The sequence below is a fragment of the Peromyscus eremicus genome, chromosome 15, assembly GCF_949786415.1.
Source record: "Peromyscus eremicus chromosome 15, PerEre_H2_v1, whole genome shotgun sequence".
In the NCBI taxonomy this organism is placed as follows: domain Eukaryota; kingdom Metazoa; phylum Chordata; class Mammalia; order Rodentia; family Cricetidae; genus Peromyscus; species Peromyscus eremicus.
The window spans coordinates 49,109,995-49,182,083 of NC_081431.1; the positions used below are offsets into that span (position 1 = coordinate 49,109,995).

Below are 72,089 nucleotides of genomic sequence, written 5' to 3' on the forward strand. Positions count from 1 at the left end.
CATGAATTGTAAAAGCCACTTGCTCAGAGCAAGTCGATAATGTCAATAAATTACTGCATATATCTACATATTTTAAACATGATATCAAAGTCAAAAGAGTCTTTCAAACAAATCCTGGCCTACTCACAAATTCTTTAGTTGCCTGTAGTGTTCTGTGTAAGGTTGAGTCCTTGTGAGCTTTTCTCCATGTTTTTGGAACGTCTGTTGGTGTCATGCTTTGTCAGATCATGTTTAGGCAGTCATGTTGATGAGATTTTTGTGGTTGTAACTTTTGATGTTAATAGAAGATAAAATCTCACAGCAAACTCCCTGATCTTCTAGTTCTTAAAAAGCTTTCTGCCCCCTCTTTCTTCTCCAGGAAAGAGCACACTGAATGGTTATCTACCAAATGGTCAGCCCTGAAAACATACAAAGGAGTAACATTATACAGACTGAGCAGGCTATATTTAGAAATATATTTGTATAAATATATATGTGCTTAACAGCAATTAAAGAAAAAAAAGAGGGCCATACATTTAAAAAAGAGAAAGGAAGAGAGTACAGAGTAAAAGGATGAAAGAGAAGGGAGAAATGGTGTAATTATAGTATAGACTCAAAAAGAAAAGAAAACAAAGTCCAGCCTGCTCCTATTTTAGGAACCATTGATCCTGCTTCACGTTATGCTTGGAGATGGGAGGAGAGAAAATTTTGTCTTCTGACAATTATCAATAATTTTGTGACGATATATTCAAAGCAATAATCAATGATTTCTTCAAAAATAACAAGAGAATTTAATTACACATAACCCATTTCAGTGTACATCAAACAATGTTATATTTTGGTATCTAATACTGATTGACAACTTGCTTTAGAAGCTGTAAAGAGTTGGCCTAAGAGTTCGAAGTCTTGATGAGGGCTTGAGACAGGAGTTAACTGGCAAAGAGAAAGAGCATGGACTAATGAAGAAAGTACAGCATGAAATGAGTGAAACTTAGGAAAACAACACCGGGTTTCTGTAAAAATCAGCACCAATAGCAAAACACCCCGTGCAACAAGTGGCTTCTGCAATGCCACAGATCATACAAATTCAAGAAAGCATCAAAGTATAAGGACAAAAACGCTGAGTCTAAAACATAATGTATGAAATGAAAAATCACTGCATTCTACAAAGGAAACCGAAAGCATTCTTATAAAGGTTTACCATCTGGAAGGCAAAGGCCTATTAAATAATTAACTAAGCATTTGGTAAATATAGAAAGTCTGTTACACCCAATCATAAGCATAAAATGATTAGAGAAAAATGTTATAAGAGCAAAAATCTTAGGGCTCTGCATTCAGCATCTGTAGCAATTAATTAAGGATGCTTACTATTTTTAATTCATATTCCCACTTTACCAAGAAGGCTGTCTTTAATTCAAAGAGTAAAATTCCAAGCAATTTGCATTGTAATTATGCCCATATAAAAATGTATATAATATGCTCAATTTTAAAAAGAAAGGCATACTTAGTGTTACAGTCTTATTGATAGTCATATTAATTTCATTTGTAAGATATATCTACTCTATTTTTAAGACTGGAGTTATAAGAATTAGAGGTATAAAATTTGGAGGCAAAAGTTAAATAAAGATAACTTCCATTTAAAATAAGCTGATTTTATTATTGTAATTTATGTGCTTGGTAGTTGCATGATAATTGTCTTCACAGTTTACTAAATTTTTCTAAATTAGATATATTTCAATTCCAGATAAGAATCTCAACAAAACAGGAAATGTGTACATTTAGTTGATTTTTATCAACTAAAATGATGTTATAATAAAATCTAATTGCTACAAAATTTTAGAGAAATGCTTCATATAAAAATTCAAATCAATAATGTATTTGTAATCATTTGTAATCAGTTTACTAACACATATCAAAGTGTAAATTGTGCACTAAATTTTATCTGGCAAATTTATTTCTAGGAATTTATGTTGACATAAATATATGTGTACTGAGAGGATATTTATTATAGTATTATTTATAATTGTGAATTAGAAGTATTCAAAAATTATATACATAATTAATAAAATACAAAGTTATTTGTAAGCATCACTATCATTAAGAAAAATACATTTACTAGTATAAAACTTTAGAAGTCAGTATGATCAGTATAATACTTTCATATTATAAATATGATTAAAATAAATTAACTCACTTTGAGAAAATGTTAGTGATTGAAAATATCTTCTGACAGACCAACTCTTTGTTTATTCATCTATTTATTTTACATCCCTGCCACAGTATCCCTCCCATCCTCACCTCCCAGTCCCTTCCCTCTTCCCTCCTCCCTGCTCCCACACCCTAATCCTCTCCTCTGTCTTCTCCATCCAGGAAAGGGGAGGTGTCCCATGAATATCAATAAAACATAGCATATCAAGTTGCAGTAAGACAAAGGACCTCCCCATGTATTAAGGCTGGGCAAGGCAACCCAGTATAAGGAGTAAGATCTCAAATGTCAGTAAGAGTCAGAGACCCTTACAGTTTCACAGGCCATTCATTTTTTTCTTTTTCAATGACAAAAGGTAAGCTGACTTCACTCACAATAACATGCACATAATCTGAACCAATAAATCACAAGTTTAATGTTACTTGCTTTTATTAGACTTTGAAAATCTTACTACTGTCATATTCAACTAGAAATAAATTGACAACATCTTACCAAATTCAGGGAAAGTAAACACTAGGCTACTAAAATATACAGGACTCACCTTACTAGTGTGAACATAAAATTCAAATACCTCTTTCATTTTCCCCCCTTGAAGATATGTTAGCTTCATTCTGAGCATAAGAAAAACATCATTCCTCTTCATTTCCCAAGGTCATTGCTCTGAGACCCATCAGATAACTCTATGACTTGTTGAAGTCACCCTTTAAATATTTCTGGTTCTGTAGTGTGTATTTCTGCAAAGAATGGAGTGTGGAATTTTATAAACATCATCATATTATTGAGAAAAATGCAAACTTCTGGGCATATAGGAAAATAAAACTGTGAGGCCACTTGTTATTCTAACTTAAACGAGTATCTGTAACATGGATTAAGCTATGAGGGCAATTTCCTAGATCTTATAAAGTAGAAGGATGCTTTTCAAATGAGGTGTATCACGCAATTAATGTACCCAAATCTTCATCATCTAACATCAATGCCTTCAGCAAAAATACAAATGAGAAAGAAAAGATAAAGAGGACAGCACAGATAAAGAAGAGAAGAGTATTAAATCAGACCCTCAAACTGCTAATCTACATTAAGGGACACACACACACACACACACACACACACACACACACACACACACACAAACCTTATTTTCCTTTTGTACATTATGAACAGGATTAAGTATAGAAATTTATTTACTTAAACAATAACAAATCTTATCTTGTAGCCATATCTGAGGCAAGTTGCAAGATGCCCCCTAGCTACTGAGAAAAGTAAAAATATTAATTTTCATTGTATTCTCTTAATTAAATTTTCCTAGTCCATATTATTATTAACACCATACCTCAGCTCATATTATTATTATGTGTGGGGTACTGTGTTAGATGTTGAGGAGAATTGGAGACTGAAGAACTATTTAACCAGTACACATGGACCAAGAAATTCAAATGCAGCAGCTGGGGAGACCACTCAATGGTTAAGCACACATGTGGCTCTTGCAGAGGACTTGAGTTTAATTCCCAACACCCCTATCAGAGTGCTCACAGCTTTGGCTATCACTCCAGCCCCAAAGAAACCAAAGCCCTCTTCTGGCCTCCTTGGGCATCTACATTCCCACACACAAGCAAACATGCCTATATAATTAAAAAATAATCTATTTCTAAATTATTTACTTACTTTACATCACAACCCTCCTCTGTTTTCCTTCCTTCCTCTGCTCTTAGTGGTCCTCTCACCTCCCCTTTACCTCCCCCACACATACACATGGACCCCTTCATTTCTATTCAGAAAAGCGCAGACCTCTCATGGATATTGACAAAACATGGCATATCAAGTTATAGTAAGACTAACTACCTCGCATGTATTGAGGCTTGGCATGGCAACCCAGCATGAGGAATAGGGTGTCAAAAGCCAATAAAAGAGTCAGAGAGAGGCCTGCTCCCACTGTTAAGAGTTCCACAAGAAGACCAAACTACACAACTATTACATATATGCAGAGGGCCTAGGTCAGTTCTATGCAGACTCCTGTTCTTGGTTCAGTCTCTGTGAATTCCTATGAAGCCAGGTTAAATGATTCTATGGGTGTTCTTGTGGTGTCTTTGACCCCTCTGGCTCCTACAATCCTTGCTCCCACTCTTTGGCATAATTCCCAGAGCTTGACCTAATGCTTGACTGTGGATCTTTGCATTCGTTTCCACCAGTTGTTGCATGAAGCCTCTCTGATATCGATTGAGCTAGGAACCATTCTACAAATACAGCAGAATATCGATAGGGGCATCATTACATTGAAAAAAAATCATCCTGAGTAAGGTAACCCAGACTCAGCAAGACAATCATGGTATGTATTCGCTTATAAGTGAATATTTGCTATAAAATAAAGGATAGCCATGCTATAATCCACAGACCCAGAGAGGCTAGGTAACAGGGACGGCCCAAGGGGGAAACTTGAATCTCCCTGGGAAAGGGAAATAGAAGAGATTTTGTGGGTGGATAGGTCGTGAGTGGGCATGGGAACATGAGGGATCAAGTGGGGGTTGGGGGAAAGTACTGAAAGAGATGACTGGAAAGGGGGGCATGGGCATTTCAGAGTCAGGTAGAAACCTGGTAAAAAGAAACTCCCAAATATCTACAACGATGATCCCAGTTAAGACTCCTACCAATTGCAGATATGTAGCCTAAACTGGTCATCTCTTCTGACTAGGCAAGACTTCCAGTGGAGGAACTAGGATACCAACTCAACCATGTAATCTTCCACCTAAAGTCTGTCCTGCCTATGGGATGTGCTAGAAAGACAGGTAAGGGGTAGAGGTGGCGCAGAGTTTGAGGTAGTAGCCAATCAATGACTGGTCCATCCAGAAACTCATACCACAAGCATGAACCCACCCCTGACAGTGCTGGGAGCACCAGGACTCAGAGGCTGGATGGCCCAGAGACCTAGTATAGAACCAAACATGACTGGAGGAAAATGTCAATGTAATGATGCCTACATCCATTTTTTTAAAGCTGAGAATCACGATAAGACATGACCATATGCTACAAATACCCAAGATTAAAATGTGACTAAAAATCCTACAGATATGATAGAAGGTCAGAGGCTAGAGCTCACTCTGGCTCCATGGATGAGGGGCAGGAGAGGTCAGCCCAGCTCTGTGGATGAGAGACAGGAAAGCATTCAGACCAAACTTTGAGAAGAAACAGAAATCAGAAGATTATTGCTGCTAAGGACAAAACAAATTCAGAGTGCAAATGGTGTGAGGACTGATGTACAGATTTCCGGTTAATTGTGCTCATCTAACCCTCAGTTGTTTGCCCAAAGTGAGACCTATATTGAAAAGATAAACTTTGAAGAAGTAAATAAAAATAAAGCATTTTGGAAGATGGTCTATAAAACCGGATCAGAACCACATATTGGAGAAAGTCCTAAGAGGTTTACATAATATGTAGTCTTACTATAGAAAGTTCTGGGATGATATCTCCCTTCAGTATGACTCTTCAAAGGAGTACAGAATGGACTTGAGTGAGAACAATATGGAAAGAGCACATTGGTTAAAATAAAAGCATGGACTAGAGTGACATTAATAGAATTCCAATGATGACAGACACCAAGAATTTCTAAATACAACCTGACAGTGTACTGTCTTTCAATTGTTGTTGTTGTTGTTGTTTTAATAACTTTGACATTTTACATTAGAGTGACTTAATGCATACTTTAAACATAAACAAAAAGAATAAATTTGGGGGGTAAAGGAAGAAGAGAGAAAGAAGAAAAAGATAGAAAATTCATTTTTAAACATATGTGAGTACTTAAGAAAAAAGCAAAGACCCATAGTGGGAATTGGGTGATTATGATAGTATATTGTGTTCCTGTCTATGTAGTATTAATAGGAGTTTGTATGTATGTATGACGGTTGTAATCTGTCTGTAAGTATGTAGACCACTTTACAAAAGACTATATGATACAGTATTCTTTTTTAGGATAGGTATGAATATAGCCATGGAAATTTTAAATACTTTTCTATCTCCTTTTCTATTAAATTTATTTATTTGTTTATCTACATCCCAACCACAGTTTCCCCTTCCTCCTCCCCTCCCATCCTTTCCTGTTTCTCTCCCCCCCCCTCCTCCTTTGTTTCTGTTCAGAAAGGGGCAAGCCTTCCATGGGTGTCAATAAAACATGACACATCAAGTTGCTGTAAGACTAAGGACCTCCCTCATATTAAGACTGAGCAAGGCAACCTAGTATGAGGAATAAGTTCCCAAAAGCCAGCCAAAGTGTTAAGGAATGCCTCTGCTACCACTGTTGGGAGTCACACAATAGACAATGCTACACAATTGTCACATATATGTAGAAGACTTAGTCAGTCCCATGCAGTCCCATGCAGTCCTTGGTGTGTTGGCTCTGTGAGTTATTAGGAACTAGATTAGTTGTTTCTGTGGGTTTTCTTTTGATGTCCTTGACCTTCTGACTCCTACAATCCTTCCTGCCTCTTTTCTGCAGGATTCCCCGAGCTTGACAAATGTTCGACTGTGGGTCTCTGCATCTGTTCCTACAGAATGAAGGCTCTCTGATTACATTGAATTAGTCCCTAGTCTATGAGTACAGCAGATATTATTAGATGTTTGGTTCTATCCTAGGTCTCTGGGCCAGGCAGCTTCTGGGTCTTGGTGCTCAGGCAGTGTCAGTGGTGGCATCATTCCCAAGGCATGGGTTTCAGGCTGGACCAGTCATTGGTTGGCCACTCCCTCCATCTGCACCACCCTTACCCATTACTTGACTTTCTAGCACATCCCACAAGCAGGACAAATTTAGGTTGACACTTAATGTGTTTGGGTCGGTGTCCCAGTCCCTCCCCTGAAAGTCTTGCCTGGCCATAAGAGATGACCAGTTCAGGCTATATATCACAACTGCTGGGAGTCTTAGTTGGGGTCATCCTTGAGGATACCTGGGAGTTTCCCTTGTACCAGTTTCTACCTGACCCTAAACTTCCCCTCTTTCCAGTCATCTCTTTCAGTACTCTCTCCCACCCTACCCCCTGATTCCTCATGTTTCCATCCTTACCCACTCCAAGTACACCCACAAAATCTCATATTCCCCCTACCCAGGGAGATCTGAGTGTCACCCTTGGGCCCTGCTTTTTACCTAGTCTCTCTGTGTCTGTGATTATAACATGGTTATCCTTTACTTTACAACTAATATCCACTTATAAATGAATATGCACTCTATTTGTCTTTCTGGATCTGAGTTACCTCACTAAGGAAGTTTTTTTTAGTTCCATCCATTTGCCTTCAAATTTCATGATATCTTTTTTTTTAACAGCTGAGTAATACTCCATTGTGCAATTGTACCACATTTCCTTTATCCATTCTTTGGTTGAGGGGCATCTAGGTTGTTTCCAGGTCCTGGCTATGAAAAATAAAGCTACTGTGAACATAGTTGAGCAAGTGTCCTTACAGTTTGATTGAGCATCCTTTGGATATATGCCCAAGAGTAGTATAGCTGGATCTTGGGGGAGATTGATTCCCAATTTTCTGAGAAACCACCATATTGATTTCCAAAGTGACTGTACAAGTTTATACTCCCACCAGCAATGGAAGAGTGTTCCCCTTGCTCCACTTCCTCTCCAGGAAATCTGTCATTTGTGTTTTTAATCTTAGCCATTCTGGCAGGTGTAAGATGGAATTTCAGAGTCATTTTGATTTGCTTTTCCCTGATGGCTCTCCACAATTCCAGCCCTATAGAGGTTACAAGAAGGAAAACTCCAACCCAAGGAAATTAGCTGTCTTCTATATACATATAGAGTAAAGGAAAATAAAGCGATCTGATAAAAAAGGGTTTCTGTTCAAAATGTAAGTTTAACATAACATTTATATTTTATGCATATTATGTATATGTAAAATGTAAGTTTAATTAAATGTATAAAAAATAATAGAGAAGTAAACTTCAAAAATGTTGATGTAGTTAAAAAATGTAAAAGTGCCACAATAAAATTAATTATTTAAAATGTATGTACAAGTTGGGGAAAGTGGTACATGCCTACATCTAATCATTCCCTTTGCTGAAGGAGCTAGCCAAATAGTGAGTTTGAAACAACCTGGCTATGTATTTATGTCCTGTCTCAGAATAATAAAAGCAAAACAAACAAAATTTAAAAGGTAGAGACATTTGATTAAAATACCTTGAAGTTATTAAAAGCATGGTTAGAAAAATACTGTCAGCAAATATGAAGATGGTATCAAAAATTAGTTTAATTTTTTAAATTTTAAATTCAAGAATCTCTACTTTCTGCTAAATATAATATTGACAATACAGTTGCCATTCTTTCCCAAAAACACTTTAAAATAATATTAAAGGAATAAATATTACATAAATCTACAATAATGAAGTTATAGTAGGGTCTTAAGTTTTAAAAGTAAGTTTTTTTTTAGAGAAAAATATTTGATGAGCAAAACTACACAGTGAGGCAAGCAAGACAAGACTGCAGACCAAGGGCTCACTACATGTTCGCAGTTGACTGGCAAAGGTAAGGTCCAGCGAGAATAAAAGGTAGAGGTTTACATAGCAATTGTTGGAAGTATGAGAGGCAAATTCCCAGGTGAGAACACACTACAGTCTACTAAAAGGATATGTCATGTGTCCAGATCAATAAAGGAAAAAGAGGCATTATAAGGAAAAACATAAAAATATTCCATGATACCAACAATAAAGATGTAAAGAAAGAAAGGCTTGGGGTCAGTCATCAACAACACTGGACAGAATTACCAAGGGAACCGAGTTATCTAAACAAGACATCCAGCAAGCAGTAAAAACACACACTGCAGAGGACATAGAAAGTGATGGTCTCTCTGGAAGTCCTTACCTAGTTTCTTTAATATACGTGTACATCAATACAATAAATTTTGGATCAAATGTTTTGAATATATATGCACATATATCACAGTCATCTCCATACACATGATTACTCTAGCAGCTTTGTTTTTAACAGATTAAAACTCTGAACAACCAGTGTTCATTGAAAAGTGGATGATAAGATAGTAATACAACCATGCTAATACAACCATGCTATGGGAAAAAATGACTATTCATACAGAAAGCAGTATGTATTATCTTCAGGATCATACCAGCCCTACATTTTCATATACTATATGACACAATTTACCAAAAATTCTTGAAATGATGAAAATAAAGATAAAGAAAAATTAATAATGAGGTAATATAGATAAGTATCTATAAAAGCAGAGCTTTGAGGCAATAGAATAATTTTCTGCCTTGTTTGCTATGGGGGTTAAATAAATACACATGCTAATTTTTTTTTAAAATCTGAAAAACAAATACACATACATCAGTGTTAATTCTGTTTTTGTTACTATATATACTTACACACAGTGTGAACCACTGAGAAATCTGATGGGCATGGAAAACTTTTTTTTCTATGCTTCCATCTTCCTTGGAATCTGGAGTTCTCTGAAAATAAACGTTTTAAAAAATACTAGGTATGTATCTGCTCACTGGTAGGGTGTTTGTCTGGCTTCTGTACAGCCCAGGGTTTGACCCTTGCGCCACAAAATATAAATTAATAGTTATATATTAAACACACTTTTAGAAAATAACAGAAAAATCAATATGGATGAGAGGAACAAACAAAAAATCTATATTTTTACAGAAATAATTTACAAAACGTTGCACTAAGAATTTTGGGCACAGTCAGTAAGCAATCGGAAACCAGTGAATTTATTGTTTAGTGATTATTCAGGAAACCATATCATTATAATAGCATCTAGGGTAACAAATTGTACACTATCCTTTCCCGAGGAGCATATTTCCTAAAAACCAATTGATTGAAAATTAATGCATGTATGACATTTCTGAATTTCCTGTAGCCAGTCTATAAGTCAGGCCTAAGCACCACTAATCAGAAGATTAAAAGGCCCACTCGTCAGCAGATGATAGATTCAGTGGGAGACTCGCTGCTGTCGGATTCCCGGCAGGGCACTTACTTGAGGACTTCCTGCCTTCTTCATAATGCTGAAAAGGGAGTTCCTTCAGCAATAATCTACAAATTAAGAGAAACCCATTTAGCCTGTCAAAAAAGTTACATGATTGAGGATCCCGAAGCAGCATGCCAGGTATTTAATCAGTACTTTACAACAGACTGAATAGTCCTTATTGCCTTTGCTACTCTAGAAAATTTAATTTTATATACAATTTTAAAAGATAAAAGGTGAAATCAAAATTATTGTATAAAGGGAAATAACGGGTCATGAACAAAATATGTGAAAATAATCTAATGTATTGTAGAAAAATGGTAATTGGCTGAAATTGGCTGAGAACGAATTTTTGGATCATTCATTTTTCATTAGGGTCAAAACTAGTACATAGGATAGGAAAATGTTTGATTGCAGTAAGAAAATAAAATAAGCTATAATTTATGCCATGGCATATGTATTTTGTTCTAAATTATGTAATAAAAAAATCAGAGTCATTATCTTATAAAGTAGTAAAACAGGCCATATTTAGTGCTTTAAGTATTTTGGGATGTAATCTTGTGTGTGTGTGTGTGTGTGTGTGTGTGTGTCTGTGTACATGTGTGTGTGTGTGTCCTTCTATTTGTGTGCATTTTAATCTGTGTCTATTCCTTTAACATTGGAGACTGAAACCTGAAAATATAAAGAGAATCTAATCAGCTTCTTCTAACTATTATACACTATTAAATGTATTATTAATAGTTTACAGAGAGTTGCTCTTTTCAGTTTATCAAAATTTCATTGCAAAAAGTTGAACCACAAGAAAGTTAACATAGTCAGTTTGGCCAAGGATATACACAGTCTAATTACAAACTTCTTTTAATATTATATTATTTAGCTTTGTGAATATTTCCCAGGACTATTACCTTGCTTTGCATATTTTTGCATTGAATATTAAGCTCTTTAACAGAGAGTTTAAAGAAAGGGAAAGTTACCTCAAGAGAAGAGTTAAACAGATGCTGCATACATAAAATGGCAATGTAGATATTTGAAAAGTGGACGAGAGGAAGTCAATTAAATGGCTCTGTGTGTGTGTGTGTGTGTGTGTGTGTGTGTGTGTGTGTGTATGTACTTTAGAGTATTCAACAATATTAAGGAAAATTTCAAATTTGAGTTCAATTAATAGCAGATATTAGGAGACTATGAGATTATAAAACTACAGCAAAGCCCAGTGGTACCACTGTCAGCATCACTGTGCTATCAACTTGCATGATTAAACTTGTTCCACCCATACTATTGTCTACAAAACCTTTAGGTGTTGTCCTTGAAGAGTCTTGGTTTACTAGTATATAAAATGAACTTTGAAATGTTGCCTGGATCATAGAATAATGATCAAGCAGATAACGCCTAGTTTCTGATACATATATGCACAAAATACTTTAGCTCTTAATTAGTTTAAAACTTCCATTGTTTTAGCTATTGAGATTTTCCCCTCTCCAAGTCACTCATGGCATTCTCCCCTGAATGCCATTCATCTAGTTCAGAAATAGTTTTAAAACTAAGAACATTTTTTCTAGCAGATACATCAGGTTTAAAGGATAATTTCCCATTGAAACGATACTACACAAGCCAGAATTAATATTTTTATTTATTTTTTTTCTCCTGGAAAAAAATGAGGAACAAATGGAATAATATATCTGTTTAATAGGAAGTTTCTTGTAAATTTAAAAATCATTTTGTTACCTCTGAGTAGCCTGTGAAAGTGCTGCAACATTTGGTAGGAAAATTAATCAAACATTCATAAACATTCTATGTATCTCTAAACTTCTCTCCCTACATTTACTTTCCTAAACATGTTTTGCCTTCATCACAATCATGAGTGAGAGCCCCATTTTCCCAGGCTACAAGGAGTAGAATCCGTTCCTTTGACCCCTCCCATTGTACTAGACTCAGGACTCTTTCCCTTCCCATCCTTCAGACCTGCCAACCTTGTCCTCTTATCCATGAGTCCCCGCACGAGACTTTTTTTACTTTCACACTTTTGTTCAAATTTTAAGAAGAAAGAACTATCCTGCTTATTAAAGTAGGCAATTAAATGGAGTTCAGTTCTCCAAACCATGCCATTCTGAAACATAAACATGGGATATATGAGTATAGTTAGTCTTGATTAAACCCTAAGCCAAAACACAAAACTCTGATTCTGTTGATTTCTTCTGACTTTTTAAATTATTTTAATTGATCGATAAGCCTGTATACTTACAGATAATGTTCACTTACGTTTGCTTTTATTGACCTTTGTATTCTTCCCATTTATTCCACATATACCTTAACCATGTTAATTTCCAAAATTATCAACTTCAAACTCATCATATAGAATCCAGTATCTCCAAGACACTTAGAGTGCTAAACACAATAAGAATTTGTACGATTTATTTCCTTTCTCCACACAGAAGCATCAAGTAATTTCAGTGTGGCGGACTATTTCCAAAATCTCCTTTTCTCTATCATCTTAACAATGGTTCTGTGAACGTTAAATTTAGGGAAAAGAAATAAAACAATCACACATCTATAGTAACAACCAAACATACTGACTTAGCGTATCTCTCATTACTCTAACAGAATCTTGTGAGATAGATATCATTTGATTTCACCAAAATGAGGCGCAAAGAGGTCAAAATTAGTGTGTCAAACTTTCAAAAGTCACATTTATCTATAAACTCACTGGTCTACACTCTAAATTTATACTCATTTTATTATATGCCAATCTTCTTTTAAGGACTTTAAGGAGTGGAGTTCCCAGGCTATAACAAATGCCTACTGTTGCTATGAGAACTGACTGTACGCTTCATGGTTTAAAATAACCCAAATATGTAAGTGTCAAGTCCTGAGAATCATAGGCCAAAGCTAGACCCGTTGAGTTAAATCAAAGTATTAGTAGGATAGACTGACTCCTAGATTCTCTGAGGAGAGCATGTGTTCCTAACCCTTTGTTCAAGTCTGGCTGCCATTTGAATTTCTTCGCTCTTGGATACTTCTCTTAGTGCATTAGTCTTATGTTCCATTCACACACATCCTCCTACACACTCAATCCCTCCTACCATTCCTCTGAAATGGCCCCAGATAATTACACTGGGTCCCTTTGCTGTGTAAAATAACATATTCATATTAGCTAGGTAGTAGGATGCCTGGTCTGCAGAGCAAATTCCGGGCCAGCCAAGGCTGCACAGAGAGACCCTGTCTTGAAAACAAAAACAAACCAAAAAAAAAAATTCCTGAATAATGAACTGAGCTTTTTAAAGGGAATAGGAAGTCATAAATAAACAAATTGTGATTACTATTTCTAGAAGGATTTATGAGAAAAGAGATAATTTCATTGACCTCTAAGCATGAATTTTAATTTTGTCTTGGAGTTTCAGTGAAAAATAATCTTATTTCTGCCTCCTATTTCTTATATATTTTGACTGACTTTACCAAGAAAACATCTAAATTTTAAACTTATTTTCTAATATAATGTATTTTGAAAATAACTTCAAACATACATTATAAACTCAGTGTTGTATTATCCCCAATCAGCAAAACAAAAGCCAAAACATGTTTAATGATTCAGTTTTTGCATATTATGAAAACATTACTTAATGGTGCTTGAACTAACAAAATGAATTGAGTTAATTGATGATTTCACTGCTTAATGACACCCTGATTGTTTAGGTCATTGCTTTTATTTCCGTTTGTCTCAATACTCCAGGGCCATTCACGGAGTGGGAATTTTTGTAGAGCAAACAAATAGGGATGTTCCAACTCCAAGTTAAAAGGAAGCCTATCTATACTACTGTTACGATCAAAGCTTGACAAAGCATACGTAGGGTTATCAAACACCGTTTACTAAAGCACCGGCATAGACACTTTATTTTGATAAATATATTGGCAGCATTATTTTAAGCATCAATGTTGAATTAAGATATATGGGCATATATTATATAAGATTCATAGTTTAAAATATTAGAGATAATCATGTTATTAAGCTATGAGCAGCTGAACAAGTTGAAGGTAACAGTATAAAGCATTTAAGTGGCTGTTTACGTGTGCTAAAAGATACAGCCTGCCTCGCAAAATCAAAGAATGAAGGGAAATGAATGATCTTTAAACATAATAAAGGTGATTATTAAGTGCATGTTATAATATTATAATATTGAACATCTTGAGAATACTAGTTGTCATAGCAATGAATGCATATGAAAATTAGCCAGTAAACTAGCAGAATTATTATGCTAATGGGATAGTTATATTTTATGCCTGACTCAGAGAAATGTCACATTTATTCAAAGAATTATTTGTTCCTTGGAAGTTAAAATGTTTTGACCAGAAGAAAACTTAACAAAATAATAAAAGCTGAGACTAGTATGACTTAAAAAATGCCAACTTGTAACCCAGAGACAGGTATTTGCATACTAATTGTAATGTTCCTGCTGTCATGTTACCTTCAGCTTGAAGATCAGTCAGAAAGAGAAACTGCATCATCTGTGACAGGCAGACAGTGGGACGCAAAATGCCAGTGAAGTGAGTTGCTGTTTAAAGCTCTTTTTCTCTCAGAAGATGTATAAATGAAGCACCTGAGTCTTCATTAGTCTCTATGACTTGCTACCTTCATTTATGATAAAAATGTTAATTGTTGCCTTTCATCCTAAATTGTTTTGCCTTTCTCTATTGATTCTTTTTTCTTTCTTTCTCTCTAAAATATGTCAACAATGTGTGACTTGCTTTGGTTCTAAGTTCTGTTTGCTAGATAAAGAATGTGAAAGTAGACAGATCATTGATCTTTCTTTTCATCAAGTTTTTTAAAATAGTGAGTTAGAAATAAAACGTATATGATCTTTGTAAAAATTATTCATTATCACAGTACTTATTAAGAAACTTTTACATGGATATTAAATGCTGGGGAAGGAAGCAGCTGTCACTTCCTCGGGCACATGAACTCTTTGCTTGAATTTTCCATTCTCCAGCACACTGCTAATTGAGTGTGAACAGCTAAGTTGTTGGATTCCACATTTTTTAATGCAATACAACTGGTTCTAGCTGGCACAATTAGCAAGGTAACTGGTAGCTTTCACGCAGTTCCCATCTGGTCTGGCTCTTCTCTGGACATATAATATGGGTACTGCCGGCCTTGATGCCACTTGCTTAATGAAGAAAACAGACAGGAAATCAGCCAAAACCCCATGAAATACTAAGTGCAGTTTTGGCTCCAGATACACAGTGAATTTTCTGGCAAACCATAAACACATGGAAAGTTACTCTGATTATACACCAGGATTCTATGAAGTTCTCTCTCTCTCTCTCTCTCTCTCTCTCTCTCTCTCTCTCTCTCTCTCTCTCTCTCTCTCTCATACACACACACACACACACACACACACACACACACAGGAAAAGAGCCACATATAACCTCCATTAAGGATATAATCAACACACATATAAAATGAAAAGGAGAAAAGTAGTAATGAGAGAATGGCATAGTGTCCATTTATTTCAGATAGCACACAAGTAAAAAGGAAATCAATGAAGCCTGTACAGTTTTAAATTAGTTGCCATTTTCTTATAATCTAATTTTTATTTAATGAATTTTACTGATATTTCTATAGCTGCATTTTATAAAATATACAACTATATTTCTCATGCACATCTAACCTAAGAATTTTTCTACATTTATTGTATAATTTACAAGGTTTTATAACGTATTGCATAGACTTTCTTTTCTTTTCTTTTTTTTGGTTTCTATTGAGTAATCAATTGCCACAATTTGACTACTGTTTAAAGTCTGGGAGAAGTATGTGACATTCTACTGCAGGAAAATTATTCTACTACATGCACATATATGTTGACTTATGCATTTGGGGAAGAAGTTTTAAAAGAGTTAGGGTCCTAAACAAATCTGTGTCTAAATATTAACTCTACCCACTTCTATTTGTGATATTGTACAAGTCACTAGCATTTATAACCCCTTTTAGTCATTGGTATTAGTGGAATTCAATACACTATTATTGTCACTGTTAACTGATGAAAGGTATATACATGTCGTGCTTAATGCAATAACATATAAACATTCAAAGTACGGTTGCACATTTTATTGTTCTGATAAATATTAGCTTTCAGTTTGTTTCTCAATACCAAAACTTGTCCTCCCAAAGATTACAAATTTAAACCCGAATTTAAAAATTTTTAGTGGTAGGAAAGATTAATCATTAAAATAGATGCATTATAACCTAATTTCTGAAAAGGAAGCACTCCACTACTTCCATCCCTTTCAGTATAATAAATACTCAAAACTGTATCTTCTAGGTGAGAACAGGTTGGCAAAGTAAGCATTCCCAGCATCTTCACAAGCCACTGGGGTATCCCTTCAGAGAGCAGAAAAGCGCCTTACCCCTTTAGAGTAAAGTCAACATTTCTTGACCAGAATTTATAGTAGAACACTCCAGCAACTCTAATTGTAGGGTGTCTAACATTCTATGTGTGTATATACAGAATACAGAGTACGAGTACTTAAGTACATCTCTGTAATTCAAAACATTCTTGTTTTGTCCTTAGTTCCATACTAGTTTCCAGACTTTTTTTTCCATCCATTTTTCCTTTTTATGCACAATCATGCAAACAATAGGAAGAAGGACTTCGGCTTATTGAAAACATCTCCATGCTCAGACTCTTTTGTTTCCAAACGGGTCTTCGTGGGACCTGATTAAGCCTTTAGCTTAATCAAATTCTGGCTCAACCCTCAGGCTGTGTTCCTTTGTCCCTCATTTCCCTTGGGGTTGACAGTCAGGTCCTAATGTTCTGTAGTTCTCCAGGCACACTTTCACACTCTGGTTCTGATTCCTCTGCCCATAGCACTGTAGGATGTAGAGCTTGAACAATTTGTCTATACTTTTGAACATGTTTTTTCATTGTATTCTCACAGCATCCTGAAAGTCAAACCTCCTTTTCATTGGTGATCTTATACCAGCCCTTATCGAGTTTTGATCAGTAATGTCTTAGCCTAGCCACACTCTTCTGGGTGCTAGAAAATAACAGCTTTCACTTGTTTTTAAGGAACCTACATAGGAACAGAGAAGTAGACTTCTGTACTGGAATGGATTTGCTGTTTCTCTGTGTTTTACCTGATGACCATGTCTCATTTAGAAGGATGCACTTTAAGGCCCCGCTCCTCTCTGTCCTATGTATTACCATATACTCCACAGTATTGAGTTTCTAAGCATTTAAATATTACATCAACCATCATATTTTAGTCTGCAAATGACTGTTTTTGTACAGTGCATTTTAAATGACCTTTATGATACTTTCAGAATTCCAACAAAACTTAGTATGAGAGTCATGTGATTCAACATAATCTCAGTGAAGTAACAGGTTGTAAATGCTCAAATGCACTTCAGTGTGAAATTAAATCTAGGATTAAGACTAATACTTAATTTATGAACAATGAAAACTAAACAATGCAAATCTTTTTAAAAGCCCATTTCAATTAGAGATCACTATTGCGAAAGTCTCCTAGACAAGTTGTGCCTTCATTAGTAAGTTGAAGAAAAGATTGAGGTTTGTGGCACATAACTTAAAAAGAAAATTTGTGATAGAAGATGCCAATAAATTAAGAGAGAAAAATGAATACCCAGTAGCCTCTCTTCCTCAATTCTCTTATTATTATACGAAAATACAACAAATATTCAAACAGTGGGGGAACATAGTCAGTCCTTTAAAAGGCATATAAAACCCTCAGTAAATTACGAACATAAGACCATAAAGAAATAATAATCACTTCACAAAACCATATTTAGGATTATCATCTTGATATGCAATACAATATTTTATAAGGATAGCTAAATATGAGACTATCTCTATTTTATTGTCAATTGTTTTAATATATGATTTAAATTAGCTTGCCCCTTGTCCTTTTGTACATCACTACATAATCAAACTCTTTGGCCAGGAATGGCTTCCTGTGGATAGAGACTGGTTTCATCAAGATTTTTATCTGTTAAGAGAAATAATACATGATATATTTGTATCTCACAAAGATTATATCTTAAAGCTGATTTATTATTTTACATAATATCCCCCAAAGCATACCTTCCTCAAAAAACTTCAGTCCATAAATCTTTTACTGCTTTGAAAAAATATATCATACTCCCTGAATAGATTCCTACATTTATATAAATCAATCCAGAACTAATCTACCAGCATAAGGAGAATAAAATCTGATTCAGAATAGGGTAAACACAGCAAAATACTAAAATCAAAATTTTCCATTTCATCATTTTTAGAAATTTTTAAAGCCTTTCTTCACTTTCTAAATACTCACAATTATTAAACAGGGAAATTTGTATGCCATGAAAACTTAAAAATAATCATTCATTCATTTTTGTTTTAATCAGGAGAATTTTTCAAAACAAAGTGACCCATAATTAATATTATGATTGGAAAAATTTATAGTTGCTTCACAGAATGAATATGTCTCTTGTGCCATTAATTTCATTGTTCACAAATATAAACACTGTTGGCTAGATAGATAAATAATTTTCTGATATCAAAATTATATTCCACATTATGTTGCTATGACTTTAACACATTAGAAAAATATGATATGAATTTTACTGACATTCTCCTGTTTCATCATGGGCTCATTTTAATGATGTAATTCGAATACTATCTTCGGCTTTCGTAGTACTATAAGTTATCAAAGAGAAAGATCACAATGCTATTGTCAAGGGTAGATGCTGTTTCTACAGGTCTCCAACTACGGAATCACTGGCATGGTCTGAAAATATGGACTCCCTCTTAGCTAACCAAGGTAAGATTCAAGCAATAGTGCATTTTAAAGATGGTAATTAAACATAATTCATTAAAACTTGAAAAATGACAAATATTTCATGAAGTCTGATATTGATCAGCATTTGAAGAATAAGAATTTAAGGGCCCGGAGTCTAAACAAATTTTGTTTGAGCCTACATTAAGTTTGTCAAAAGTTCAGTTATGAGTACAAGGAAAATTTAATTACAAATGATAAGCAAAAAGCTTGCCATTTTCTTAGACTGTCATTTGATGTGTATGATTGCTGTTTGTCATTAATACAAACGAAAAAAATATGCACACTGTCAACAACAGAAAATGTAAATTAAGCACTTAATTTCAAACTCATGAGCTAAAATAGAAATTTATTAGGGGGTTTCAACTAAATGGTCTTCATTTTTTAATGAATACAAAAACGTCATTTTTTATTAATGCATATGTGCTGATATCTAAGAGCAGGGTTCAATATGGCAATTGTGATCCATCATATAAAATATTTTGATATTGACCTTAAATTTTGCACACAAAATAGTCACAAAGTTTTCCACAATTTCTGGGGTTTTTTTGTTTCTTTGTTTTTTGTGTTTTTTTTGTTTTTTGTTTTTAATAAAAAATCTAGTTTGCAGTACATCAAGGTCATCCAGAGAGGAAAATGTGAGACTACAAAGACAAGATAGAATATATTGATAGTATTCATTGTATTTACCAAATGACATTTCTGTTTTATAGTAACAAAGTATCAGAAAAGCTTAAAATAATAAAGCCAGGCACATTTTGCACTGCTGTTTATTCATACTTAAAGTTCGATTGAATTAAATACATTAAGATACACTGAATATTTTGTCTTTATTGACTAAGTTCTAAAGCAGTTTGTGAAACAATCCACCTATGGCTCAAGTACAGCTAAAGACATTAATTAAAGATGTTGTGGATATAAAATAGATTCCCTAAGTTAGAATGGGCAGTTTCTTGTGCTCTTTAGTGTGTAACCAAAGGAAAAAGCCAAGTTTCCTAAGTGTCTCTTAGAGTCCTCTTCTGATTGTCATGTGGGGACTGCAGAGAAAATGATATTTGTACAAAGCCATGCAGAACAGAGTTGAGAAGGGTCCTGAGATGGAGACAATTGCTCTCATATGCACACTTTCTGGGCATTTATTTAATTCTTGTTGGCGAATATTATTTTAAAGTGTGTTACTTTTGTTTATGTTGCATTTGTCTAACACTTTGAAGGTGCGTTACTGTGCCTGTGTAAAACACCTGATGGTCTGATAAAGAACTGGCAAATAGCAAGGCAGGAGAAAGGATAGGTGGGGCTGGCAGGCAGATAGTATAAACAGAAGGAGAAAATGGGGAAAGATCAAGCAGCCAGAGAAGGAGGAGGACTCCAGGGGTCAGCCACCCAGCTACCCAGCAAACCACAGAGTAAGAGCAAGATTTACAGAAGTAAGAGAATGGGAAAAGTCCAGAGGCAAAAGGTAGATGGGAATAAACTAAGTTAAAAAAGCTGGCTAGAAACTAAGCCAAGGTAAGGTCGAGTATTCATAATTAAGAATAAGCCGCAGGGGTTGGGGATTTAGCTCAATGGTAGAGAGCTTGCCTAGCAAGCACAAGGCCCTGGGTTCGATCCTCAGCTTCCAAAAAAAAAAAAAAGAATAAGCTTCTGTGTGTGATTTACTTGGGAGCTGGGTGGTGGGCCCCCCACAAAAGAGCAAAAACCCCCAAACAACAAATACTCAAATAAAAGACCAAAGCCATAGATTTATCTAAATAGCTATTTGATGTGGCTTTCGTAAAAACAAGATAATTAATAGTGGTATACTTTATCTGTAACCCTAGCAAGCTACTTAAATATTTTTGCCAACTTTGCTTCTTTGTAGACTTGGCTTTCGTGGTAGATTTCTATTCCTACTGTCTACCTATTCCATTTACTGTCCTCTATGACTTCTAAATAGATGAAGTCATTCCATCCTGCACACTGCCCTCAAGAATCGATTTTATTGCATGTAATGTGTTAGTCCAGACTTATCTGGAATGTTTTCAGATTAAAATGTGTCTAGAACAGAAGAGCAAGTCAATGAAATACTGAACACAGGACAGAGAATCCTGACCCCAGAATTAATTATTTTGTGCCTTGAATGCAAATTAAGGTGTGGAAGGAATGCTTGTTTCAGAGAGTAGGCCTTCCTAGAAACTGAAGAGCAGCAGAAAACAAGATCATTTCTTGATTTCTAACATCCATCTCTCTATGTGGCATCCACACATCCCTTGAGGAGAAAAGCTTCATATGCCCTAATGATATACATAAAATATTGTCAGGCAAGAATCAAAGTATTCTTTCTTTATTAAAGAATACTATATCTTACATGTTTGGATTTCAGAAGTGCATCATGGTTTGGATTTTCAGAGAAAATTTTACCTTTTACTACAAATTTTAACGTCTAAATTTATGGCAGACAAGCTTAGTGCACAGTTAATTTAATTTTCATATAGTTAATAATAATTTTCATTCATTAATAACAACCACACTCTCTAACATTTATTCTAAGAATTTTAATTAGTATCTTGTCATTTTTACAATGAATTTTCACTTTTACATTACTTCACATGAGAAAAACATCACGCCACTTTTATTTAGTGTTTTAGACACTTGAGATTTTGTTCTAAAAAGCTGTGCCTTATTTTATTGTTAAATTTCACTTTTGTTTCCCATCTGCAGCAACCTATAAAAATTTGACAGGTCCTATTGCTTTCATATTCTCTTTTTTTCCAGTCAAACTTTCAATCCCCTGTATTTCCATAAGCTTCCTTCTTCCAGAGAATGAGACATAAGGGGTAACTCAGCCTGCTATATGTGCAAAAGGGACCCTCTTGGCTGATGAAGGGGAAAACCACCAGTGTTTTGGAAGGCAAATTCTTGAGTGACAAAAGCCCTAAAGAACATGTTCCTTATCAGACATAAAGCCTCACTTACAAGCATATCTTCCCAAATGCAAACTCCAAAATACTATGAATACATACTGAATACTATGACCTTAAGATACCAGAACAGTCTAGTCAAAATAGGAGATCTGAACATAATCTTTCGAACATGGCACATAGCCAGAGGCACACTCTCAACCATAGTTAGCTCAAAACATTGAGCAAGAACCACCTTTTACAATTAGCTGTGGATATTTCACAACAGAATTCTGGAAGGCACATTTCAATGCAGCAAAGTAGAAACCTAAGCAGCAATTCAAGGACTTAAATATCCATCAAAGCAATGACTTGTGGCTCATATTTTAATGGATGTATAATAATGAGGGGGACAAGGAATAGGGCATTATAGGTTGAAGATGTAACTGGGGTTATTGATTTTTTTCTATAAATACATGTCCTAGTCAAGTAAAAGGAAATGAGCCCACAAAATAAATGAACCCCAACGCAGCACCTACTGCAAAGTTACCAGAGAAATGCATACTCACAAGAAAATCTGACTGTGATGCAGAATATGAGACATTTCACATTCAGTACATCACTTAAAGCAACATTAGGGAAAGCCCCCTTATTTGACTTTCAGAAGTAAAATTGTCCACCAAAAAAGAAGAGGAGAATAAACATTCACCCCAAAATATCTTGCCAGTTACTTTCTTGGCTTAAAGATCATATTTGTCCAATGTAGTCACCATAAACCGTTTAAGGTCAACATTGACTCTTCTCCTCTGAGCCCAAACCAACATAACTTTTTCCCTCAGCTTCAAATTATGTCTCAAAAGCTTATAGAAAAGAAACATATTCTTTCCCTGGTTATTATAACATAATTAACTTGAGCTAAGCAGTTCAGAGGTCCATGGGGCTTCCTATCCAGTAGTCATCAAGACAGTCTCTGAAACATGTCATATCTAGAAATAGAAATCATAGATTTTCTTGTTAATGAAGTTGATTTTTAAAGTATAAGTGAAAATATTTTGGACCTGTGATTACTCCTAAAACCTAAGTTTTCTAATTTGGAATTGATAATATGTAAATATTACTTTAGGCTGCATGATTAAATATTTGCCTACTGAACATTCAGTAAATGCTCATTTGATGCAATGGACTTAATGTTAGTGTCTTATAGATGATGCAAAGCTTTCTTAAATATTTTGTAGCTGGTTTGGATGCTTTCCGAACATTTCTAAAATCAGAATTCAGTGAAGAGAATGTTGAGTTCTGGCTTGCCTGTGAAGACTTCAAGAAAACTGAGTGTAGAGAAAAGATTGCTACCAAAGCCAAGATGATTTATTCTGAATTCATTGTCGCTGATGCACCAAAAGAGGTGAGTCAAGTATTTGAGAACAGGGAAGTTGCAGCCCACACTGGCTGTTCCCAGTTAGAAACAGAGCCAACCTATCTAAAGAGTAAGCTAATCATTTCTCTTTTCAGATAGAAAATGTCAGTAGGCCCCAATATATAAATATATTCAACACTGGTATATTTTATAAATTAAAGTATGTGAAAGAAAACCATCTAACCAGTGGAATATAAGCAGTTTTCATTTTTAATGTCTGAGAAGTCTGCCTTAGAGAATGTAGGAATGCTCTGTGTTCAAAATGGGGTGTGATTTGCCTTTGTGTGAAAATGAGCCAGAGCTATTTACGAAGTGACCAAGTTCCACCCGTGCAACTTAAAGATCACTAAAATACAAAGGGTCTCAAGGTGAAATATAGAATTATTCTGATAATATCTCTTGTAACAGTGTTTATTTTTAATTTTTATTGTGTTCACATGTGTGATGGTGCTTATTTGCATGCATATGTTCTGTGTAGATTCACTGGGCTGTGTATATAAAGACCAGGCATTGACTTCTAGGTGTGTTACTATCTAATCATCCGCTTTAATTTTTAATTTTATTTATTTTTGAAATTACAACATTTCACCCTTCCCTTTCCTTCCTCCAAACCCTATCGTATACGCCTCCCTGCTCTCCTTCAAATTCGTGGCTTCTTCTTTCACACAGGCCAAAGTGGACAGAAAAAAGTCCACAAGGCCTCAACATAACTAGACAGCCAAGGAAAGCAGATCAGAGAGACAGTCTTCCCCAGGGAAGAGCACACCCAGTGATTACCCATGTTGATTTTTGAGGCAGAGTCTCTCACTGAAACTGGAGCTCACTGTTTTGGCTAGACTAGCTAGCCAGCTAAGCCAGAGGATCCGTGTGTCACCACCTCATGAGTTTTAGGGTTCTAATCACGGCCAGCTTTGACTTGGGGGCTGGAAATACAAACTCGGATCCTCACACTAGTACCAAAATGTTTTCACTGAGCCCCTAGATGATATTTCTGTTATGGAGAAGTTCATTTGTGTTTGCTTAACTTTCAGTACATCAATACAAAGACTGGACCCTAAGTAGTCTAGTATTAATTGTTACTGGTATTTAAACAATTTACATATTAAAGTTCATAAAGATGCCTTGAAAATTTGAAACACGAAGCAAAAGTTTTAATTCATACGTAGTGGGCAAACAGGAAGCTTTATTAATGTAGTAATATCACAAATTAGCTCATAGCACCAGTGATCTTTCCTATAGGGGTAAAATACTGACAACTCCTACAGTTACTACAATTTCTGATGCAACATTAGGATTTGTGCTGAGAGAAAAGTGGTAGTCCTTATAGGCAGAGAATAAGTTACATGGACTGCAAATACATTGATAAAATCTAGGACATAAAAGCTCAACTCTTAGATGGACATTAACTACTGCAGTTATTACTGGGTTAGTAAAACACTAACAGACACAAGAACCACTTGTGTGTGGTTTGGAATTCACAGTGGGTGGAGAACTTTAACTCCTGTGGAGATCCTTCCCCATTCATTTCCAAGTCGCCACCGAAAATCAATATATAATTCTGGAAAATTGGAAAGGTAGTATATATGATTTGTCAGGTTGATTAATGTGTCATTTCCTAAAAGGTTTTGAAAGCAACCCTAAAAAAATTTATTTTATTGCAATCCTCCTTCAAAAGCTAGTAGTTTTCCTTCCTTACAAGTCTGATTAGCAGTGGGCTACTTTAAGATAACACTAGTAAACACTATTCATTAAAAATAGCTAATGAAAAGACAGTCTTAAAACTGTAGCTAAGTAAGTGAATTGTTGGCTTAGTGACTAAGAGCACTCAATGCTCTTGCAGGGGACCTGGGTTCAATTCCTAGCACCAAGACAGATCACAAATGTAACTCTGTTCCATGAAATCTAATGACCTCTTCTAGCACCCAAGGGTTCCAGGCACACATATGGTGCATAATCATATGCACAGAAAAAAATATCTATACATATGAAATAAAATAAAAATTAAAAATGTAAAATAGTACAGCTGAACTTAGTTATAATTAATAATTTTGACAAAACTGCTCTGTTTATTTTCCTAAGCTTTCTTTCTAAACTAAACATCATTTAGCTAAATAATGCAATTATTGTTTTAGGACATTAAACTTTTATAGCTTTTAACATTTTACACATCTAATTAATCTAAATAAAACTTAAATAAAATTATGGTTCCTTTTCAAGTAATGGTTAAATTGTTTCAAATGACTCCAAAGTATTATTGAAACATGACAAATTTCATTGAAATCAAGGTGTGTTTGTGTGTGTGTGTGTGTGTGTGTGTGTATAGCCACTGTCTTTCTTATTATTTACCATTTACTGTTTCTAATACAAATGTCTCAGGACATTTCAATGTTTTGTTTTATTACCAACTAAGTTGCTAAGTCCAAATACTCTTTGTCTTTCAATTACACATAAAAGGTAATACATATGATAGTAGGTTTATTTATTAAACAGCAATTTTGAGTATCTGTTCACATAATAAATTCAAGAAGACAGAAGTAATTGACCTGTAACAAAACTCCACAATTATAAAGGAGACCATATAATAATAAAACACACTTAAAGTTAATTGTTGCCATTGTAGAAAAGAGAGATTATAACCACATGAAAAGGTATAGGATAGATTTGTACAGTAAATCACCGATTAAAGAAACAGGTCATGAAAAAAATCAGTCATATTTTATGAAAAGAACAAGCAAAGCTAGAATATTTCAGGATGAAACATACTGGTTTTGCACTGTGATATAAAGGATCCATATATTTTCATATATTGCAAGTATTTTGATATTGCTAATATCAGCAGAAGAATGGAGAATAGCTTTGAGATCTTTATCTCCATTGTTGAAGATAAAAACATAATAGGAAAGAGTATAGATTTACTGGAAGGCAAACTTGACAAGACTATGTGATCATTTTTATAAGTAGGTTAGAAAATACAATAATTTTCATAAGCAGTAAGTCAATCTCAGAGGAGTTCCTAGTAGACTATTCTCCTTTATTTCTGTATTCAGCTGAAGCTGTGTAACTGACTCTAATAAAGAATTAAATTATAGCCAATATTCTTGGTAGAAAGTCCTATACTGAAGAACAGTGGCAGAGTCAAGTCTAGATGTCTACTTGGTCTTCTTTCCTTTCAAACACCCATGTCTTTATTTCTTCAGCTGTAAAATTGCTACAGCCTTCATCAATTTTCATTGAATGCATCTAGATTATACTAAACTTAGCTACTAAATCTTGTCTGCAAACTGAGATCACAGGGTTGTAAGAATACCGTCCGCACAGGCTGTACACAAGAACTGGACTTCCAGGGTCCTATGAGATATGTAGGAATCTCAGCTGCACTTCATGCCCTCTCTCTTATAGTGTCACCTTCTCTCTGGTTCACCCCTTTAATCATGAGATGTGATGATATGGAACGGAATCTAAAGTTTGAATAGATCTCAATTCGGATTCAAATCCTGTGCCTCTTTTTTACTGTGCAACTATCTCACCTCTGGGATTCATATTCCTCATCTAAAACAGTGTACAGGAAGCAGATGGAAATGGTGATGACTGAGATAATAGGATTAGGATTCATACCATGTGGAAAAGTTTTTACAATATTTTAATCACAGTTTTCTAGGAGCGTGTCCCTAGGTGAGCTATTAAATTTTAAAAGTACTGAAAGTAATCACTTGTAGATTTCTCTGAAGATGTAAAGACAGGCTTTTAAGGATTTAGTAAAATAAATGTGAACATACATTGCACAAAATATGTTAACAAAACATCAACTTCCACTCAAAAGAGAAACTCATTGAAGGAACTCCACCATAATGGGCTAAGGGGAAAGTGTTTCATGAAGAAAATTGCATGACCCAGCTATTTTGAGTAAATGACTAGACATTCTGAATATTATTAGACAACTTTTTTTCAAGTTTCACTAATTTACATAAAAAGCACTTGAGTGTAGAAAAAACATGATTCTCAATATTGTGCTTATTCATATTTCATTTTGGACCATTAATTTCATATATTCAGAGATGTTAAAGTCAAAATATTTATTAGCTTTTCGAGACTGTTAATCATAGAAAAAATTAAAAGACTATCTTCATTTTCCACCAATGGCTTTCACATATTTGAAATATTTATAAATTATTTTTTTTAAACATTATGCCAACTTTTAAACAACCAATTGGTATCCTCTTTCCACAAGTTTTACTTTCACAAAAGACCCTGTATGTAACAACTTTGGCACTCAATGAAAGCGTAGTCTGAGGCCTGTCTCTTTTTCTGCCCTCCTTGTTGACTGTTTTTTTTTTTGTTTTGACCTTGGCAGAGATTGGTGTCGTCACAGTGGGCAGTGTTGCTGTTATGCGTGTTGACTTCTTTTTTTTTTAATTTTTTTTTATTTTTATTTTGCAATACAATTCAGTTCTACATATCAGCCACCGATTCCCTTGTTCTCCCCCCTCACTTTCCCCCCAGCCCACCCCCCATTCCCACCTCCTCCAGGGCAAATCCTTCCCCGAGGACTCAGATCAACCTGGTGGACTCAGTCCAGGTAGGTCAGTCCCCTCCTCCCAGGCTGAGCCAAGGGACCCTGCATAGGCCCCAGGTTTCAAACAGCCAACTCATGCAATGAGCACAGGACCCGGTGCCACTGCCTGGATGCCTCCCAAACAGATCAAGCCAATCAACTGTCTCACTCATTCAGAGGGCCTGATCCAGTTGGTGACCCCTCAGCCATTGGTACATATTTCATGTGTTTCCGTTTGTTTGGCTATTTGTCCCTGTGCTTTATCCAACCTTGGTCTCAACAATTCTCGCTCATATAAACCCTCCTCATTCTCGCTAATTGGACTCCCAGAGATCTACCCGGGGCCTAGCCATGTGTCTCTGCATCCAGTTCCCTCAGTAGCTGGGTAAGGTTTCTAGCACGACAATTAGGGTATTTGGTCATCCCATCTTCTATGTATGTCATCAGTAAAAAAAGAAGTTATTGAGAGACTGGGGAGATGATTCAGCAGTAAAAACTCCAGTTGCTCTTGCAGACGACCTGAGATCTGTTCCCAGCAGCTACATATTAGCTCACATCATGCTCTGTTACTCCGGATCCACAGAATCCGACCTCTTCTGGTCTCCACAGACTTGATGTGGTTTACACACACACACATGTAGGCAAAACACTCATATACATAAAATAAAGAAAATAAATCTTAAAAACTAAGAGCAACATCAAGTCCACTGTTATACCCACTATTACTAGTAACCAGTAATTCACTCCCATTCTGTGAGATTAAAAAGCTATGCAGTAACACCACAGTAGAGTGTTTATAAATTATATAAATTCAGGGGCTAGGTTGCAGCCTGCTGTCAGAGTGCATAATGAGCATGCACAAGGCCCTGAGTTAAATTGCTAGCAATTGAACTAATTGAACTAACTAAAACAAACAAGTGTTGTTATTCGGTTTAGGCTCTTTTATGGGGGGGGCGCTTGCCACCCAATTCCCAAATAAATTCACACATGGAGTCTTATTATTACTTATGAATGCCCAGACTTAGCTTGGCTTAGTTTCTAGCCAGCTTTTCTTAACTTAATTATCCATCTACTTTTTTTCCTCCGGGCTTTTCCCATTCTCTTACTTCTGTAAATCTTACTCCTACTCCATGACTTGCTGGTTGTGTAGCTGGGTGACTGACCCCTGATGTCCTCCCCTTTTCTGCATCCCTCTCGATCCCCTTTTCCAGATTTCTTCCTTTACATAGTCTCTCTGCCTGCCAGCCCTGCCTATCTTTTCTCCTGCCTTGCTGTTGGCCAGTTCTTTATTAGACCATCAAGTGTTTTAGACAGGCACAGTAACACAGCCTCACAGAGTTAAATAAATGCAACATAAACAAAAGTAACATACCTTAAAATAATATTCTACAATAAATATGTCCAAAATTTAGTCTCAATTTATCATCAAAAAATGGAATAGATTCTTTCCTTATTTTATTAATTTTTTATTTTCTTTTACTTTTTATTTTAAATTTTGGAGGCAATTTCCTATATGACTACTGTATTTACATTATTTTCAGCCCCTTTCTTCTCTTCAACTCCTCCACACCCCCTACTTCCTCTCAAATTCATAAGCTGTTCTTTAATCTTTACTTCTACATATACACACATACTACTGAGTACATTTAGTGTTGCTCATATGTACATGTATTTAAGGCTGACCACTTGGGCTTGAATTATCTCGTGGGGTCCATCCCTGACTCAATCTCCGCAGTCATTCATTGCCTATAGTTCTTTATCTAAGGGTGGGGCTATGTGAAATTTCCTCCATCCATGCTGGCATGTCAACCAGTGTTGTCATTAGGTGCAACTTCTCTGTTATGTTGAGAAGACACTATCTTACTGCAAGTGTCATATACTCTGACTCTTATAATCTTTATTCCCTTGCCCTAGCACTCCCTGAACCTTAGCTACAGGTGATGCATTGTAGGTGTATGAGTTCGGAATAAGCACTTCACAGTTACTTATTCTCTGCATTTTACTACTCATGGATCTCATCTATTACAAAAAAAAAGTCTCTCTAAGGAAAAGTATGAGCTACATTTACCTATGGGTATAAGGATATGTAAACAGAATAAGTTATTTAATTATAATGTTTCTCCAGTTTTATTAAAAGTAAAATTTATATAAATAGAAAACTGACTTAAAATGCAAGAGTAAGTATAAAACAGATGAATATCTGGTCAGAACAGACTTATGATTCTGACAAAGGGTATTATTTATTTCAAAAAAAGTTAGTTTGAAGCTGGAGTGAAGAAATAGGTATGTGCCTTGTTGGTATAGAGGGTCCTTTGAAGTATGCAGCTGTATTTTCCTGTATTATTGTAATAACACTTTGTATTCTCCATCTTATATTCATTTTCACGTTTCATTTTAGTGTCAATTCTACAACTCATTGAAGTCACTTTGAGAATTATTTTTATTTACTAGTTAATGATAACTAACAGTTTACTCCCAACTATAATTATCTCCAAATATATTGGTTTTGTTCATCTCTTAGTTGCCTTCCATTTTAATCATTTATTGACGGTTGTGTATATATTGTATACTACACACTATGTTGGTATATTGAAGAAAAGAGACACTATTGATTCCTCAGTATATGAGCTACCCATCATATTGGGAAGACTCAAGATTTAAATAATTACAGTAGGTTTCACATGCATCGTGATAGAAAAATGTAAAGTAAGAGGAAACTACGTAATGGGAAACTCTGAGTCTAGGAGATCAGGAAATATATATCAGAAAAGTTAAGTGGTAAACCTTGGCTAGGATTTGAGAAGAGATGGAAATGAGTAGAACAAGAAGGGAAGAATAAAGGACAGATGAATGGGAGAAACAAGAGTCAAAGAAAGGACCATCTATACCCAAAGCAATTGACCTAAGCAGCATGAGGCTGTGTGGGAAGGTGTAAAAAAAAAAGCCACTATGCTGTTCATGCCGCCTTTCATTCTGAACTATCATTTAATCTATTGTCAATTAAAGGGATCGCTTTTAAAAAAAAGTGCAAGAGATGATAGATGATGACAGACAGACAGACTGATGATAGAAACAGAAATAGAGAATGATGACTAAAGAAACTGGAATATTTGCCAAGTGCTTTTATGAGGACTGTCTTGTTTCACCAGCACCTTCGTTCACTGCCTTAGAGAAATGTTACCAGCATCTATGGTGCAGGAGAAAAATGTCCCGAACTGTAGAGATGTTGAGAAAAAATAATGATGATGATGAGCCTCCCGGCCACCAGGATCAGCAAGGAAAGATGTCTTCAGCCTATGCTTCTAGGTTCCAAATTCCTTCTCTAGACCTGGTCCTCATTTTTAAGTGTTTATGACATAGACTGGGAGCCTTTATATTTATCCTAAAGGCAGAAGAAAACAAACAGTCACACAAAAATCTATCTTCTTTTCTAAGAAATATTTCATTTTCCTTCTCATATTTTCTCTAATTTGTTTGATGTCTTAGACTATGAAGCTCAGGCTCAAATATCGCATTAGGAAACAAAGGGTGACATGAATGTTTCTTCTAATTGTACATTTTTTAAGCTTCGTTTTTAAATATCTTTTTATTATTTATTTATTTATTTTACAACCTGACCACAGTTTCTCCTCCCTTTTCTCCTCACATTCCCTCTCCCCACCTCCTCAATCTACTCTTCCTCTGTTTCTATTCAGAAAGGGACAGGCTTCCCATGGGTATCAGCAAAGCATGGCATATCAACTTGCCATAAGACTAAGCACCTCCCCTTGTGTTTAGACTGGCCAAGGCAATCCAATATGAGGAATAGGTTCCCAAGAGCCAGCCAACGCATTAGTGACAGCCCCTGCCCTCATTGTTAGGAGTCACACAATAGACCAAGTTTCACAATTCTAGAGGTTGGTCCTATGCAGGCTCCCTGATTGTTGGTTCAGACTCTGTGGGTCTTATGAGCCAAATTAGTTGTTTCAGTGGGTTTTCTTGTGATGTCTTTGATCCCTCTGGCTCCTACAATCCTTCCTCCCTCTCTTAAGCAGGAATCCCTGAACTTGGCCTAATGTTTGGCTGTGGGTCTCTGTATCTATTTCTATCAGTCACTGGATGTAGGCTCTCTGATGACAATTAGAGTCATCACCAATCTGATCATAGAGGATGGCCGTCCAGGCTACATATTTACTATTTCTAGGAATCTTACCTGGGGTCATCCTTGTAGATTTATGGGAGTTTCCTTTGTATACAGTTTCTACATAACCCAGAAAATGCCCCCTTTCCAGTCATCCTTTCAGTATCGTCTTCCTCCTCTCACTCCCACAACCAGATCTCTCAAGTTCCCATGCCCACCCACCCCAGTCCAACCAGGAGAGCTCTTCTATTTCCCTTTCCCAAGAAGTCCCAGGAGTATGCATTTCAAATTAAAAACACAAACCTCATGCAGTCTTTAAGCTTCCCTGTATTCTAGTGTCTTCTAACCTGGGACAACCAAGTTGATGTTGGTGATAAAGTCATGAATTGGACTCCCTCCCAGCCCAGCCATACTAACAACAACAAAAAGCCCCAGCATATATATTTATAAATCTGTGTACATCATGATTTCGTATGTGTCAGCTCCTTTCCCCATGGAAGCTGAAGAGGCATCTGGTTCTTATTCAATTCCATCTTTGCTTTGACTACATGTCTAATTAATCAAGGTGCTTTTTAATTCTATTCCCTTCCTTTCTCTTGCCCAATTTAATGCATTAGCAATGCCTCCCAACTTGTGTCATCTATTTCTGTCACCAAAGCCACTGATAACAAGCAGATACAGTCTTGAGCAGGCACAGATTCCCTGTACATGCCGCAAAGGCTATGTCTTCTTTAATCGCAACTTTGAGAATATATTTCAGGGTATTCATTTGCCTTTAATGATGCCAAAAATGAAGTGATACAGGAAGTGTTAGTGGTGATTAAATAGAATTAAGTAACCAAAAACATGATTACAGATGGCTTTGATTTAAATAGTGATTTTTAAGCGCTGCCATGAATGAGGTCTACGAAGGTACCTGCTCAGGCTTTGTAAGGCCTTTTACTTATGCATGCTTACATCCTTTGCTTAAAGACTGTCTCCTGTTACACTATACATCCTAAATGAGGAAGAGCCATGTAATTTGAATGTGGGAGCAGAACTGAAAACTTCATTCAAATTATGTAAAACTATATAAATCACAGTTTAGAGTCAAAAGAGAGAGCCAACAGGTACACTTTAAAAGACATTCTTCCTGTGAAAACAATTTGTTGAAAGCTGAAAGAATATAAAAATGCTGGTGTAGAAAACAAAAATGGATTTGTCTTGCATAGCTTTCAGCTAACCAATGCTCATAAGTATGAAAATTTTCTGGATCGTATAATAAAAATGTTTTAACTACAATAAACATCATCCTGAGAACCATCATCTCAATGCCAAACTTATCCATGTCAACTGCACCAAGACCTTTTCAAAAACCAGAAGGACTTAGAAGCCTTAAAGTGGCTGTGAAGAAATCTCAACTGTCCTTTCATAAAAATCACAATCTTGTGTCCTGTTTTCTGAGATTAGCAGTGTAGTACTCTGAGTTAAAGAAGATAATATTTTGAAATGTAAGCAAATAAAATAACTGTTTCTCAAAGTACCTGAAATCAAAGAGTATCTATATTAGCAAAAGTGAATATTTATTTATATTTTAATATATATTGCTATATATTTACTTTGATATAAACAATAGCTATATTGTTAATACATATAATAAATTTATATATATATATGAAAATTGAAAGCTGAGTGCTATTTCCCATTCAAAGCTTTCATCTACCGACATCTTTTAAATCTCAGTTGGTGGCAACTCTGTTTTGCCATTGTTTTGACTAGATCATGGTAAACATCTCTACACTCTTCTCCATTCTTTATTCTTTTTCTCACAGTCCATATCTAATAAGCATTTCTATCATCCTTTAGAATATGCCCCAAACCCTGACATTCTTAAGATGTTTTCTCTGGTTATAATGACTGGGCAATAAGTCCTCTTTGCCCTATTACTAAATGTGTTTGGAAAATACATGAGATGTCCCTGCAGGGTCACTCTCTAAGCCACCATCTACTGTCCACCTGTCTGATAAGGTTTCTAGATCATCTTCCCTGTATTGAGACCTTGTTATTGGGGCCACTCAGAGTTAGTCACTATTCAAACACGTGTTCACATTATTTAAAATTCTCCTCATTACACTCACTATACATAAAAGCAGTAGAGTGCTCCAGGGCCTACCACCTGCTTAACTCACCCAGCTCTTGCCTCTCCCCCTTTGAAGCCCAGCAGGCTTCTTTCAGTGAGTCCTCCCACAGGCATGCCCCAGATTTCATATTTCCTACTCATAAAGATACTTCAAAGGCCAGTTTCAAATCTCATTTTCTTGGGAGAGACTTGCTTCTAGAAAGCATATTTTTTTTTCTTTTGGATTGACTTCTCATTATGATTTTCTTCACAATCTCACAATCTAGCGCAGTTCTACACAACTCTTTAATAAATACCCTAAATGAGTTAAAATCGGGGAATATCATACATAAAATGGCTAGCTTTAAAATATATGGTACATTTTCCTAAACAATAATAACATAAATGTAATCATTTTATAGTTGTATGTGACAGTTAACATAAAAGATACACATGAGATCAATTAGTATATCAGTATTTACATTCCACTTGAAATTGTTTCCCTATTTTAAATCATCTTTATATATTCTTGCAAATTATTTTTTAATTGAATTCATTTTTCAAAATTTTTGTCATGGGATAAAACAGGCTTGCTAAGGAAAATAAAACTAGAAAGAAAAGAGGACAGACTACTGGAAATGAATATCCATTCTGGTGGTATTTTTGAGAGATGTAGAAAATAAACAATTTAGAAAAAAATGGAAGAGATAGAAAATAAAAGACAGGTTAATTTCCATCCCTTGAACTGTTGAATGCCTTTGTTGTAACAAGTTTCCTTTCTCGGATAGCCAAAATTAAACTCTTAACAATAACTAAAGCTTTCATTCACAAATCTGTTTATAAACATAAGCCTTATTTCTCAAGACTTCTACATCAAAATTATACATAATAACAAGAAAACAACAGAGACATCTCTTCTGTAATACTGTGACTCAGATGTCACAGTGGGTTGTTTCACATACATATCACAGAAAATTAATGGAATTCCATAATATTCGTATAATAAACAGCATTTTGGTAAAAATGATATAGTAATACATTACACAGTGTTGCAAAGAAAAGATCTTACATGAAATATCAAAGAGAAAGGAAAGACAGTAAGTAGTAAAATCTAAACTGTAGGCACAAAAGTGAAAATGAAAAAAATTACTGTGAAGCTCCAAGATCAAAGGCACAATTTACACAGACACAGAAACACACACACACACACACACACACACACACACACACACACATACACACACACAGTAATGATTAGAGAAGAAAGAGGCGTCAAGGATGACTCCTGTGTGTCAAGCTTGAACAAGTTGAAGAAAATAATGACATTTATATAAACATGTGAGTGTGATGTTTTTGTCACTGACATTAAGCTGAATTGGCAAGACACATCTTCATAAAACTACTGATTATCTCCTGGGAACAAAGATATGCTCATCACTGAGTTATCAATGGCTGAGGCTGGCAATTCCTTGCCTGGGAAGCAAACACATCAGAAATGAATACATTTTGGTAATAATATTAATTAGAATTAAGGATTTAAATGGAATTCTTTTTAAATTTTGGAATGATTTTAAATAAATACACAACCATTTCTTCACTTGAGTTTTACAATATGTATTTATTGGGTCCTTAGCCATCTGAGGAATGCAGAAAGTGTAAATATCTGACAGATTCTCTGTGATGAAAAACCTTTTGTGAGATCACAATTTTTTTAATCTGCTCATAATCCCACAAGGAAAATATTACTTAAGGTTTAATCTGAAAGACAAAAAGTCTTGTGGAAGACTTATATAAGAAAAGCCATTTTGTTAAGCAGGATAATATGGAAAACATGTTCAGAAGTAGCAAAACATAGAGAATATGCTGGGAATTTTCTAGTTTTGTTAGAATATGAAGTGTACATAGAAACAGGGAGTATATCTCAGTGGTAGAGCTGTTGGCTGCAGAGTGGACATAGAACAAAAGAAATGGGTAACTCAGGACTACACCGCAAAGGTCATGAGTATATATATCAGACATGATTGTGATCACAAAGGTGGTGATGATGATAGTGAAGGTGTTGATAATGGTGACTTGGAAACAGTATATATAACTATTCAGTAGGCACCAATTAATGCTACGGTCAGTCAAACCTCTTCTGGAGAATGTCTAAATATAATAGGTTAAGTTGTTCCACATATCATCAGGGGGATATAAATCACTAAAGATGCTATTGAAGAATTTCTGCATTGAAGAAACAAATTGTAGCTTATATTCACATATCTCTATAACACAAGATACTCATAAGAAATAGGTTAGCATGGGTGTTTGCAAGACAAGACAATTTCCTGAGAGTAGTCACTGTTCATTCATGCATTCTACTACAGTGACGGCTAAATTCGTTATCACAGCACATAAGACCTACTATACCTGGCTTGGCCTTCTTCAAATCTCACACTACACAGAGATCAGGTTTCTTCTCTTGCAAATTACACACCAGTAAACTAGGCAAGTATCTCTTTTTTAAAATTTTATTTTATTTTACAATACAATTCGGTTCTACATATCAGCCACGGATTCCCTTGTTCTCCCCCCTCCTGCCCCTCTCCCCCTCTCCCCTTCCCCCCAGCCCACCCCCCATTTCTACCTCTTCCAGGGCAAAGCCTCCCCCGAGGACTCAGATCAACCTGGTAGACTCAGTCCAGGCAGGTCCAGTCCCCTCCTCCCAGGCTGAGCCAAGCGACCCTGCATAGGCCCCAGGTTACAAACAGCCAACTCATGCAATGAGCACAGGACCCGGTCCCACTGCCTGGATGCCTCCCAAACAGATCAAGCCAATCAACTGTCTCACCCATTCAGAGGGCCTGATCCAGTTGGGGGCCCTTCAGCCATTAGTTCATAGTTCATGTGTTTCCATTCGTTTGGCTATTTGTCCCTGTGCTTTATCCAGCCTTGGTTTCAACAATTCTCGCTCATATAAACCCTCCTCTTTCTCGCTAATTAGACTCCTGGAGCTCCACCCCGGGCCTAGCTGTGGATCTCTGCATCCAGATCCCTCAGTCGTTGGATGGGGTTTCTAGCACAACAATTAGGGTGTTTGGCCATCCCATCACTCTTTATAACTTCAAATTCTTTCATGCATCAGGATTTTGCATTGTTGATCTGTCAGAAATCTTTCTCCAAATTCTTAGATCTGACTTTGTATTGTTCAGTTTTAACTATGACAAATTTTATTTCATCAGATGTCTGCTGCAAAATTAGAGAAAATATTTGGCACATAATAGACAGCCCCATCATTTGGATCTACCAATGGATCTCCCTCTTGTTATATCATCTGACTATCAATAGACTAGGCATCCATGTTAGAGGATAGAGTTGAAAATGATCATGTGCCTTAGTAAATGAAGAAGGAGCAACTGATTCGAGGTTTGAGGATGTTTAATGAAGTTTCAACATTTTATCTGGATCTTTGAGGAAGGACCAAAGAAACTGATCAAAAAGATAAAATTATAGATGGATCTGGGACCAATGAGTATCTGAAATCCTCATCAAAGGAAACTATATGAGGCCTGATCATGCTCTTTTGATGACTCTTTCTCAATTCATTATTTTTTATTAATCTTTTCCCTAAAATAATGGTCATTAAAATATTTTATGATATTTATTCATTGATAAATAAAACTCTTTAAGAGCCCTTATTGTTCTCTTTTTTGCATGGAAAATTGAAAGTACAGATTTGATTTTCTTATACACAAGGCTGAATTGAATTTAATTGCAGCTCTGTCTACTTATCACTTAGCCTCATTTCAATGCTACATAAGTGGAATTTATGAGTTTTCCTTTACCAAATTCCCAAATTGTAGCACTTTATCAGCTCTCACATTTTCTCCTGAGATGTTCTCATTCTATTCCATAAATATCTATTTATTTCTTATTATGTGGTGAGTATTCAGCTAAGTACTAGAAATGGTGATAAATGAGATACAGTACCTGCCTTTGGGGAGATTAAAATATTAAGATTCAAATATACTTTATATGTCATGAATATTTTTAGTTTAATTCAGCAGCCTTGGATAAAACTGCTGCTGCTCAAATATCCTCAAATATGGATAGAGAAGTTGGTCTGAACCTTAACAGTTTTTCTGGAGAATGGTGTGTTCCAATAAAATAGAACCCTATTGGGCCCTTCTGGAGAATGATGTGTTCCAATATAATAGAACTCTACTAGGCCCTTCTGGAGAATGGTGTGTTCCAGTATAATAGAACTCTTAGACTATTCTGGAGACACAACATTAGCTTTGGTTTCTTGCTGTGGTGGTGGTGGTGGTGTTTGTTTGTTTTTAATTGTATGTATGTGTGTGTGTATATACTTGTACATATGCTCATTTTGATTTTCAGGAGGTACAATGGCAGTGAAGAAAAGGTATAATCTGATTTCATTTTGCCAAATAGGAAGAAACAAAATAGGAAAGCATTGCTATGGGAGTCCAAAAGGTTTGCTAAATACATGGAGAGTGGTAAAACACCATCTAGCACATTATAGTTATTCCTAGGTAAGGTACACATTTGGAATTCAGATCAATGTTAGAAAAAATAAACTGGTATGAAAGAAAAGATATTTCAAATCATAATGTGTCTTGTGTGCATTTTCATTTTGCCTTTTTAAAATATTAGAAGTCAGCTTCAGCTCTTTCCTGTCAATGCCATCCCCTCTTAAGCTATGACCAATTTTAAAACCAAGAATGTGTTTATCATGTCGAAAATAAATGCATGATCTTGCTGGTATTTTCCATCAAATAAGTTTGTGTTTCGAAAAATTCAGCAATACACGTATCCTGATAAGCCATGCATGTTTTGAAAAATCTCGTGTAATTATATGCAACCTTGTTTTCTACAGATTAACATTGACTTCAGTACCAGAGATCTCATCTCAAGGAATATTGCTGAACCAACTCCAAAATGCTTTGATGAGGCTCAGAAACTAATTTATAGTCTCATGGCCAAGGATTCATTTCCTCGTTTTCTAAAGTCAGAAATTTATAAGAAACTTGTAAATAGCCAACAGGTTGGAAATCATAAAAGATGGCTGCCTTTCCTGTGAAAAAGGTAAATGAAAATAGTACACTAAAAGGCTACAATATTTAAAATATACAAACAATAAAAAACATTTTAGGGTTTAGAAAATGTTTTTACTTCATCAGAATACATATACATATGAATATATATGCATACATATATATGTGAATATCTAAATTGTGTAATACAAATTTAGTCATTTTATCAGGTACTTAGAAATCTACTAGAAGAATACAGATGGAGTTTGTGAAGATAAATATACTTTCAACCATAAGTGAATAATTTTATACATTATAATTTCAAGAAAAATATACATATCTTCATGTCACAGAGTTGAAGACTGCTTAACATCATATACAACATTTTAAATACCATTTGCATTATTCAAAAACATCACTTCTGTAAAAGGAAAGTTCTGAACCTAAACATAATTTTTCCTTTGCTGGATTCAGCTGTTCCTTGTGAACTATAATTGATAATGTGATGATTGTCTGAACTACTAGTTATAGTGGCAAATAGTTAAAAAGAAAACTTTAGTGGATATGTGCACACTTATGCCTAAGCCTGATAGTTCCAGAGACCAATTTTTTCCAAAGTCTATTACTTGGCTCAACAATCACCTGACATAGATGTGTGTATATGAAAAGAGCCTTATGAGTGGTGGATTTTATATTCTCTTACTAAGAGAAACAGAGACAAAAGAGGCACAATCAACTGCAAATGATGATTAATGTAACAGGGACTGTCCCATAAAGCAAAAAGTTATTGAAGTATTATCTATTCCATTGTGGGTTAAGAATCTATTTGCTCACTCAGTGCTGGAATTTGCCCATAATATCCGAATAAAATTTAAAATTTTTATTTTCCTAAATGATTTATTCATGTGAATGTGACAACAATAAATTATTTCTGTATATGAAAGGTGGTAATGATTCAACACATCATTGTGTTTCCATTTTATTTTCACAGATTTATTTATGTCCACTGCCATTATCTATTTGAGGCTGAGAGTTTTAAAACGGAGGGAAAACACCAGAGACTTACTTTGTTTCCATGAACTATTCATTTGGTAGACAAAAATCTTGCCTCCTCCTCGTCATGGAAAACCAACACTTAAACACATGCAAATGGACTATTCCCTGGGTACTTGCAAATTCTTCCAAGCCCAGCGTAATACAAATGAACTGACATGTTTGGAGATTTTTGTCCACTAGTGTAGTGTATACTATAACAGCATTTCTTCTGGAGGTTCTAACGTCAGTATCTTTTTAAAAATGAGATATTTTATTTATTCCAGGAAATGTAAGACATCCAAAAATCATAAAATCATATTCTTACTTCCAAATAGAGAGGGAAAAAAAACCCCGAGAGCTCTGTTGTTTCTTGAGATCACACATCTGGTGAGTGGCAGAGCTGTAAGAGCAGTGGATGTCACCACATTGTCACACTGACGCTTGATCCAAGACAGCAGTGTTGTCCCTTTCCACTTGACTTGCACCGAAGTGTGGAATCTGAACTCCTGCAAATCCTCCCACACTCTGGCAGGGTGCCACGAATGTATGAATCATCTCTACAGTCGGTTTGTAACTTATAATCAAACAGCAAAACTTTTATCATTGGCTTTAATGAAGTGAAGGAGCCTCCAATTCCATGTTCACCACCTCGAGGCCATAGGAGCTTGATGTATCACATAGCAATGTACTGAGATCAGCATGATTTGTTTAAAACTGAGTGTTAAATGACCTCTTACAGAATACCAACCTAGGATTTGTCACAGAAGACCCCTCTTTCTACCACCTCTGCTCACTTTCTATCTTGAGTCATAATTCTAGGGCTTCCAATCAGAAAACGGTTCAGTGACAAGATTTTGAAATATTCAGTAATGAGGATTTTAGGAAAATATCATGAGTACCTCCTCTATACATGATTCTGTTCATGACTCTTTCATACTACATGTTATCTTAATCCATAGTTATCATGTGACTCCATAAATGTAAATGAAAGAAGAAAAGATTCCTTAAAAATGTGAAAAAAGGAAACATCTTGATTATGAAAACAAATATTTAATAGTGCTGTAATGCCATTTTAAAGTATTTCCACTGAGTTAAAGAAATGAGGTTATTAAAATCTAAAACTAAGCAATAACGTGCTAATAAAATTACAAGATAATTGAGCAGAAATGACTTTCATATTATAAGAGGGTTCTTTGTATTATTTTAGCTTTTATGTTTGTTCTTTTATTTTTTGAGATAAGATTTCTGTCCCTGAGGCTGGCCTCAAACTCACACTCCTCATACTTTGACCTCTGACTCCTGGGATCATAGTCAAGAGCCATCTCACCCACGTCCTTGCCTTTTCTATTTTCCAACACTTCTTACAGAGCATGTGTGAGCAGGAGAGATTTCCTGTCAGTAGATTACACTGAAGAAAGTCAGATGATCTATTTTCTAAAAGAACCTTAGACTCTAATAATTTTATGTGTTACAATAATCATAAAATTACTATAGATTATTTACATATCAAATATTAGCAATTTGATTAATGTGGAATTTTCCACTTACACAAATGTAGTTTCTTATGTCTAAGTAGGAAATATCTATTCCGATTTCAAGATAAAATCAGCAGACTTTTTTTTGATACTATCAAATTCTAAAACCTTTTGCCATTACAAATATGATGTAATCTCCAACATTACTTCCCCAAACTTACTTCTGTTTTCCTCTACCATAGAGAGAATCCACTCCATTACTTTTGTTGCTTCATTTTCTCTGTAGTAGTTCTTAAGATGTGTGGCCTAGCAATTTTGTGTTCCAACGTGCTCTTGATAAGTGTGTATGTTGCTTAATAAAAGCAAAGGAATGTTTGTTCTGTTTTGTTTCCAGTACCCCTTTAATGAATATTAGCATCATCCTGGCTTTTTAAATAATAGTAACATTCAGGACCACAACATTGAGGATAGTTGAGATTTTTTTTCTTTTCCATAAAAATTTAGGAGGAGATCATTTCTGTTATCCTAGACTTGAAATTTAGAATAAATTTCCCCCTTATTCTGTGTTGGTAAACTCCATGCATTCCCAATCAAAGACCTTCAGTAGTGAGCCTCTCCTACTTCCTCAGCACACATCAGAAGTGTTAATTCTGTTTCTCTCAACTTAACAATAGGAAAAGAAAAAAACCTTACAATATTGTTAAATACTTATTGGATGATACTCCAAGTCATGAATGATATACAGTAATGTAACTGTAACATAAGCAGTCAGTTGGGATCACTACAGAAAAACCTAACCTTTGTGGGGAGGGGGAGGGGGAGAGGAACCAACAGAAAAAATATTTTCTTTGAGAACTACAAAGAATGTTCGATATCAGCATCACTAATCTCAAATTTGCCTCCCATGCAAAAAAAAAAAAAAAATCTGTCTCTAGCCTTCACCCACACAAGCCCTATATAGCAATTTGAATACAATTATGGCTGATATTGGCCTGCTTTACTTTCCAGCCACATAGTAAAGCAATTTATTTCATAGTGCTGTCAATTAATTTAAAATGAACTCTTTCTACAACTATGTAAAAAGGTGGGGTGTTGTCAGAACAGTAATCAATTATTATGTGTATAAAGAGTCACACAGGCCATGTGCCTCTTTTTGTCAGCTTTTCCATTGCATTTTAATGGGTAAATATCAGGAATGAATGTTAAGTGGTAGCTACTTAGAGAATGCCATTGAAGAAAAAACAAACGTGTTTTAATAACTGCTATTTATAGATTGTATTAGAATACAGAATATATGCATAATTACTTCTAATTTTAAATGCGTAGACACTGTCTGTAATTGAAACAAAGGCTGTTTTTCCTCTTTGTTATTAGTGCATATTAACTGAACAAAGCACTGTGTTTCTCTGTGATATTTTCATACAGATGTATAACATACCTTGATCACTTTGATCATCTCACCCTCCACTATCCTCTCTTGTCCCTCTCCCCAACATCCCCTTCTATTTTCACAAAAGATCTTAATTTTTAGGAAACCACATCATGTTTTCCCCTTTTAAGTAAGGGTGGTTGTAAACCATGTACATTGACACATGCTGTTAATTCTACCACTGTGAAAGGAGGAGCTCAAGTTTGAGGACTACCTAAGTTAGATTGTGTGTGTGTGTGTGTGTGTGTGTGTGTGTGTGTGCACGTGCGCGCATATATATTCCCGGATGTATTGTAACAGAAAAATCCTAATGACATTTAATCAAGTTATTATTCTGCCATTAAATAGCTATGTTTAGCATTATATCAATATTAAAGGTTTTGAATATTCCTAAGAAATAAAAATTATCATTGTGCATATGTGTGCATGAGTACATGTAAATGCACACATGTGTGTTTATGTATATGGAGATCAGAAGTGATGTCAGGTATCTTTCTTGATGACTTTGGGGATTTTGTTGTTGTTGTTTCTATTTTTTGGTTTGTTTTTGTTTGGTTGGTTTTTTGTTTTGTTTTGGTTGTTTTTTTGGTTTTTTTTGTTGTTGTTGTTGTTTTGTTTTTTTGTTTTTTTGTTTTTCGAGACAGGGTTTCTCTGTGTAGTTTTGGTTCCCATCCTGGATTTTGCTCTATAGACCAGGCTGGCCTCGAACTCACAGAGATCTACCTGCCTCTGCCTCCTGAGTGCTGGGATAAAGGTGTGCTCCACCACAGATTGGCTCTGGATGCCTTTTTACTTTCACGTTTGAGAAGGGGTTCTGTGACTGAAACCAGCACTCTTCAGATAGCTAGTGTTGCTGGAGAATTTCTCTCCAGCTCCCGCCACCAAGTCCCGCCAGTCCCAGAGCCCACTTATAAAATAAACACACGAACTCTTACATTATTTAAACTGCTTGGCCATTAGCTCAGGCCTGTTATTGTCTAGCTCTTACTCTTATATTTAGCCCATTTCTATTAATCTTTACTTTGCCACATGGCTCATGGCTTACTGGTACCTTACATCTTCCTTGTCCTGATGGTGGCTGGCAGTGTCTCCCTCTCCGCCTTCCACTTCCCAGAATTCTTTTCCTTGTCCCGCCTATACTTCCTGCCTAGCCAATGACCAATCAGTGATTTATTTACTGACCAATCAGCAACACACTTGACATACAGACCATCCCACAGCACTTCCCCTTTTCTTTTCTTAAAAAGGAAGGTTTTAACTTTAACATAGTAAAATTACATATAACAAAACAATTATCAAGCAAGAATTACAGTTACAATATTAAAGAAGAGATCCTATCTATCTTATATTTGTAAGTTTAAGGTTTTATATCTAACTTATCTTTTATTATAACTAAGGAAAATTGTAAGTATCTAGTCTTTAACCACATCAAAGACCTCAGAAGGATATAATACTATCTGAGAAATGGGAGAAGGATATAAGCAACTTTTAGGAGTCTTGTAGGGTAGACAGAGACAGCTGAGCCTGGACAGTCATGCAAAGTTTTCTTGTAAAGTTGGGGCATCTGTCTTTAGCCCACAGGCCTAGAGTCTCTTATTAATTTTTCTCTGTGTCCTGTAGAATGTCTGGCAGATTTCTCTGCAAAGCAGGAACCTGAAGGACCATTTTGTCAAGCAAAGTTCAGTGGTCACCTTTGTATGGGTCCTGCATGTCCAGTTGATCAGGCAGTCCAGGCAAGAACAGTTTCTTGCCCAAATGGCTATTTTTGTCAAGGTGAAGATAAACTCCGTATGGAGTGTCTTTGATGCCCATCCTCCTCTCTGAAGTAAATCGGTGCTGTCAGGAGCAGACATGTCTCACTGTCCAAAAAGTCTAAATTTTTAAAACATTTTAAATGTCATATTCTGTAGGTCTTTGAAGTGTTTGAAGACTACCTATCTATCTGAAATATAACTGAGAGTTATGGTCCCAGAGCCCACTTATAAAATAAACACACGAACTCTTACATTATTTAAACTGCTTGGCCATTAGCTCAGGCCTGTTATTGTCTAGCTCTTACTCTTATATTTAGCCCATTTCTATTAATCTTTACTTTGCCACATGGCTCATGGCTTACTGGTACCTTACATCTTCCTTGTCTTGATGATGGCTGGCAATGTCTCCCTCTCCGCCTTCCACTTCCCAGAATTCTTTTCCTTGTCCCGCCTATACTTCCTGCCTAGCCAATGGCCAATCAGTGATTTATTTACTGACCAATCAGCAACACACTTGACATACAGACCATCCCACAGCAAGCTAGCCTGGCTGGAGCTGCTTCATTACCAACCCTGCACTTGTAAATATGGAGTAACTTAGCTACAGTCCTCACGCTTGTGTGGCAAGTGGATGTGTGAACTGTGCTATCTCCACAGCCCTGAAAATTTTCTTATTCAATGCCATGTTTTACTTACATAACTTTAAGCATTTATTTCTGTTTTCAAAAGTAAGAATTTTTTTGAATCATTTTGTTCTTTCCAATGGTGTAGGTTCTTTGTTCAAATAACTTTACTTCTTTATGTATTTAGAAAAGGAGTTTATAATACTTGAAACATTAATGTTGCAAATGGTGATGACTTAGACAAAGATATAATAAATGGCTGGTACATTTAATAAAAACTAATGAGAAATAATACAGATTTTGTAATTTAGTTGTACTGAATGCTTAAAATTATTCCTTGTAGTTTTTAATAATAGTGTTATTTTTACAGTGTCAGTGTAGGTCTTTAAATAATAAATATTTTGTGCATAATACCTTTGAATTACTGTTTTCATTCTACTTTCCAAATATGTATTGTTTACTCTATAAATATAATCCTGAATTCAAAATCATGTGTTTTACACAGAACTTTAGAAAAATCACTGTTGTTAAATAGGAAAAAGTACGGCTTTAATATTAGCCATTTAAATAATTAATTTGAGTTTAAAATCTATGAAAATATGCCACAACTCTTAGTTTAAAAAGCAGGACACATTAGGGAAGATTTACATTGTTGAATTTATGATTGAGCTACTGAACTTTAACTTGAAAATGATTGTTTCTTGTAAAATAAATCCATTGATATATTTGCAGGTTTTTCTTCTAGAAGCAATCTCTTTAAAATTTAAATAAATCCTAAAAGTTGAAGGATACAGATTGAACTCCAACAACGTTTTAGGCAAGTAAAATTCATTTCTCCAAATATGGATTTTATATTAAGTAGAAAGTTGATGTCATAACATAATGGCTTTGAAAACTTGTTGAAAAACCTAAAGACATATATATACATGAACAGCATACATATTAACTTAATGAACTTTTTACATGATGTAAGTTTCCATTTTGGTAAAAGTTAATGACTTCAATCATCACAAACTGTGCTAATTAAAATAAGAATAAAGCCTTAGGAAAATCATAAAATGAAACAATATTAATCAAGTCAGATCTATTTTCCTGTTCAATACCTTTCTTAAAATAAGAGAAATAGGATACAATGTATTCATTTTATCATTCTATGAATAATTAAAAAACAATCATGAATTGTGAAACATGAGATCATTTCTTGTCCATGTTAAGGACTGTTACAGTATACTCAGTGTTTAATAACTACTGTCTAACTAGTCTTCAAAATTTCTTACTAAAACACTTTTGAGGTAAGCTATAAAAATAACAAAAGATTGTGGTGATATTGTGTCCCCCAATGTATTGTGCACTCTAATAAACTTATCTAGGGTCAGAGAACAGAAAAGCCACTAGACTGATATAGAGGCCAGAAAATGGTGGAACACACACCTTTAATCCTAGTATTCTGGAGGCAGAGATCCATCCGGATCTTTATGATTTCAAAGCCACACTGGAAACAGCCAGGCGTGGTGACGCATATTTTTAATTCCTGCACTTAAGATCTCATGTCTTGTTTGGGAAAGACACATGCCTTTAATCTTAGGAAATGATGGCAGGAAGCAGAAAGGTATATAAGGCATGAGAACCAGGAACTAGACCCTTTTTGAGCTTTTAGCTTTTAGCAGCAGTTCAGGTGAGATCCATTTGGATGAGTATTCAGAGGCTTTCAGTCTGAGGAAACAAGATCAGCTGAGGAATTGGCAAAGTGAGGTTGGATGTGGCTTGCTCTGTTCCTCTGATCTTTCAGCGTTCACTCCAATATCTGGCTCCAGGTTTGTTTTTATTAATAAGATCTTTTAAGGTTCTTGTTACAAAAGATCTTTAAAAAAATATAAAATTATACCACAAACCGAATAAACCCTGTGTTATAGTTTAAAATATCTGCTCAAAGAAAAGTATCACTAAAATAACTAAAGCCAAAATAAGATCATAATATGATTGCATATAAATTTTGATATTCATGTTGCCACCTCTTAGTATATAATAATGAAGAACTGAGCTCATTTCAATGAAATGAGCTGATAAAGGAAATTATGAATCAATGTGTGGTAAATACAGTGGCTACCTAGCAAATAGAGCAAAGAACTCAAGAGCAAAACGTAAAGATACAGAGAAAAATGTATAGACCCTAGGAAACAGAATACAAAGCACAGGAAACAGAATACTGAGCACAGGAAACAGGATGTAGAGCCCAGGAAACAGAATACAGAGAACAAGGAAACAGAACATGATACACAGAAAACAGGATGTGCAGCACAGAATGCAGAATACAGAATGAGGGAAGATGGCAGACTTAGAAAGAAATAATGAGAATGAACAAAAAACATCCTGCAATAAGCCAAGCGAGTCAAGCAAATGTTGATTTGTAGGTTTTGTCCCTGAAAGAATGGAATAATAATGCTGGAGTATAACAAAATCTCTTGGTAGAGAATCAGGCTGACAGAATCAAGGTAATGATGTCACCTGCAAGGAAATTGTTGAACTTCCTTTGTGGGGCTGAGCTATTCCCTCCATCGCATGCTTAACAAGGTTATGAGGAGCTGTGTGGTGAAGCGAATATATCCAGCTTCTGTCAGCAGTTAGAAGTACACAGATGATTCACTTTTGAGTGAAGAGACTCTCTCTTCTCTCATAAAAACTGCTCACTGTTCTATAACCAGTTTGGTTTACACTCTTCATAACAAGCATCATGAAAACTTTATGTCTGATCAGTATTCTCTTATTAACTTTTGAAATCTTTAAAAAAAATCACCATGAGAAAACATTGTAAATACTCTCCATGTAAGCACACAGTTGAGGAATAAAGTTTATTTAACCCGATGATCATCAACAAGTAATTATTACTCAAGACTTTTGATGGTGCATAACCAAAAGTGATTTACTATCTTGCTTTCAGTCTAGAACATATATGATATTCTCAAACATTCCTTCCGTTATCAGCTGCCTATTGCCTAGATTCCTAAGATTAGCATCAGTGGTCATTTTTTCATGGTTCTTCAACATTATTCACAACTAACGACAGATACCACTGAATCTCTACCTCCCTCCCATCAACAGTGCCATGATAATAGTCATGGAGCACATTCCTTTGGCTTTTCTAAAGACTTGACTAACTGGCCCATTCTCTGACACTCTTAGCATGCTTATTTTACTTTTGTTCTTTGCCTAAGAGTATGTTCTGAGCTGAAAATGCTATCAGGTCTTCTCCTTTCTTGAAATCTTAAGTACACAGTCTCTCCTCAAGATAATTGCTAAACTTTTAAATTTGCAATAACCCATCCAATAATACAAGTCTTGTTTATATCGCCTTCATCTTTTGACTTTGCTTCCACTCTTCCACCACAATACCATCTAATGCCCCGCTAATATTAAAATATGACCTGTATCATTGACTAATTCATTTCAAGTATCTGAGTCTATTGCTTCTTTAATATCGCCATGTTGAACTTCCCTTGGTGAAACTGTTATGACCATTCAGAATTTGAAACCATAGCCTGCTGACATGGATAAAGGTTTGGCAAACGATCCAATTCTGCATCCTCACAAGTGGCCATAAGTACATCTGAATTCCAAATTTATATTAAAAATCCACTAACAGATTGAAAACTCTTTAGTTCCTAAAGAGAACTGTGAGGGTTCAAAGTTTTCTTTCCTTTTATGTGAAAGCATTTGTATCTTGCGAACTGTTGCATGAGAGGTGATGATAAAGAGCAGTTCTTATTAAGATGCCAGGTAACTGTCATGAAATCAAAGGTTAACAGAAGGTCACAAAAATATCTATTCTATACCTTTATCCTTCTTAATGATTATGTTCTTTATCAGCCTGTGAAACATCTTATTAAACCTGATCAGCTCCAGGTTGACTAGGAAGTGATAGCAATTAGTAAATCATATGTATTACCTAAAACATGATTCTTACAAGGTGATTCTGTGCTTTCAGGTTCAGCGTCACAGTGTTTATCTCTTGATTTCATGTCAGTCATTTAAGAAATGCTCCAGTTTATCGTTGTAACTTATTTTAAAGGAATGAAAACTTAAAGAAATGATCTGAATGTAGAAATTGTTAGAGGTCTTGTCTTCCCAATGTGACAGCCCAATCTAGTATGGTGTCAGCACTTAGACTACTCATGGCAATCGCCTGTGTTAAACTCCAGAAAGGACAATACTTCAGACATTCAGACCAAAAAGCACACACTCTCCCTCCATAATTTCTCAATCCTCATATGTCCACATGGGTTCTTGAGCTAATCAATCATAGGGGAGAAGTGTCTCTTTGTGATGGAATTTCACCCTCAGTGAACCCCAGCTAGTCCTGGTTCCTTTCTATGAAAAAATATAACTGTCCTGTTGTCATAATACAAAAAAGCAAGTAAGATTTCTAAATGCTACTCATCCCTTAAAAGTGAACATTTTCATATTTAAAAAAGAGATTTTAAATACAATGCAGGTGTTTTCTAAAATAAGTTCTTCCAAACAAAAGTTTGTTCCCAGACCAACATACCAATCTTCTGCAAAGGCTTCATTTAGATTTAATTGAACGGCAATTGTTAAACAATTCACCTTTATTGAGTCTTCCTAAAGTACTTAGTTTAAGCTTTATTGAATTAAATCCCTGTCTTCACTAATTTTATCTACCAGTACATTATTTAATTAAAGCCTGCAGTAACAATAAAAATTAAAACTTGAGAAACAGTAAACTGCCTGTCTCTTGACAAACACACACGTTTACCAGCGTAAGCAAATGGGCACTGGCTGTAAGGACTCACTACTGCCTGCACAAGCAACATCGCCTTAAACAAGAACATTCAAGTGAGCCCAAATGTAAACTCTGCGCTTCTGGTGCTTGTATCACATTAACGTATGCTCATCAACTGCATCCAGTGCATCACATCAGTGGGGATGAGGGTTGCTGACCATGGGAAAGGTTCTGGATGTATGGGAAGAGGGAACACATGGGAAATTTTTATAGCTTTCTGTTAATCTTGCTTTAAAACTAAATTGCTCTGGGAAAAAAAAGTACTCTTTAAAAATATTGAAGAAAATCAAAGGGTACAGAAGCTTTAATTCTGATTCTATTAAGAAAATGTCTAGACTGTGAAACGAGCAATATAGGAAAATTTATCCTTATTTGTCTAAAGCAATGTTGTATGAGAATGCAGGTTGGATCCTGAATAGAATGGAGAGAGGTTGCTCATTTATACCATGCTTAAACTGTAATTTATACCATGTTAATTTACACCATGTTAACTGTAAAGCCCCTCCTTACCTTGTGAACTAACCAAATAAGCCTTTGTTGGATTTCATCTGCTACTCATAATTAGCCAAATACAACCCTAGACAATACTATTATCCTTGAAGTGGCAATTACAAAGTGATCTATCCAGTGTGATGGCAAAAATTTCACAATCTTCACTTCTTTTATTTTCAAGTATTAAAAAAAATGCTAACAACAAATAGGGAATTGGAGACACAAAGAATTAGCTCAAGTCCCAAAGCAAAATGTAGAGACAAGAAATGAGCTTAGCCTTTGTGCCTTTACACCCATATTTCTTTTTAAATGATTATACATTTATATATAAATATGTATTTATTATACATATAATACTCTATATTGCATGCTGGACAATAAATCAGAAGCTATTCTTACAATGTTAATGCTGTCTGAAGATTTAAAAGGTTAGAAACAAAGAGAGAGAGAGATAGAAAGAAGAGTAAAAGAAAGTAAAATTTAAAAAAGAAGAGAAAGAAAGTAAATATGAAAGACAATTTAAGAAGAACCAAACACCAGGAAGAACTGAGAAGACCAGGCACATCACACCATAATGCACATAGATTCTTAACACTAACTTTGGTTTCTATACATTGAAAGTTGGCAGTGTCCAATAAAACACATATATAAAAGGTGGCATAGTTGGAAACATAAAGAAAAAATCTATAAAATACATGTAGCTTATTAAACTCAAATATTTTTCTTACCACTGAGTAATATAATTATCATAGGAAATATTGTAAAGTTAATATTAAAATAAACTAGCTTTTCAGAATGAAAATCATTGTAACTCACTATTTATGTTTCTCAAGTAATTTAAAATCTTAAGCATAATATGAAAATTATTGCCATGAATTTATTTTCCTAAATCTAGAGTATAAAATGAAACAGCATTTGAGCCCTTATTAAGTGATAAATGAAATTTTGCTTTAGGAAGTACATGCATTTTGAAAAAATATCTGAATTATTTAAAATTTTTGCTTGTTCAAATTGGACTTTTAATGATTAAAGGTATAATCCCAAATTAATAAACATAAACTACAATGTTCTATGAATGTGAAGTAATAATTAATAGTAAGTCATTTGGATATTGGCTAATTTTTAATATATAATCACACATGAACTGAACAAATACAAATTTGTATTAAGCATGGCTATTTTAGATACATACTTGGAGAAAATATAATTTCTTAGAGATGTGTAATACAAGAATATCATTAAAGAATTTAATGATAGAAACTATCTGAAAAGTTTTAATTGCAAAACCCAAGGTTACTTTTTTCAGAATTCAAATAATAAGCTTAGGAAAGTGGCAAGTTTTTAACACAAAGAAGCAGTGTCCTGACTTTGAAGTGCTATGCACTACATCCTGCAGATGGATTTTTACCCTTACTGTGACATTGAATAAATGCACGTGCCATATCATGAAGAAGCACTCCTCAATGATAATCTAAGCTAAGTGCATGACAACCTACCATCAGCAGAGGGCTGCAACATATGCTACATGAAGTACATGTCAAAATGAAAGCAATCGTTAATTAATTCCACATCACAGTGCTTAAAATGATGCATCAACTTTCAGCTCTCACTGTGATGTTATGAGATGCTGCACAATTTTTAATCTAACAAGTTAATCTACTATTGTTTCTGTTCGCCCTAAGACAAAAAAGTACTGCTATGAGTAATAGATATCACCAGTAATGAGCAGCCAAAGTGTCAGTATTTTTGAAATCTAATTTCCACAGAGTGGTAGATAGAGGCCAAGGTGACATCTCGTGCCTGGTGTTTTGTGTTTTAAGAAAAAAGTATGAGCTTAGGTAGTGTAAGTTTGTTACAGTGCGGTAAACAATGTTAGCATGGAATTAGATAAAAACAAAAGTAGTCAAGGACTCTGCTTGCAAAACGGTCAGAAATGTCACAGACCTGTGGAGAACGTCCATTAACAGCCACCTAAATAGTAGAAAACAATCTCATCTGAAACCACGGGAGGGATACTGAGAAATTTTGTTTTATGGATTGTGAATTTTGTTTTGCCAAAAGCCATTCTCTGAAGAGGAGGAGGTAATAGTTGACAAAGAAAGAAAAAGCAGCTGTCTTATGCTGGAGAAGAACTTCTCCATAGTAATGAGAAAGTACATTATTTTGAAAGATGGGATTTGCTCTTTTGGAGTCTCTTCAACAAACCGTGTACAAGTGGACCAGAAGAATGTCCTAGATGAAGCATGTAATTTTTGTTTAAGGGCAGTCATATTTTAGCTTAAACAGATTGCATCGAAAATGTGTCACCAAGAGTGATTATTCAACTGAAATATCACTGTTCCCACCTCAACCCTTTGCTGTCTTCACACAAGAAACCACCATTTTAAATCCTAAATTCATCCTATATAAACATATCAGTGCCATGCTACATGTAGTTTCAAAGTTATACGATTCTGCAGTTGGCCAATGTTGCCCACTTGAAAGAGACATAAGCAGTGACACATCAAAGGTAGATTCTAGACCAATTTAAATCAGTTCATGTAAATAGAGTGAGGTAGAAAATTCAGATATTATAAAAATGTTCAGAATAACCGTATTTTCCAGTACAGGTAGAACAAGACAATTCCTTACCAATTCACTCATTCATAAGTACACAAACTCAGTTCATGTGCAGACTACATGCACTAAATAGCAATAGCAAGAGGTTTTAGGGAAAGTGATTACTAGAAATATACATAAAATATGGTTGGATTTTCTTCTTAGTAATTGCTCTCACTTATAGAATTTAAGCTATCTGTATACCACCACTAATGATAATCTCCACAAAATGGAAAATGACATCAGTAATTTAACATATTGTATAACATAAATATCTAAGAGTGAATGCTTGACAGCTTGGAGTACATTTTTATTTCTTTTATTTTACTTATTATTTTGGCATTATTTCTTTCCTGCAGAGTTTCAAAACTTGCCTTCCTAAGCATTTAATTTAACATACAAAATAACCAAGGTGTTAAGATCATGGAATGAGGCAGTCACTATTCCAACTCATACATCTATCTAAGCACCCACCATCTTTCTAAGCATTTTTTAAAAAGGAGTTCAAATATAGGGGGAAGCAGAGATGAGTTTAAGAGAGAGAAAAACACGTACCTTTATTTCTCTCTCTTTCTCCCCCTCCTCTCTCTCTCTCTCTCTCTCTCTCTCTCTCTCTCTCTCTCTCTCTCTCTCTCTCTCTCTCTGTGATGAAATGGGACAGATCACCAGAGTTGAAGAGATCTCAATGTCTGATCACCAACACGTTCAAGTGAATGGTTCAGATGTATTCTGTCTACAGAGGCATTCACTGGTCCATTATTACAACTGGCTCTGAAGGCATATGGTGTCTTTGTAAATTTCACTGCTCCTCTTCCCAAGCAGCACATGAGCAGCCAAGATTATAGATATCCACACAAAAGACAGCCAGAACTTCTCCTTTCGGCTTTGCTTTGTTGCCTGCTGATGTGCCACCAGTTACAGATATTAATATTCACACACTCCAGAAACCCTTATTGAACACTTGTTATAAGACATACAATGAGCGAATTTCTAAGGGAATCAAAATGAATAGCATGCATAGGGTACCTGTTCTTTGTAAAGTACAGTTTAGCAACAGAGAGAAAATTAAACAAGCCCAAGAGATATATCCTTCTAAAAAAAGAGGGCAGAGTTCAAGGAAGAATACATCCAGCTCCAAGGCAGAGATGGAGAGCTCAGATAAAGCTTTGTAAAATAGCATCAAAGATTCTGTGTGCTGGGGTAAGAAGCAAGGTATTGAAGGGTTTAAGCACTAGGGTAACATCGTCAAAATTTTGTGCTAGGAAGGTAAATGTCTATAATGTTGAAATGTGTTTAAAATCAACCAAATTTCTGCTTCTAGATGTTAACTAAACTGTTTATTTACAATCACAAACACAGGAATAGTCACCAAAATGTTGTATTTCTTTGACATATGAGCTATGAATTCCTCCAGAGTAAATGTTTACACATAGCTGTGGGAGACAGGGCTACAGAAACACAAAACAAAACCAAGCTGGAAGTGTGTTTTGCAATCTGGAACCCCTAACAAGTCGTTTACAACCCTAAAAGTGGCTACATTTATGGTTAGCATAAATAAAAAGCACCTTGAGTTCATAATCTGCTATGGTGTGAGTGTAGTTTGAGCGTCTGCCAGTGGCCTGATGTGAGTGAAGGCTTCCTCTGAGGAGAAATGTTACTGGGAGGTGGTGAAACACTCGAGATGGATTTATGAAAAGGCCTTTGGGTCACTGGGGAATGCCCTAAGGGGAGACTGTGGGTCACCAGCTTCTCTTTTACTTCCTGTTTGTCAAGATAAGCTCTTACACACACACACACACACACACACACACACACACACACACACACATACACACACACACCAACATAATATGCTGCCATTTGCCATTCTCATCAGAGACTAAGCCAACAGCATAATACCCTGGCATTAGCACCAAATATTGGATTTTGAAACTTCAAAATTGTTATCTAAATTTTTATGTGCGGCCCGTGTCAAATATTTCACCATACTGTTGTGAAACTCTATAATTCACTCTTTTTTTCCAATGTCATTGTTTTTTCCATTAAATATTGTGTCATAGTTTGACTAATGCTCTACAACTACTTCCTTACAAATGCCATCTATCCTGTCTCTAGACAATTCCCTTGTTCCTGTATTCTGAGAGAGTGAGGTCATGGGTGGGAAATAAATGAATGAATAAATAAAAACACTCTTTTAGGTATCATTCCAGCTAATCTCCAGAGTAGGTTCTCAGTGAGAACACCATGTATGTTTTAGAATGATTTAGCCCAACCAAGCTGTAGAAGAAAGAAGACACTCCTACCTGGTTGTTCTGGATCAAAATTCTTACTACTAGAAAGAAAATTCACCTCTAAACTTTCCTCCAGCTCAAAGTCTAAATGTGGGAGGAAGGGAAAGAGAATCCTGGTGGAAAAATCAACCGCATACTGCTAATTAGGTGTCTCCACTATGCTCCCAGGAAGCCCAGCTAGCCAATTAAGTCTAATTGCTGAACAGGAGGGCCTTTAGGGTCCACCCCTACAAAGCTCACAGCAGTAGCTGCAGGGACATCTTCACCCAGAGCAGGGCTTCAGCCACACACTACTCAAACTAATTTCAGTGACACTTTATTCTAATACACACAAGAGGAGAGAGGGCATATTCTACTTTTAACATGGTGCTATATTATTTAGGATTGATTTCTAATTAATTTTGTTCCCTGAATTTCAATATATTCCCAAGCCTTTGCTACTTGGGTTAGTTTGTGAAAATCAAGAGGAATGCTCGAAAAAAAATACACCTGAGGGAAAAGATGAGTGTAAAATTGTCATTAGAAAATCTAAGATGTACAATTTAATGCAAATCAGAACTCACTATATAATTTTTAGATTGCACACTAAAAAATTTACCCTTTGTCTCTAATTGAGAAAATATTCTAGAAATGTCAGTTGTAGGAATCCTTTTCCTTGTTTAGTACTTTTCAGCATTCTTATAATTAAGGTTTATCAGTTTGTGTTTTTATCTAGCAATGATTGAAGTCATACTGCAACACTGAGCTTGCCTCTCATTTTCTGATTTATTTTAATACATTAGTAAGATGCTATGCCTCCCATTCACCATGACAGCTTTCTGCTGTGCCCGGGGACACGCCCCTCCACCTGACAAGCTTGTCCTACTTAGTTTCCAAAATTTGCATTTAAAATGAATTAATGCTGGATTTCATTCTTATTCAAGGCCTTCTGCAAAAGGGTTTACATCCAGGTTGCTGCTGGAGTGTGAAAATTTTCCATACTGCATTCATTAGTCATAGAAACAAGCAAATAGGACTTATAGGAAATGACTGAGTCCAGGGGCTATTAGTTTTCCTTTCTGGCAGCATTATTCATTGCTCAACTTCTTTCCACATTCCTTTAGTCCTAGGAACATAAATGATAGGCAAAAAAATTACTAGATGTAATTAAATAATTACTGTCTTTCAAGAAAAAAAATAAGTAAAGTGGATAGAGGAGAGTGTGTCTTGCAGCAAATGCAGGGGAAATGAGAAGGAGGGAGAAAGCCAGAGAGAGAGAGAGAGAGAGAGAGAGAGAGAGAGAGAGAGAGAGAGAGAGAGAGAACTAATGACTAGACAAAAATGGTTACAAACAGGAAGACAATTCAAAGAGAAAGATACCTTACATAAGGTCTGTACAAGTAACAAATGTAAGGAATAGAATATAGTATATTTTGCCTCTTTTTGTAAATTTTTCCACTATGATCTAACTTAATATCATATTCATATATCTCACAATTTGACAGTCTTCTCTATGATGATGAAGTTAATCCTATGGTTATGATTCTCTAAAATTACATTTCAAAAGAAATTTAGGCAAAAAGAAGGTGAGATCATAAAAGGCATTTTCAATCAGATACTTTCTAGTTATGGATCAAAATGATCATCAGTAAACTCAGAGAACAACTACAAACCTGTAATATAGATTTAGAAATTACTTTTACAAAAAAGCAGTGTCTTCACATGGGCTTGCAAATTAACAAAAGTAGGTGAAGTACCTGGCGTACTCGCCCTGGTTTTGTGTCTGTCTCCTTTACTTTGGGTCAGATCTTGGCTAAACTCTGCACACAGGCATTTTAATCATTCAAGGAGTGCTTGTCTAAAACTGATGATACCTAACCTATCTCATCCCACTTCAAGGCTGAAGGCACAAAGATAACAGTATCTAGCTTATTGAACTGTCAGCTTTTAAAATGTCCTGTTCAAGACCCCATAAAAGCCCCTAGAAGTTTCTCCTCATTGTTCTAAACCTCGGTCCCCTTGAATTCTAAGAACAGTAGAGGCTGGGAAGATCATTCATTGATAAAGTAACCTGTAGACAGAAGCATTCATCTCGAAGGAACTAGATGGTTCTCTCAGGTAATTAGGACTTCTCTAGAGGCAACTTGCAAGGACCACAACTCAGACAATTACCACCTACAGTTTGATCAAGACTGATAAATAAGGACGTGCTTAACCTGCCCCAGGTCTTCACAGCTAAAACATTTGGCAGTATTCTGAATGCAGACCAAAACACTTAATCTCCATATTCTCTAAATAGCCATGTTGATTAAAATTCTTTCCTCCATTTCTGGATTGCTTCTGATTGCCTTCTGCGAGGCCAGTGGCCAAAACTGATATATTAGAGCTTTCAGAGTCAGGTCTCTGGCCTAGAACTCCAGTTACATTGTCTTTAAAGTAAATAAATATAGAGCTGGAGAGATGGCTCAGTGGTTAAAAGCCCTTGATGCTCTTCCAGAGGACAAAGGTTTGGTTTCCAACCCCCTCTCTGCCTCTGCAGAAGAGATACCAGACAGGTAAATGGTGCACAGACATATATACAAGCAAACATTTATACACATGAATAAAAATAGTAAATCTTTTAAAAATAGAACAAAATAATAAAAAATGAAAATAGGTATTTTTCTACTACAGAAATTGATTATATTAGGAAGCTTCCAGAATATTGAAAAATGTGAAGAATAAGGCTACATCTTTCTCATAACTTTATTCAAGTATTGTATTAGGTTACCATGGTAAAAAGCACTACTGATTAAATGGCAAAATAAATTTTTTATTTCACGGTTCTCTCAAGTAGAAATATGAAACTAAAATGTTTGTAGGGTCTGTTTCTCCTTAGGTAATCAAAGGAAAGCCCTCCTCCAGGTCATTCTCTGGCTAGAAATATTCCTTTGTATGGTATATCATGTTCTGTTCAAATATACACCTCATTTGAAATCCCCCTTTTTATATGGGCATAGGACAGACTAAATTAAAGACCCTGAATTCCATTATGACATTAACTGATCACATCTTCAACAGTCCTATTTCCAGATAAGGTCACATTCTAAGAGACTATGGGTCAACGCTTCAAACTGTAGATTTGTGGAAATATAGAATTTAATATATAATGCTTATAAGTCACTACTAAAGGTAAAAACGTGTATATGGATAAACAATATTTATGAAACATCTTCATTTTCATCTTGCTTGAGTGGGAAAAATCAAATTCCTGGATTCTTTAATTCATAAAAACTAGCCAAAACTACATACAAATAAGAAAATTTAAATTAACAACACCATGAATTTATTATCATAGAAAATAAAATTCTGCCAAAGCCAAAATATTATTTAGAATTAAAACAAGCATTTGAAGGCTAACATACTATTCCTTTTGGTTTCATCATATACCATGGATAAGTCCACTATTATTCCAGGTTTCTCTGTTTGAAGTGAAGTGGAACATCTGTTTGGAAAGCTCATTGTCTAAATATGAGTCCAATAAATAAGGAAGACAACAGTGTAAAGAGTATCTTAGTGTAAAGTATTAGAGCTAGAATAAAAGTTTTTCTGAGAATCAATATATGAAAGCAGAAGACTCAAATGAAGAAAGTATTTCTTTCTCTGGAAAAAGAGAATTATTAACTATAAAAAGTATTAGAGTCCCAAGACAATAAAGAGAACTTTAAAAAATCTCAAATTAGCAGATAAAAGGAGCCAGCATGGCTTCTATGACTAAGGCAAAACAGTCAAGAATGAGGCTGAAACTAGAGCCTGTAGCTAGTTCTCATCTTTTGCTTTAAAAAAAATCACTTAGGTGTCCCATCAGTAGACCTTGGCATTCTGAGGAAACCAAGTTGACTATTCAACAGGAGATATCTCACCAGAACTGTTGTATACAAAATGATGCAAGCAAGATCATGCTCCTCTGGGTATCAGCATACCTATGTGTATGTTGATAGCACAAATTGGATTCAATAAGTTATTTTTAAAGGTAAGTGAATTCGAGAGTGAATGGAAGTATGATGATGGGTCTTAGAGGAGTTGGGGAAGAAGTAAGAGGAGAATATAATCAAAATACATTATATGTATTATTAAATTCTTAAAGAACTAATTAAAATTTTCTATTTTAAAAAAATCAACAATAAATATCTAGAAAACAACCCCAAAGAAATGGATACATAGGACTTATTTGAGAAAGAATTCAAGCAATCTTCCTGATTCTACAAGAGAGCACAAATAGATAGGCAAGTAAAATATATAAAAGCTACACAACAACAAAGCGAGACTCACAAGACATGGAACTAACTATTAAATGCACAAGACAAGGTGATTTGATTAAGGACCTCCAAAGTTTCCAAACAGAAATCCTAGATCTAAAAAGAAATACAATTATAAAATTTAAAGTAACCCAGATACAATCAGCAACATCCTCCAACAACCAGAAGAAAGAATCTATGAGCTCAAAGATAGTTAAGACTATGGACCAGAGAAATAAAAGGGAAAATAATAAAGAAAAATGAAGATACCTAAAACATTTATAGAACCCCATGAACTTGGCTAAAATGAACATTGTGAGATTCCCAAAATAGAAAAAGTGAGGATAAAAATGGAGTAGAGAGCTTATTGGAAAAGACAACGACCCAAATTTCCCAACTCTGAGAAAGAAAATAGACCATCAAACTTAAGCTCAAAGCATCCCAACCAGAATTAAGATAAAGAAGTTCCCATATTCACATACATTATTCAAACTCCTGAAATTCAAAAATCAAAAACAAATTGAAAGTATCAAGAGCAAGGCAACTTAACTGTTACCCAGGAACATGAACAAAAGAAGGGCTCTTCTTACATCAGATGAAATATAATTTGATTCAAAACTGTCACATAAAGCAAGATGATACATAATGATGAAGTGTCAGATCACTAGGAAAAGTATACTATGTTGAACTCTAGCTGGAAACAAAATATCATATTTAAAACCTGATAGAATTGAGAGGATTAATAAACCTGACATAATAATATGGGAAGATTGCAGTATCTCTCATTCAATAACCAATAAATGGGCCAGATAGAAGATCAGTAAATAATAAAGAAGTGAATGAGGAGTACTATAGAACAACCAGACCCAAGTACATAAAGATGTTTTCTAAGATACCACAGACCACACGACAAATACTAATACATTTATGAAGAGATAAATACTATGAAGCATCTTTTCGGTCTTTAATGAAATGAGCTGGAAATCAGTAGCAAAAGGAAATCACCAAAACTGATAAATAAGTGTATACTAAAAAATGTAATGAATAATAAATCCTAGATTTTAAAAATGTCTTGAGACACATGAAAATGCAGCACTCCAAGCTTAGAGTAGGCAGCAGAAGCACACAGGGAAATTTACAGCAGGGAATGCTCGCACCTAAAAACAAATCTCAAACAACCACGTGACCTTAAACCTTAAGGAAATGAGAAAAACCAAACAAGGTTAGAAGAAAGAAGCACTCTGGCCAGAGGAAATCTGACCCATAAGCTCTGAACCAAAAGACGATGACATGTAGCCCAGAGCCAACCAAGAAATGCCACAGTAGCTAGGAGGAACGCCCGCCAAAATTCTACATATATAAACCTCAGCCCTTTGTATAATAAATGAGAGCTTGCATGCAGTTCCCAGAATCTATGCCATTGATTCTGCATCTGCTCACCCCCTTCTTCCCAGGATCAGAGACAGCAGGATCCCAGCTGAAGAGTCAGCAACATAGAGTCACAAACTAGGTGGGGAATGATGGATCTCCCAAGGAAGGGGAAATAGAATAGATAGTTATGGCTGGATTAGGAGGCAGGGTTCAGCTAGAAAGGGAGAATCAAACGGGAAAGGAGGTGTTGAGAAAGGAACAGCTAAAATTACTGAAACCAAATATAGTAGAAGCTTCTTAAAATATATGAATATATGAAAGATATCTAAATGGAAGCTACAAAGAATAGGGAAGACAGATTCCCAAATGGATATCTCTTATCACTGAATGAAAAAGCCTCTAGTTCAAAGAATGGGTTTCATTTAACTGTGAAAACCCTAAAACAACCCAGATTATTGCCAAAGCTAATCACTGCTCTCCACAAACTTATGTTAAGGCCCTATTGCTCAAGGCAACACCTACACATCTCACTGAACATAGAGAACTGGAGCTGATGCCTACCTAAAGCCTTCACACATGCTGACTGTTGTTCATGTTATTGGAAAGTACTGTGTATGGTACCAAGAGAAAAGCATAAACACCAACCCAGCTGCAAAATCTTCTATCTAAAATGCTGACTTGCCTACAAGATGGGCTAGTACAATAGTGGCACAACACGTGTGGGCATAACCAACCAATATCTGACTGTGTTTAAAGAACAATCCATTAGATGGAACCCATCCCTGACACTGCTATGTTGACCAAGAACCTGAGACTAGATAGCCTAAGGACCTAGGGGAAAACCAAATATTATTGTTCTGCTAAAGGAAAATAGCCATAAAATGATTCCTAATAATCTTCTATTATACTCATAAATCAGTGCCTTGCTTAGCCATCATCTAAGAATCTTCTCTTGTCATACATGAGAACAAATACAGAGACCTACAGCCAGACATCATGCAGCAAGTGAGAAAAAAACTGGAACACTCAGCCCTCAATTGCTGTGGGATGTTCTGTATGGCAAATGTGTTGCTCTGATTGGTTAGTAAATAAAACACTGATTGGTCAGTAGTCAAGCAGGAGAAAGTATAGGCGGGACAAGGAGGAGAATAAAGCTGGGAAGTGGAAGGCTGAGTCAGAGACACTGCCAGCTGCCATGATGACAAACAGCATGTGAAGATGCCGGTAAGCCACGAGCCACGTGGCAAGGTATAGATTTATAGAAATGGATTAATTTAAGCTGTAAGAACAGTTAGCAAGAAGCCTGGTACGGCCATACAGTTTGTAAGCAATATAAATCTCTGTGTTTACTTGGTTGGGTCTGAGCGGCTGTGGGACTGGCAGGTGAGAGAGATTTGTCCTGTGGGCCAGGCAGGAAAACTCTAGCTACACTCAATGGGATGTTTATCAAATGTCTCCCCTCAAGATTTAAGAAACCCTGTGGAAGCAGAATGAGAAGAGTATAGGATCCAGAGGGGATGGAGGATACCAAGCAAACAAGGCCTTCTAAACACAGCAGGACCAATACACATATGAACTCAGAGAGACCATGGCAACATATACAGGGTCTGCGTTAGTCTGGGTCAGATGGGATCCCAGCATTAAGATAAGTGTACACAAGCCTAACCTAGAAGCTATCTCCAATTGATAACCTCTTGCAATGGAAAAATTAGTTTTCTACAATAGAGTCTCACTTTAGGTATATAAACTACTCTTAAGATCAGGTCCCATGCTCATCACTAGATGGGTGGCTAACACAAAATGAACTCAGTGGCATTTTCAGGGCATCTTTTAATCTTATGGATCATTTGCATATATATTATGGTTTCTAGTTCTGTGTTTTTATGAGATTTCTCTGCATACAAATGTGTGTATCTCTGTATCTATGTGTTTCTTGTATCTTTTTCTTTTTTGCTCTTTTTCTTTTGTTTCTTCAATTTTGCTATTCTTATGTGTTATTTTATCCTTTTTTTTAATTTTTAGCTACCCATATATCTTAAAAAGAAAGAAAACGGGTATGTGTATTGGATGGGAGTGGATGTGGAGAGAATATGGAAGGAGCTGGGAAGGGGAAACTGTAATCAGAATATAATGTATGAAAAAAATATATTTAACAACAGAAAAAAGCATATTACTAAAAAAAACAGGATGCGAAATAAGTAAAAGTTAATAAGATCACATTAACAGAATAAAAGTCCAAAAAAATCACCTCATTCATTTAGACAAAGTGCTTTGTAACCATAAATACCTATTAAAGATTTAAAAATTCCCCACAGTAAAGTACAAAAGGGAATTAACATATTATGTGCCATATATTAAAAAATCTACATCTAACATCATCCTCAAAAGTGAGAAACTGAAAGCTTTTCCTAAAGGATGCCATTTGCAGGAAAACAGATAGCATTGATAATCACCATCACAGTTGAAACAAGCCAAATTCACAAAAACTAGCTTGACTTGTTTGTCATGCATGTGGAACCAAAATACATATGGTAGGAGAGCAGAAGGAGAAATAGGAAGAGGTAGGATGAGGAAGGGGAGAGAGCTTAATGGGGTGAATATAGTCAAAGTCCATGACATGCTTGAATAAAAATATCATGAAATGACTAGACCAGCAGGTAATTCTTCACTGACAGGGTACTAAGCAGAAAGAGAAGGAGTGAGAAGATATAAAAGATAGGAAATCTGGCTTCAGGAGGTCTTGCACAAGCTATTTCTTATGCCAAGCAAGCTTAGTTAGAAGTACAGCATCTTGTATACAGTTCTCAAAGGAAAAAAAAAATGGGACTAAGTTGGTAGAAAACTATCATACAAAGGAACGAACTCATCAGGAAGCTAGCTAATCAAGCAATGTTGCACAAAAGGAACACAGGCCATCTCAAGTGTACCACAGACCGAAGACACAGTGGTCTAGAGACTGATAACCATAGCTCTTTCTGTCAGCAAGTGTTGAGTTCTCAGGATGAAGCCCCTGCTCCCTGCAAGGTCCTTGGCTCCAGGCTATTACTGGACTTGCTGAGCATATCCCTGGTTTTAGACAAGGAACAATGTCCTTTCTTTAGACATCATGGCTTCAGGAAAAGCCTTGGATCATCCTGGCTCATAACAATGAAACCCATCACTTTGCACAATTTATATTCTCTAATTAAAAACAAACTTTTCAAAAACATAACAAGGCAGGAACATATAATTACCACTGCCATTCAACAGAATAGAAGTCTCATTCAGATCAATTAGACAATAAGAATAAATAAAAGACATCTAAATTAGAAAAGAAGTAAATGTTCTGTGTCCACAAATGGCATGTTCTCACATCACATGTAGAAAATCATAACGGTCTTACACACACACACACACACACACACACACACACAACTAGAGCAATAGCCAAAGATTTCAGTAAAATTTCCCATATACAAATTCAACATGTAAAAAAAAAAAAAAACTCTATTCCTTCACTCTAAGAAAGCAACTGAGAAAAAAATTAAAAATCTCTTTTATATGCCATCAAAATGAATAATCTATTTAACCTAAGTGGGGAAAAAAATCTTATACACTGTAAAACATAAGCTATCACTAGAGAAATAGTGTACAAAACAACAAAATTAACTCTGTTAGTGTATTAGAAAGCATGGTGTTGTTTAAATGTCTGTGTTCTCCTAAAAGGCCTTTAGATCAAGGCAATTATCAGCAAAACCACTGTTAAAGGCATATTTTTCAGCAGTAGGAGAAATGCCTAAAATTCATATATATGATCTCAAAAGATCTTGTATAGCCAAAATAATCCTGAGAGATAAAAGTAAAAGTAGAAGCTGTACACTTCCTGATAGTAAACTAAGTGAAAAACTGTAAAAATCAAAATAATATAACACTGACATAAAGACATACTGACCAACTGATTCAAGTAGAATACTCAGGAATAAATTTTGACATATATGGTCAAATGATAGATGGTTATGATGCCAAAGCTACAGAAATAGTCAACACTCATAGGAAAAGATGCTTAGCAACACTCAACATTGAGAAAATGCAAGACCACACTGCAATGAAATAGTAATACCCCCCTCTTAGGATGACATGCTGGGAAACGACAAAAATAAACCAAGCCAACATAGAAAAGGTTGAGTACGGGGATGAATATGATTAAAACACACTGTACACAATCCTCAAAGAATAAATTAAAAAACATTATTAAGGAAATAAAAATAATAGAAAATAATAAATGCTGGCAAATATACGGAGACATTACAAGCCATGTGCATGTTCAGTGGAAGTGTAACATGAAATGTATGCTATGGCCCAAAGTGTAGAGGTTTTCTGAATAATAAAAAGCAGAACAATCACATAATCTAATAGTCTCATAAGTGGATATATAACCAGTACGAGCAAAACGCAGGATCGCAAAGAGCTTTGTGCTCACCCGTGTTCTCATTGGTATTATTCAAAATAGCTGAGGAGTGCAAGTGATGTAACTGTTTATTATCAGATAAGAAGGTAAAGAAAACGTGATGTAAGCATGTACTAAAATACTATTCAATCTCAAGAAGAAAGGGAATCTTGTCATAAGCTGCAACATGGATGAACTTCAACGGCATTATTCTATGTGACAAAGGCCACAGGGTACTGTTTGTAAGGTATCTGAAAAGGTGAGTTATTAAAAAGAGAAAGTAGGATGCTGATTTACAAGAGCTGACGGGAAGGGTGAACAAGGAACGGGTCAATGGAGTATGGTTTTAGTTTTTCCAGATGGAAAGAATTCTAGTGATGAACCACCTGAAATCATGAGCATATGTTTAATACTCCTTTCTTACACGTTTTAAAACATTTTTTAGGTAGCAAATTTTGTCATTGTCCTCATTTGGTTTCCTTTATTGTGATAAACATTCTGACCAAAAGACACTTGGAGAAGAAAAGGTTGATTCCTACAGTCCACCACTGAAGAAAGACAGGGCAGGAACCCAAGCAGATGCCAAGGCAAAAATCATAAAGGAAAATCATTTACAGGCTTGTTCCCTCTGGTGAGGGTTCAGCCAGCTTGCATTTACAGCCCTGGACTCTGCTTAGAGATATCACTGCCACAGAAGCTGGGACCTTCTACATCCAGTAATAAAGAAAATGCTCTACCGATATGCCCAGTGGCCAATCTGATGGAGGCAACCCACCAAATAAGAGTCCTTCAGATAACTGTGGGCTATGTCAAGGTGACAGCTGAAGCTAACTAAATAAAAATAAATAGATAAAAAGTTACAGAAACAAAATGAAGTGGCCTAATAGCATTGAGTGACCATATAGTCATTCAACTAATTCAGAATGTGATTAATTTTTTTAGATATTTGTATAATTATTTTAATTATATATATATGTATGTGTGTGTGTGTGTGTGTGTGTGTGTGTGTGTGTATCTATGTGTATGTGCATGTGAGCACAGGTAGCTATAGGAATCAGAAAGAGGGTGGAAGGCAACCTGGAAGCTGGAGTTGCAGGCTGCTGTGAGCCACCACTCATTAGTTCTAGGAAACAAACCTAAGGCTGAAGACAAGGCCCTGTTAGGTAAAGTGCTTGCTGTGAAAGCATGAAGACATAAATTCAATCACCAGCACTCATGTAAAATGTTAGAAATGGTGGAGCATGCCAGCACTGAGAAGACCATGACAGGTTGATCCTGAGGGGTTACTGGACTGTCAGTACAGTCAAAACATTGAGCAACAAGTTCAGAGATAAACTTTTTCTCAAAAAATAAGGAGAAGAGATCGAGGAAGATATTCAGATGTTGGCTTCTGGCTTCGACAAGCACCTGCACCTTCACATAAAATAACACACACACACACACACACACACACACACACACACACACCACACACACACACACACACACACACACAAAATGAGTGAACATGTATGTGCACATTTAAAAACTCCCATAGACCCAAAGTCCTCATAGACTATTTCTAGAATAATATGAAAAGTAAATAAAGAGAAGTGGAGGGATGCCCTACATTCCAATTTGTAAACCAATGTGATTAATTCATAGCTGATATATGAAGAGTAAATATGTAGAAGAACTGAATAGCCAGGCATCCAGGAGGACACATTTGAGAGGTTACAGGCTTCTGTAAATAGCCCTGACTTTGTTTTCAACTTTAGCATCACCACATTCCTATATTCTTCTCCTAGTGAAGGAGAACTTCGTGTAAAGTAACAACCTTATTTTATAAAGAAGCCACAATGAATAAAGCCACTTCTAATAATAAGAAATCAGGCTGCAGTCAGATTAAATCTCCACAATGACTAAAGCTTTCCAAATACTGAGCAGTTTGTAATAGCTTCTGTTTCTCCTTGTCATGTCGTGACCCTCAATTTTGAAATATACAAAATGGTTATATATTTACTTCATAATTCCCAGAAATTGGAATTCAATATATGAAATAACATACTATTATTGTCAAAAAAGTTGTCCTTCAGAGTTGCCATAACTTAAGGATGCTATTATTTTAACACCAAACCTGTTATACAGAAGAAATTATTCATTTCCTTTATGTGTGTTTTATCAAGCCCATGTTTCCAACCCTGGCTATAACTGCTATTGAGGAAAGATATTAATATAAAACAACGTTTGTTCCTAAAGAGAACTATCCAAATGACCAACACAAAAGCTATTGAAGTCAAGTCAGTTATTCAGTTAATATTAGACATGTAATATTGTATCTTATAATTAAATTATATTACCATATAAAATAAAAGAATGGTCATAAACATAAAGAGAAGATTTAGCAGCCATCTAAAAGATAAATGTCTTCATAAAACAGTTATAATTTATATAAGGACAATAATGTCCCCCAACTAATGTTAAAATGCTAGCATTATAGCACATTTATGCTTGAGATAGTTCAGATGGTTATTATAAATTACTGTAAATGCTATTAAGCATTCATTTATTTGACCCAAGTAATTAGATTTTTCCTAAAACAATGAACCAGGAATTCTACAGTATAGTAGAACCAATAGTTCCACATTGACTATAGTCAGTGACTATCTACCATATTCTTCAAACACACAAAAGGGGTAATGCCAACTATTCCTCACCACAAAAGTGATCATTGTAATAGTGTATCTGTTAAATATGTTTATTGATTCCTCTATATATACTTAAAATTATCTTGTTGTAGATAATATATATAATTTTGTCTTTCCATGAAAAAAAATTAAAAATGGGGCTGGGGATGTAGAATCAGTGGTAGAGAACTTTATTGTCACCCATTAAACTCTGGATTTGATCCTCAACATTTTAATAAATAAATAAGGTAAATCTAGAGGAAAAACTAAGTTTAAAAGATGGTAATTTAGATTTTTGCCTCTTCTCCTCCATACAATATACAAAGCAACAGTAGCCAATACTAAGGTAAGCTGGTATTAGTAAATACATATTCGGGTGCATATGTTACAGTAGACTAATGTTATTTGAGAAGTTTGAAATATTGGGAATATTAAAGTCCAGTTAATAATAGCAAAGTTACAAAATCAATAGACTAAAGAATTAAGAAGTGTACTTAAACATGGGCTTCACTAGAAGCAGTATTTTTTTTAGTAAACAAATAATCCTAACCTTTTGATCCAAGACATAGTTTAGACACAGAAACACCTACTGATGATTTTTATTCCTACTGTGCTATTAGATAAACATCAAATAACAGGACTTTTAAAAGAATCCTAGTATCATGCAAGCATCCACTGAATGACAACCCAGGGCTTTAGGAATCTGCTTTCCCAGTGCAAGTGAATGTGGACGATACTACAGGGACAGTCACAGACTTAGCACTCTGATACTTTAAAGAGAGAAGTGAAAAAAGAAACCACCCTGAAGTTGGCTTTCAAGCTAGCCAAAATCATCATGTGTCAAGCTAGAAAAATGGGGGACATGCAAGTAAATTATTAGTGAGACGGTTCAAGATGAACTTCTCATTATAAAGTGTCCCTGGGTTATAGCTTGGTCCTAAGGGAAATCAGTTTTAAGGTTGGTGACCCAGAAAGCCTTGACACTGATTTCAGCTTTACTTGACCCTAGACCCTAGGTCTCCGACCCACCTTTACTTAGAGCATTTACTTGAGAACATTAGTTGTAAAGATTTTCTTTGCCTCTTTGATCAGTTTTTTTTTTAAAGCTTCTAATAGGATTTATGACCCACAAAAGTCATTCTCAAGGACCCAGGAGTCATCTTTCTGAAATGTGTTCATCAAGGAAGAGAGCATCCTTAACTGTTGTTCTACAAGGGGAGATAGGAATGTAACCTCAGTGGGCAAGCACTTTGGTCCAAAGTGTAAAACTATTTCCTGTTATAGAGATGGGAGAAAGTTGTTTTTTCTTTAAGGTCAGCAAACACAACCTGTGTTCCTCCACCTCCACTCTTAGCTCCCTCCTCTAATCCAGCATTTGCTTTTACAGTAGTTCTAAACATCCATACTAAGTCTATGTCCATTCCGTGTTGCTGCAAATAACATACGAGTAAAATCAAGTGTACCATGTTGACGCAATTTACATGTGTTAGCTGGTGAGTTTTGAAGACTGCCATCTCTCATACAGCGTGAATGCCTCTGAATTGTAGTGAAGGATGTGAGCAGATAAGACCAAAGGACAGAAAACAGTTCTGCTGCTGCTCCACACACTGATATTCTGAGGTTTTACTATCAATGCAAGCACAATGGCTGCAACACCAGCTCTAAATGAAGTGAAGTTGCATAGTTGCATAACATGGTGGATGCGCTGTTCCAGTTTGCTAAAGCCTCATGAGATAATGCACCATGGAACCTAGCATGTCCTGACATCGGGTCTCCACACTCCACCGTGGAAGAAGTACACTTTTCAAAGTAAACTTTTTAAGAAGGAACAAAAACTTAGAAGCCAATTCTTCTTTTATAAATATAGTTTTAAAAGCAATAATTCTAACCAGAGCATTTGAGTAACCACAACACCAGAGTCTCTAGATTCTCAAGGTCGATCAATGGCATGGGTGTTTTTCTTGCTTTTCCTCTTCTTATGCAGGTCACTAGAGCTTTTCAGATTAAACAGATAATACTGCTTACTTAATGCTAAGGGGCACAATAAAAGCAAGATTGCAAGTCTAGTACATTAGGGCTCAAAAGAATTACAAAGTAACTTTCAAATTGCAAGAGTTTCCCTAAAAACCAAACCAAGTTTATTAAAGTAAACTCCTACTTGTGATGAGACTGTCTGAGGGAAAAAAATAAATTGCTCTACTTTCCTTCTGAATAGGAAAAACTCATTTTATGTAAGGAACATTCCACGGAGTTTTATTTAACCGCATGCATCTGACTGAGTGTGTCTGAAGTACTTCAGCACCTCTTGGTATTCCATCCTTCTGAACTCATTTAGAATTCAGTGAAACATCACAGAGCATAATATATTCATTTAGTATCCATTTGGATGTCACACTTACTTCTATAGGTATTCAATTGTAATTCAACATTACTGGGCACTCAGGAGAAGCGTTAGCCTTAATTTCCTCAGTTGCCCCACTGTTAGAATCCATTCTCTGCATGCAAATCAGCACATTTACATGTACAATTTATTCTTGATCTGAGCTTTCTATTTTAAAAAGCTCTTTTTTTTCCTGATTATCACGTTTAAATGCAAATTGTTTCATACAGTGCTCGTCTGCTACAGTTGTATGGAAATCTTATGAAGCAAGAGATTCCATAGGTTAGGCATCTCTGCAAAAGAGTGTGTTATTTACATACATATATCTCCATTATGCCGAAATAATAAAAGCATACCTTTTACCACTTGTTTCTCAGTTAAACTAAACAAGCTCATGTTAAAACATAAATATCTACAGGAAATTAGTCCTAAATTTTGTGGAGTTTTGAGGAATGCTATCTTTCACTTAAAATGTGACCTCTCTATATTTTAGTTGACAGGAGCTGAGCAATAACACAAAGGGTCATAAAGTAGTTCTAGGAGTCTGGAGAATGCCTCTGTTCTCTGAACTTCAGGAGTTTTACTGCCAGCAGAGGAACTGAAAACTGTGAGTGAGAATAATGTTCCTGAAAATGTTCCAGCCAACTCTACACACAGAAGCAGAAAAGGTAATGTTAATCACAATTTCAGCCATTGCAACTGGTTAAGGGAAATCCACAGGAGAATAATAAAATATATACATATAAACATTTGCGTTTGTGCTAAAAAAAAAAATCTGTTATCTCAAATCAAAAGCTGCAACTACTTAAACTAAAATAATTTGTAGATAAGAATGAGTATGTTATATATGGCTAAGTAAGTATTTAAACCACTTGTTACTATTAATGAGTAAGTTATATATATAGCTAAATATTTAAATCACTTGTTACTATTAATACACAGCAATAATTACAACTAGCTGTAATTAAGGTATAAAATACATTCAAAAGCTAAATCTCACTGTCTCAGTTAGTTTTCCTTTACTATTGCTGTGATAAGATGCCATTATCAAGGCAACTTATAGAAAAAAAGAGTCTATTGAAGCTTGTAGTTTCAAAAGGTTAACATTGGTGGCCAGCACGGCATGGGGGCCTGGCAATAGGAAGGAAGTCACAGTGCTAGAGCAGTAGTTGAGAGCTCACAACTTGATCTATAAGCTAAGCATGAGGCCGAGAGAGATTGGGAAGGGCAAGAGTCTTTTGAAGCCTCAGAATCTGATCCTAGTGACATACCTCCTCCAACAAGGCCATACCTCCTAATCTTTCCCAAACAGTTCCATCAACTGGGGACAAAGCATTCAAATATATGAGCCAGTGAGAGCAATTGTCATTCAAACCACCATAGTTATATAAAATACTCCATTAAAGATGTAAGGTGACC

General features: G+C 35.5%; 1 protein-coding gene across 2 annotated transcripts; it reads left to right on the forward strand.

Moving 5' to 3' along the window:
* Nucleotides 1-14,678: 14,678 nt before the first annotated feature.
* Rgs21 (regulator of G protein signaling 21) lies at nt 14,679-39,123 on the forward strand. Of its 2 annotated transcripts, none has more exons than XM_059281092.1 (4): nt 14,679-14,689; nt 18,889-18,965; nt 23,095-23,261; nt 38,920-39,123. In XM_059281092.1, the coding sequence occupies exons 1-4, from the start codon at nt 14,679-14,681 to the stop codon at nt 39,121-39,123; spliced, it is 459 nt and encodes a 152-aa protein (XP_059137075.1). The 2 variants fall into 2 exon arrangements, with proteins under 2 accessions (XP_059137075.1, XP_059137076.1); XM_059281093.1 differs by having other exon boundaries at nt 18,904-18,965.
* The last annotated feature ends 32,966 nt before the right edge of the window (nt 39,124-72,089 follow it).

Coding starts and splice junctions, on each gene's coding strand:
- Rgs21 (XM_059281092.1), top strand. Junction 18,966..23,094: donor CTCCCTCTTAGCTAACCAAG/GTAAGATTCAAG, acceptor AATATTTTGTAG/CTGGTTTGGATGCTTTCCGA. Junction 23,262..38,919: donor TCGCTGATGCACCAAAAGAG/GTGAGTCAAGTA, acceptor TGTTTTCTACAG/ATTAACATTGACTTCAGTAC.